The sequence below is a fragment of the Coregonus lavaretus genome, assembly GCF_964263955.1.
Source record: "Coregonus lavaretus genome assembly, contig: HAP1_SCAFFOLD_898, whole genome shotgun sequence".
NCBI classification, from domain to species: domain Eukaryota; kingdom Metazoa; phylum Chordata; class Actinopteri; order Salmoniformes; family Salmonidae; genus Coregonus; species Coregonus lavaretus.
The window spans coordinates 1,427-73,515 of NW_028167051.1; the positions used below are offsets into that span (position 1 = coordinate 1,427).

The following is a 72,089-nucleotide window of genomic DNA, read 5'->3' on the forward strand; positions in this document are numbered from 1 at the left end:
CCACGGCTGCTCTCTCTCTCTCCCCTCAGTAACCTAGGCCACGGCTGCTCTCTCTCCCCCCTCAGTAACCTAGGCCACGGCTGCTCTCTCTCTCCCCTCAGTAACCTAGGCCACGGCTGCTCTCTCTCTCCCCTCAGTAACCTAGGCCACGGCTGCTTTCTCTCTCTCCCCTCAGTAACCTAGGCCACGGCTGCTCTCTCTCTCTCCCCTCAGTAACCTAGGCCACGGCTGCTCTCTCTCTCTCCCCTCAGTAACCTAGGCCATGGCTGCTCTCTCTCCCCTCAGTAACCTAGGCCACGGCTGCTCTCTCTCCCCCCTCAGTAACCTAGGCCACGGCTGCTCTCCCTCTCTCCCCTCAGTAACCTAGGCCACGGCTGCTCTCTCTCTCTCCCCTCAGTAACCTAGGCCACGGCTGCTCTCTCTCCCCCCTCAGTAACCTAGGCCACGGCTGCTCTCTCTCTCTCCCCTCAGTAACCTAGGCCACGGCTGCTCTCTCTCTCCCCTCAGTAACCTAGGCCACGGCTGCTCTCTCTCTCCCCTCAGTAACCTAGGCACCGGCTGCTCTCTCTCTCCCCTCAGTAACCTAGGCCACGGCTGCTCTCTCTCCCCCCTCAGTAACCTAGGCCACGGCTGCTCTCTCTCTCTCCCCTCAGTAACCTAGGCCACGGCTGCTCTCTCTCTCTCCCCTCAGTAACCTAGGCCACGGCTGCTCTCTCTCCCCCCTCAGTAACCTAGGCCACGGCTGCTCTCTCTCTCTCCCCTCAGTAACCTAGGCCACGGCTGCCCTCTCTCTCTCCCCTCAGTAACCTAGGCCACGGCTGCTCTCTCTCTCTCCCCTCAGTAACCTAGGCTACGGCTGCTCTCTCTCTCTCCCCTCAGTAACCTAGGCCACGGCTGCTCTCTCTCTCTCCCCTCAGTAACCTAGGCCATGGCTGCTCTCTCTCCCCTCAGTAACCTAGGCCACGGCTGCTCTCTCTCCCCCCTCAGTAACCTAGGCCACGGCTGCTCTCTCTCTCTCTCCCCTCAGTAACCTAGGCCACGGCTGCTCTCTCTCTCCCCTCAGTAACCTAGGCCACGGCTGCTCTCTCTCTCCCCTCAGTAACCTAGGCCACGGCTGCTCTCTCTCCCCCCTCAGTAACCTAGGCCACGGCTGCTCTCTCTCCCCCCTCAGTAACCTAGGCCACGGCTGCTCTCTATCCCCCCTCAGTAACCTAGGCCACGGCTGCTCTCTCTCTCTCCCCCCTCAGTAACCTAGGCCACGGCTGCTCTCTCTCTCCCCTCAGTAACCTAGGCCACGGCTGCTCTCTCTCCCCCCTCAGTAACCTAGGCCACGGCTGCTCTCTCTCCCCCCTCAGTAACCTAGGCCACGGCTGCTCTCTCTCTCTCCCCTCAGTAACCTAGGCCACGGCTGCTCTCTCTCTCTCCCCTCAGTAACCTAGGCCACGGCTGCTCTCTCTCTCTCCCCTCAGTAACCTAGGCCACGGCTGCTCTCTCTCTCCCCTCAGTAACCTAGGCCATGGCTGCTCTCTCTCCCCTCAGTAACCTAGGCCACGGCTGCTCTCTCTCCCCCCTCAATAACCTAGGCCACGGCTGCTCTCTCTCTCTCCCCTCAGTAACCTAGGCCACGGCTGCTCTCTCTCTCCCCTCAGTAACCTAGGCCACGGCTGCTCTCTCTCTCCCCTCAGTAACCTAGGCCATGGCTGCTCTCTCTCCCCCCTCAGTAACCTAGGCCACGGCTGCTCTCTCTCCCCCCTCAGTAACCTAGGCCACGGCTGCTCTCTCTCCCCCCTCAGTAACCTAGGCCACGGCTGCTCTCTCTCCCCCCTCAGTAACCTAGGCCACGGCTGCTCTCTCTCCCCCCTCAGTAACCTAGGCCACGGCTGCTCTCTCTCTCCCCCCTCAGTAACCTAGGCCACGGCTGCTCTCTCTCCCCCCTCAGTAACCTAGGCCACGGCTGCTCTCTCTCTCTCCCCTCAGTAACCTAGGCCACGGCTGCTCTCTCCCCTCAGTAACCTAGGCCACGGCTGCTCTCTCTCTCCCCTCAGTAACCTAGGCCACGGCTGCTCTCTCTCTCCCCTCAGCAGCAGGACCACGTAAGGCAGCATGCAAGGAGTAAGAGAATGGTGCTGATAATCAGGGTGTATGATAGGCAGCCTAACCAGCAATTCTTTTTTCCACAATCTGGCCGGCTACAATCTTATTAAAATCGGCTCTTTATTTATTTATTTTTTACCAAAAGCCGGCAATGACCGGTTAACGGCTACCAGCTAACGGAAACCCTAATACACACAGTAAGTTGCACATATAAACAACCCACACACACACCCCTACCTAGTTCTACACAGGTGATCCCCAGGGACCAGACATCCACCTTTCCATCATACTGGCCCTCGTCCATGGCCAAGATCACCTCTGGGGCCATCCTGGATAGGGGGGTGGGGGATAGGGGGAGAGAGAGAGAGAGAGAGAGAGAGAGAAGAGGGCTCAATTACAATCATTGAACATTTTGCAAAACAGAGATGGTGCATAATCAAACAGGTAGACCTTACAGAAGTATGTACAGTTGAAGTCGGAAGTTTACATACACTTAGGTTGGAGTCATTAAAACTTGTTTTTCAACCACTCCACACATTTCTTGTTAACAAACTATAGTTTTGGCAAGTCGGCTAGGACATCTACTTTGTGCATGACACAAGTAATTTTTCCAACAATTGTTTACAGACAGATTATTTAACTTATATTTCACTGTATCACAATTCCAGTGGGTCAGAAGTTTACATACACTAAGTTGACTGTGCCTTTAAACAGCTTGGAAAATTCCAGAAAATGATGTCATGGCTTTAGAAGCTTCTGATAGGCTATTTTACATAATTTGAGGCAATTGGAGGTGTACCTGTGGATGTATTTCAAGGCCTACCTTCAAACTCAGTGCCTCTTTGCTTGACATCATGGGAAAATCAAAATAAATCAGCCAAGACCTCAGAAAACAAAAATGGTAGACCTCCACAAGTCTGGTTCATCCTTGGGAGCAATTTCCAAACGCCTGAAGGTACCACGTTCATCTGTACAAACAATAGTACACAAGTATAAACACCATGGGACCACGCAGCCGTCATACCGCTCAGGAAGGAGACGCGTTGTCTCCTAGAGATGAACGTACTTTGGTGCGAAAAGTGCAAATCAATCCCAGAACAACAGCAAAGGACCTTGTGAAGATGCTGGAGGAAACAGGTACAAAAGTATCTATATCCACAGTAAAACGAGTCCTATATTGACATAACCTGAAAGGCCGCTCAGCAAGGAAGAAGCAACTGCTCCAAAACCGCCATAAAAAAGCCAGTCTACGGTTTGCAACTGTACATGGGGACAAAGATCGTACTTTTTGGAGAAATGTCCTCTGGTCTGATGAAACAAAAATAGAACTGTTTGGCCATAATGACCATCATTAAGTTTGGAGGAAAAAGGGGGATCCTTGCAAGCCTATGAACACCATCCCAACCGTGAAGCATGGGGGTGGCAGCATCATGCTGTGGGGGAGCTTTGCTGCAGGAGGGATTGGTGCACTTCACAAAATAGATGGCATCATGAGGAAGGAAAATTTGGTGGAGATATTGAAGCAACATCTCAAGACATCAGTCAGGAAGTTTGGTCACAAATGGGTCTTCCAAATGGACAATGACCCCAAACGTTCTTCCAAAGTTGTGGCAAAATGGCTTAAGGACAACAAAGTCAAGGTATTGGAGTGGCCATCACAAAGCCCTGACCTCAATCCTATAGAACATTTGTGGGCAGAGCTGAAAAAGCGTGCGCGAGCAAGGAGGCCTACAAACCTGACTCAGTTACACCAGCTCTGTCAGGAGGAATGGGCCAAAATTCACCCAACTTATTGTTGGAAGCTTGTGGAAGGCTACCCGAAACGTTTGACCCAAGTTAAACAATTTAAAGGCAATGCTACCAAATACTAATTGAGTGTATGTAAACTTCTGACCCACTGGGAATGTGATGAAAGAAATAACAGCTTAAATAAATCGTTCTCTCTACTATTATTCTGACATTTCACATTCTGCTAATAAAGTGGTGATCCTAACTGACCTAAAAAAGGGAATTTTATTAGGATTAAATGTCAGGAATTGTGAAAAACTGAGTTTAAATGTATTTGGCTAAGGTGTATAGTAACCTTCAACTGTATATAATTAAAAACTGTCATGCGGTCCAAGCTTGCCGCCTGGTAGACCCACCATGACTGTCTGTCTCTGCTGTCACTCACCAATATGGCGTCCCCACGAAGGAGTTGGCTGGCGAGGCGATGGAGGCGGAGCCAAAGTCAGCAAGCTTGACCTGCCCTGGCTCTGTCAGTAGGATGTTACCAGCTTTGATGTCTCTGGGGGATAGAGAGAGAGAGGTGGGAGGGAGAAAGAGAGAGAGGTGGGAGGGAGAGAGAGAGAGAGAACCACTGGGTTAGTAGGTGTGATGTAATCACCATGCTTCTAACTGTCAGGTAAACCCTCACCTGTGAATCATGTTGTGGGAGTGAAGGTAGGCCAACCCCTGCAAAGCACCGTGGGTAATGGCAGCGATCTCCATTTCCTGAAGAGGCTTTTTATGAACTACAGGCGAGAGAGCACTTTAGAAAACATTTGCTAAGAATTAAAACAAGTTGAGCGTAACGCCATCAAACGCGGCCTAAGTTGACGACTTGACGTAGTAGAACACATGTCATATAGAACAGTTGTCGTTTTTAGAACGTCTTACCTTCTAGAACATCAGAGGCTGAGCCCAGACAGTACTCCATCACCAGCTAGAGACACACAGAGAACACACACGCATTATGATAACAGGACATTACTAGAGACACACAGAGAACACACACGCATTATGATAACAGGACATTACTAGAGACACACAGAGAACACACACGCATTATGATAACAGGACATTACTAGAGACACACAGAGAACACACACGCATTATGATAACAGGACATTACTAGAGACACACAGAGAACACACACGCATTATGATAACAGGACATTACTAGAGACACACAGAGAACACACACGCATTATGATAACAGGACATTACTAGAGACACACAGAGAACACACACGCATTATGATAACAGGACATTACTAGAGACACACAGAGAACACACACGCATTATGATAACAGGACATTACTAGAGACACACAGAGAACACACACGCATTATGATAACAGGACATTACTAGAGACACACAGAGAACACACACGCATTATGATAACAGGACATTACTAGAGACACACAGAACACACACGCATTATGATAACAGGACATTACTAGAGACACACAGAGAACACACACGCATTATGATAACAGGACATTACTAGAGACACACAGAGAACACACACGCATTATGATAACAGGACATTACTAGAGACACACAGAGAACACACACGCATTATGATAACAGGACATTACTAGAGACACACAGAGAACACACACGCATTATGATAACAGGACATTACTAGAGACACACAGAGAACACACACGCATTATGATAACAGGACATTACTAGAGACACACAGAGAACACACACGCATTATGATAACAGGACATTACTAGAGACACACAGAGAACACACACGCATTATGATAACAGGACATTACTAGAGACACACAGAGAACACACACGCATTATGATAACAGGACATTACTAGAGACACACAGAGAACACACACGCATTATGATAACAGGACATTACTAGAGACACACAGAGAACACACACGCATTATGATAACAGGACATTACTAGAGACACACAGAGAACACACACGCATTATGATAACAGGACATTACTAGAGACACACAGAGAACACACACGCATTATGATAACAGGACATTACTAGAGACACACAGAGAACACACACGCATTATGATAACAGGACATTACTAGAGACACACAGAGAACACACACGCATTATGATAACAGGACATTACTAGAGACACAAAGAGAACACACACGCATTATGATAACAGGACATTACTAGAGACACACAGAGAACACACACGCATTATGATAACAGGACATTACTAGAGACACACAGAGAACACACACGCATTATGATAACAGGACATTACTAGAGACACACAGAGAACACACACGCATTATGATAACAGGACATTACTAGAGACACACAGAGAACACACACGCATTATGATAACAGGACATTACTAGAGACACACAGAGAACACACACGCATTATGATAACAGGACATTACTAGAGACACACAGAGAACACACACGCATTATGATAACAGGACATTACTAGAGACACACAGAGAACACACACGCATTATGATAACAGGACATTACTAGAGACACACAGAGAACACACACGCATTATGATAACAGGACATTACTAGAGACACACAGAGAACACACACGCATTATGATAACAGGACATTACTAGAGACACACAGAGAACACACACGCATTATGATAACAGGACATTACTAGAGACACACAGAGAACACACACGCATTATGATAACAGGACATTACTAGAGACACACAGAGAACACACACGCATTATGATAACAGGACATTACTAGAGACACACAGAACACACACGCATTATGATAACAGGACATTACTAGAGACACACAGAGAACACACACGCATTATGATAACAGGACATTACTAGAGACACACAGAGAACACACACGCATTATGATAACAGGACATTACTAGAGACACACAGAGAACACACACACATTATGATAACAGGACATTACTAGAGACACACAGAGAACACACACGCATTATGATAACAGGACATTACTAGAGACACACAGAGAACACACACGCATTATGATAACAGGACATTACTAGAGACACACAGAGAACACACACGCATTATGATAACAGGACATTACTAGAGACACACAGAGAACACACACGCATTATGATAACAGGACATTACTAGAGACACACAGAGAACACACACGCATTATGATAACAGGACATTACTAGAGACACACAGAGAACACACACGCATTATGATAACAGGACATTACTAGAGACACACAGAGAACACACACGCATGATGATAACAGGACATTACTAGAGACACAGAGAACACACACGCATTATGATAACAGGACATTACTAGAGACACACAGAGAACACACACGCATTATGATAACAGGACATTACTAGAGACACACACGCATTATGATAACAGGACATTACTAGAGACACACAGAGAACACACACGCATTATGACAACAGGACATTACTAGAGACACACAGAGAACACACACACATTATGATAACAGGACATTACTAGAGACACACAGAGAACACACACGCATTATGATAACAGGACATTACTAGAGACACACAGAGAACACACACGCATTATGATAACAGGACATTACTAGAGACACACAGAGAACACACACGCATTATGATAACAGGACATTAATAGAGACACACAGAGAACACACACGCATTATGATAACAGGACATTACTAGAGACACACAGAGAACACACACGCATTATGATAACAGGACATTACTAGAGACACACAGAGAACACACACGCATTATGATAACAGGACATTACTAGAGACACACAGAGAACACACACGCATTATGATAACAGGACATTACTAGAGACACACAGAGAACACACACGCATTATGATAACAGGACATTACTAGAGACACACAGAGAACACACACGCATTATGATAACAGGACATTACTAGAGACACACAGAGAACACACACGCATTATGATAACAGGACATTACTAGAGACACACAGAGAACACACACGCATTATGATAACAGGACATTACTAGAGACACACAGAGAACACACACGCATGATGATAACAGGACATTACTAGAGACACACAGAACACACACGCATTATGATAACAGGACATTACTAGAGACACAGAGAACACACACGCATTATGATAACAGGACATTACTAGAGACACACACGCATTATGATAACAGGACATTACTAGAGACACACAGAGAACACACACGCATTATGACAACAGGACATTACTAGAGACACACAGAGAACACACACGCATTATGACAACAGGACATTACTAGAGACACACAGAGAACACACACGCATTATGATAACAGGACATTACTAGAGACACACAGAGAACACACACGCATTATGATAACAGGACATTACTAGAGACACACAGAGAACACACACGCATTATGATAACAGGACATTAATAGAGACACACAGAGAACACACACGCATTATGATAACAGGACATTACTAGAGACACACAGAGAACACACACGCATTATGATAACAGGACATTACTAGAGACACACAGAGAACACACACGCATTATGATAACAGGACATTACTAGAGACACACAGAGAACACACACGCATTATGATAACAGGACATTACTAGAGACACACAGAGAACACACACGCATTATGATAACAGGACATTACTAGAGACACAAGGAGAACACACACGCATTATGATAACAGGACATTACTAGAGACACACAGAGAACACACACGCATTATGATAACAGGACATTACTAGAGACACACAGAGAACACACACGCATTATGATAACAGGACATTACTAGAGACACACAGAGAACACACACGCATTATGATAACAGGACATTACTAGAGACACAGAGAGAACACACACGCATTATGATAACAGGACATTACTAGAGACACAGAGAGAACACACACGCATTATGATAACAGGACATTACTAGAGACACACAGAGAACACACACGCATTATGATAACAGGACATTACTAGAGACACACAGAGAACACACACGCATTATGATAACAGGACATTACTAGAGACACACAGAGAACACACACGCATTATGATAACAGGACATTACTAGAGACACACAGAGAACACACACGCATTATGATAACAGGACATTACTAGAGACACACAGAGAACACACACGCATTATGATAACAGGACATTACTAGAGACACACAGAGAACACACACGCATTATGATAACAGCACATTACTAGAGACACACAGAGAACACACACGCATTATGATAACAGCACATTACTAGAGACACACAGAGAACACACACGCATTATGATAACAGGACATTACTAGAGACACACAGAGAACACACACGCATTATGATAACAGGACATTACTAGAGACACACAGAGAACCACACGCATTATGATAACAGGACATTACTAGAGACACACAGAGAACCACACGCATTATGATAACAGGACATTACTAGAGACACACAGAGAACACACACGCATTATGATAACAGGACATTACTAGAGACACACAGAGAACACACACGCATTATGATAACAGGACATTACTAGAGACACACAGAGAACACACACGCATTATGATAACAGGACATTACTAGAGACACACAGAGAACACACACGCATTATGATAACAGGACATTACTAGAGACACACAGAGAACACACACGCATTATGATAACAGGACATTACTAGAGACACACAGAGAACACACACGCATTATGATAACAGGACATTACTAGAGACACACAGAGAACACACACGCATTATGACAACAGGACATTAGTAGAGACACACAGAGAACACACACGCATTATGATAACAGGACATTTCTAGAGACACACAGAGAACACACACGCATTATGATAACAGGACATTACTAGAGACACACAGAGAACACACACGCATTATGATAACAGGACATTACTAGAGACACACAGAGAACACACACGCATTATGATAACAGGACATTACTAGAGACACACAGAGAACACACACGCATTATGATAACAGGACATTACTAGAGACACACAGAGAACACACACGCATTATGATAACAGGACATTACTAGAGACACACAGAGAACACACACGCATTATGATAACAGGACATTACTAGAGACACACAGAGAACACACACGCATTATGATAACAGGACATTACTAGAGACACACAGAGAACACACACGCATTATGATAACAGGACATTACTAGAGACACACAGAGAACACACACGCATTATGATAACAGGACATTACTAGAGACACACAGAGAACACACACGCATTATGATAACAGGACATTACTAGAGACACACAGAGAACACACACGCATTATGATAACAGGACATTACTAGAGACACACAGAGAACACACACGCATTATGATAACAGGACATTACTAGAGACACACAGAGAACACACACGCATTATGATAACAGCACATTACTAGAGACACACAGAGAACACACACGCATTATGATAACAGCACATTACTAGAGACACACAGAGAACACACACGCATTATGATAACAGGACATTACTAGAGACACACAGAGAACACACACGCATTATGATAACAGGACATTACTAGAGACACACAGAGAACACACACGCATTATGATAACAGGACATTACTAGAGACACACAGAGAACACACACGCATTATGATAACAGGACATTACTAGAGACACACAGAGAACCACACGCATTATGATAACAGGACATTACTAGAGACACACAGAGAACCACACGCATTATGATAACAGGACATTACTAGAGACACACAGAGAACCACACGCATTATGATAACAGGACATTACTAGAGACACACAGAGAACACACACGCATTATGATAACAGGACATTACTAGAGACACACAGAGAACACACACGCATTATGATAACAGGACATTACTAGAGACACACAGAGAACACACACGCATTATGATAACAGGACATTACTAGAGACACACAGAGAACACACACGCATTATGATAACAGGACATTACTAGAGACACACAGAGAACACACACGCATTATGATAACAGGACATTACTAGAGACACACAGAGAACACACACGCATTATGATAACAGGACATTACTAGAGACACACAGAGAACACACACGCATTATGATAACAGGACATTACTAGAGACACACAGAGAACACACACGCATTATGATAACAGGACATTACTAGAGACACACAGAGAACACACACGCATTATGATAACAGGACATTACTAGAGACACACAGAGAACACACACGCATTATGATAACAGGACATTACTAGAGACACACAGAGAACACACACGCATTATGATAACAGGACATTACTAGAGACACACAGAGAACACACACGCATTATGATAACAGGACATTACTAGAGACACACAGAGAACACACACACATTATGATAACAGGACATTACTAGAGACACACAGAACACACACGCATTATGATAACAGGACATTACTAGAGACACACAGAGAACACACACGCATTATGATAACAGGACATTACTAGAGACACACAGAGAACACACACGCATTATGATAACAGGACATTACTAGAGACACACAGAGAACACACACGCATTATGATAACAGGACATTACTAGAGACACACAGAGAACACACACGCATTATGATAACAGGACATTACTAGAGACACACAGAGAACACACACGCATTATGATAACAGGACATTACTAGAGACACACAGAGAACACACACGCATTATGATAACAGGACATTACTAGAGACACACAGAGAACACACACGCATTATGATAACAGGACATTACTAGAGACACACAGAGAACACACACGCATTATGATAACAGGACATTACTAGAGACACACAGAGAACACACACGCATTATGATAACAGGACATTACTAGAGACACACAGAGAACACACACGCATGATGATAACAGGACATTACTAGAGACACAGAGAACACACACGCATTATGATAACAGGACATTACTAGAGACACACAGAGAACACACACGCATTATGATAACAGGACATTACTAGAGACACACACGCATTATGATAACAGGACATTACTAGAGACACACAGAGAACACACACGCATTATGACAACAGGACATTACTAGAGACACACAGAGAACACACACGCATTATGATAACAGGACATTACTAGAGACACACAGAGAACACACACGCATTATGATAACAGGACATTACTAGAGACACACAGAGAACACACACGCATTATGATAACAGGACATTACTAGAGACACACAGAGAACACACACGCATTATGATAACAGGACATTAATAGAGACACACAGAGAACACACGCATTATGATAACAGGACATTACTAGAGACACACAGAGAACACACACGCATTATGATAACATGACATTACTAGAGACACACAGAGAACACACACGCATTATGATAACAGGACATTACTAGAGACACACAGAGAACACACACGCATTATGATAACAGGACATTACTAGAGACACACAGAGAACACACACGCATTATGATAACAGGACATTACTAGAGACACACAGAGAACACACACACATTATGATAACAGGACATTACTAGAGACACACAGAGAACACACACGCATTATGATAACAGGACATTACTAGAGACACACAGAGAACACACACGCATGATGATAACAGGACATTACTAGAGACACAGAGAACACACACGCATTATGATAACAGGACATTACTAGAGACACAGAGAACACACACGCATTATGATAACAGGACATTACTAGAGACACACACGCATTATGATAACAGGACATTACTAGAGACACACAGAGAACACACACGCATTATGACAACAGGACATTACTAGAGACACACAGAGAACACACACGCATTATGATAACAGGACATTACTAGAGACACACAGAGAACACACACGCATTATGATAACAGGACATTACTAGAGACACACAGAGAACACACACGCATGATGATAACAGGACATTACTAGAGACACAGAGAACACACACGCATTATGATAACAGGACATTACTAGAGACACAGAGAACACACACGCATTATGATAACAGGACATTACTAGAGACACACACGCATTATGATAACAGGACATTACTAGAGACACACAGAGAACACACACGCATTATGACAACAGGACATTACTAGAGACACACAGAGAACACACACGCATTATGATAACAGGACATTACTAGAGACACACAGAGAACACACACGCATTATGATAACAGGACATTACTAGAGACACACAGAGAACACACACGCATTATGATAACAGGACATTACTAGAGACACACAGAGAACACACACGCATTATGATAACAGGACATTAATAGAGACACACAGAGAACACACACGCATTATGATAACAGGACATTACTAGAGACACACAGAGAACACACACGCATTATGATAACAGGACATTACTAGAGACACACAGAGAACACACACGCATTATGATAACAGGACATTACTAGAGACACACAGAGAACACACACGCATTATGATAACAGGACATTACTAGAGACACACAGAGAACACACACGCATTATGATAACAGGACATTACTAGAGACACACAGAGAACACACACGCATTATGATAACAGGACATTACTAGAGACACACAGAGAACACACACGCATTATGATAACAGGACATTACTAGAGACACAGAGAGAACACACACGCATTATGATAACAGGACATTACTAGAGACACAGAGAGAACACACACGCATTATGATAACAGGACATTACTAGAGACACACAGAGAACACACACGCATTATGATAACAGGACATTACTAGAGACACACAGAGAACACACACGCATTATGATAACAGGACATTACTAGAGACACACAGAGAACACACACGCATTATGATAACAGGACATTACTAGAGACACACAGAGAACACACACGCATTATGATAACAGGACATTACTAGAGACACACAGAGAACACACACGCATTATGATAACAGGACATTACTAGAGACACACAGAGAACACACACGCATTATGATAACAGGACATTACTAGAGACACACAGAGAACACACACGCATTATGATAACAGCACATTACTAGAGACACACAGAGAACACACACGCATTATGATAACAGGACATTACTAGAGACACACAGAGAACACACACGCATTATGATAACAGGACATTACTAGAGACACACAGAGAACCACACGCATTATGATAACAGGACATTACTAGAGACACACAGAGAACCACACGCATTATGATAACAGGACATTACTAGAGACACACAGAGAACACACACGCATTATGATAACAGGACATTACTAGAGACACACAGAGAACACACACGCATTATGATAACAGGACATTACTAGAGACACACAGAGAACACACACGCATTATGATAACAGGACATTACTAGAGACACACAGAGAACACACACGCATTATGATAACAGGACATTACTAGAGACACACAGAGAACACACACGCATTATGATAACAGGACATTACTAGAGACACACAGAGAACACACACGCATTATGATAACAGGACATTACTAGAGACACACAGAGAACACACACGCATTATGACAACAGGACATTAGTAGAGACACACAGAGAACACACACGCATTATGATAACAGGACATTACTAGAGACACACAGAGAACACACACGCATTATGATAACAGGACATTACTAGAGACACACAGAGAACACACACGCATTATGATAACAGGACATTACTAGAGACACACAGAGAACACACACGCATTATGATAACAGGACATTACTAGAGACACACAGAGAACACACACGCATTATGATAACAGGACATTACTAGAGACACACAGAGAACACACACGCATTATGATAACAGGACATTACTAGAGACACACAGAGAACACACACGCATTATGATAACAGGACATTACTAGAGACACACAGAGAACACACACGCATTATGATAACAGGACATTACTAGAGACACACAGAGAACACACACGCATTATGATAACAGGACATTACTAGAGACACACAGAGAACACACACGCATTATGATAACAGGACATTACTAGAGACACACAGAGAACACACACGCATTATGATAACAGGACATTACTAGAGACACACAGAGAACACACACGCATGATGATAACAGGACATTACTAGAGACACAGAGAACACACACGCATTATGATAACAGGACATTACTAGAGACACACAGAGAACACACACGCATTATGATAACAGGACATTACTAGAGACACACACGCATTATGATAACAGGACATTACTAGAGACACACAGAGAACACACACGCATTATGACAACAGGACATTACTAGAGACACACAGAGAACACACACACATTATGATAACAGGACATTACTAGAGACACACAGAGAACACACACGCATTATGATAACAGGACATTACTAGAGACACACAGAGAACACACACGCATTATGATAACAGGACATTACTAGAGACACACAGAGAACACACACGCATTATGATAACAGGACATTACTAGAGACACACAGAGAACACACACGCATTATGATAACAGGACATTACTAGAGACACACAGAGAACACACACGCATTATGATAACAGGACATTACTAGAGACACACAGAGAACACACACGCATTATGATAACAGGACATTACTAGAGACACACAGAGAACACACACGCATTATGATAACAGGACATTACTAGAGACACACAGAGAACACACACGCATTATGATAACAGGACATTACTAGAGACACACAGAGAACACACACGCATTATGATAACAGGACATTAATAGAGACACACAGAGAACACACACGCATTATGATAACAGGACATTACTAGAGACACACAGAGAACACACACGCATTATGATAACATGACATTACTAGAGACACACAGAGAACACACACGCATTATGATAACAGGACATTACTAGAGACACACAGAGAACACACACGCATTATGATAACAGGACATTACTAGAGACACACAGAGAACACACACGCATTATGATAACAGGACATTACTAGAGACACACAGAGAACACACACGCATTATGATAACAGGACATTACTAGAGACACACAGAGAACACACACGCATTATGATAACAGGACATTACTAGAGACACACAGAGAACACACACGCATGATGATAACAGGACATTACTAGAGACACAGAGAACACACACGCATTATGATAACAGGACATTACTAGAGACACAGAGAACACACACGCATTATGATAACAGGACATTACTAGAGACACACACGCATTATGATAACAGGACATTACTAGAGACACACAGAGAACACACACGCATTATGACAACAGGACATTACTAGAGACACACAGAGAACACACACGCATTATGATAACAGGACATTACTAGAGACACACAGAGAACACACACGCATTATGATAACAGGACATTACTAGAGACACACAGAGAACACACACGCATTATGATAACAGGACATTACTAGAGACACACAGAGAACACACACGCATTATGATAACAGGACATTAATAGAGACACACAGAGAACACACACGCATTATGATAACAGGACATTACTAGAGACACACAGAGAACACACACGCATTATGATAACAGGACATTACTAGAGACACACAGAGAACACACACGCATTATGATAACAGGACATTACTAGAGACACACAGAGAACACACACGCATTATGATAACAGGACATTACTAGAGACACACAGAGAACACACACGCATTATGATAACAGGACATTACTAGAGACACACAGAGAACACACACGCATTATGATAACAGGACATTACTAGAGACACACAGAGAACACACACGCATTATGATAACAGGACATTACTAGAGACACACAGAGAACACACACGCATTATGATAACAGGACATTACTAGAGACACACAGAGAACACACACGCATTATGATAACAGGACATTACTAGAGACACACAGAGAACACACACGCATTATGATAACAGGACATTACTAGAGACACACAGAGAACACACACGCATTATGATAACAGGACATTACTAGAGACACACAGAGAACACACACGCATTATGATAACAGGACATTACTAGAGACACACAGAGAACACACACGCATTATGACAACATGTCATTAAGAGACAGGGAGGGGGTGAGAAAGTGTGTGTGTGTGTGTGAGCTGTTCTCTGTGTGTTCTAGGTAGTAGTCCTCCATACTCCGTACTGTGTGTGTGTGTGTGTGTGTGTGTGTGTGTGTGTGTGTGTGTGTGTGTGTGTGTGTGTCTTACCCATGCCGTGTGTTCTCGTAGGTAGCAGCCCTTGTACTCTATACTGTGTGTGTGTGTGTGTGTGTGTGTGTGTGTGTGTGTGTGTGTGTGTGTGTGTGTGTGTGTGTGTGTGTCTTACCCATGCCGTATGTTCTCGTAGGTAGCAGCCCTTGTACTCTATACTGTTGGGATGTTGAATCCTCTGGAGAAACTTCACCTCTTTAATGATGTCCTGCCATTTCTGTGTATGTGTGTTTGTGAGAGAGAGAGAATTAAGATGTTTTCTTTAACCTTAAAATTTTAACAGGGAAGAAATATTGAGACCTAGGTCTCTTTCTTCAATAATAATATATTGTATAATACAAAATAAAATAGAGATTATTCAGATATACAGATACATATTAAAATACAAAAACACAGTCATGGGAAGCACAAATAAATAATCACAAATCACCCGGAAAAACTGTTAACATTCCTCCACAAATAAGTCCCCAATCAATGATTTCAAATTGCCCGAACGGCACCAGAACATCCAGATGAAATGTATTTTGAATTTTGTTCCAACAATACGGAGCATTAAAATGAAAAGCAGATTAACCTTTTAGCTCAGTAGAGACCCTAGGAACCTCAAGAGTTAACCAATCCTGTGAACGGGTTAGGAACCTCAAGAGTTAACCAATCCTGTGAACGGGTTAGGCAACTCCGGTGTCTATTCTTCAACAGCAAAGTCAGATAAGATGGAAGTTTATGAAGTAGGGCCTTGTAAACAAGGAGTAATGTAGAAATCTACGGGTCTTTAGCGAAGTCTAGCCAACCTTTTGATACAGCATGCAGTGATGCGTATCAAAACTGTCACCTGTAACAAAACGTAGTCCTATATCGACATAACCTGAAAGGCCGCTCAGCAAGGAAGAAGCCACTGCTCCAAAACCGCCATAAAAAAAACCAGACTACGGTTTACAACTGCACATGGGGACAAAGATTGTACTTTTTGGAGAAATGTCCTCTGGTCTGATGAAACAAAAATGTTTGGCTTTAATGACCATCGTTATGTTTGGAGGAAAAAGGGGGGCAGCTTGCAAGCCGATGAACACCATCCCAACCGTGAGGCACGGGGGTGGCAGCATCATGCTGTGGGGGTGCTTTGCTGCAGGAGGGACTGGTGCACTTCACAAAATAGATGGCATCATGAGGAAGGGAAATGATGTGGATATATTGAAGCAACATCTCAAGACATCAGTCAGGAAGATAAAGCTTGGTCACAAATGGGTCTTCCAAATGGACAATGACCCCAAGCATACTTCCAAAGTTGTGGCAAAATGGCTTAAGGACAACAAAGTCAAGGTATTGGAGTGGCCATCACAAAGCCCTGACCTCAATCCTATAGAACATTTGTGGGCAGAACTGAAAAAGCATGTGCGAGCAAGGAGGCCTACAAACCTGACTCAGTTACACCAGCTCTGTCAGGAGGAATGGGCCAAAATTCACCCAACTTATTGTGGGAAGCTTGTGGAAGGCTACCCGAAACATTTGACCCAAGTTAAACAATTTAAAGGCAATGCTACCAAATACTAATTGAGTGTATGTAAACCTCTGACCCACAGGGAACTCGGGATTGGCATCGCATCGCAGTGCTAGCTGTGCCACTAGAGATCCTGGTTCGAATCCAGGCTCTGTCGTAGCCGGCCGCGACCGGGAGACTCATGGGGCGGCGCACAATTGGCCCAGCGTCGTCCCATGGTAGGGGAGGGAATGGCCGGCAGGGATGTAGCTCAGTTGGTAGAGCATGGCGTTTGCAACGCCAGGGTTGTGGATTCGCTTCCCACGGGGGGCCAGTATATAAAAAATAATAATGTATGCACTCACTAACTGTAAGTCGCTCTGGATAAGAGCGTCTGCTAAATGACTAAAATGTAAAAAAATGTAATGTCCTCCTACACATTTGCACATTTCAGCTTACAACACATGAAAGAAATAAAAGCTGAAATAAATCATTCTCTCTACTATTATTCTGACATTTCACATTCTTAAAATAAAGTGGTGATCCTAACTGACCTAAAACAGGGAAGTTTTACTAGGATTAAATGTCAGGAATTGTGAAAAACTGAGTTTAAATGTATTTGGCTAAGGTGTATGTAAACTTCCGACTTCAACTGTATAGCTTATTCTTAATTCTAAAGACACAGACTGCTGTGCATTTATTTCTGTGGAGACATTGGTTAAAACTACAAATTAGTTCTTTATCAACCAACATACCTGGGTAAATAAGAACACATAGCTCCCTCTGAATGAACACACAACCTACAGAGAACATTGTAGGTCTTCATCAAATGTATGATCTCATACGTGGCATGCTGTCTGTCTGTCTGTCTGTCTGTCTGTCTGTCTGCCTGCCTGCCTGCCTGCCTGCCTACCTATCGTGGGCAACTCTCTTCGTACACAGATTAGGTCTTAATCTGATTACAGCTAATCTGACATGACGAGCAGAGCAAGGCGAGAGTGGGAGTGGGTGAGAGAGCCGTGGGGTTGCAGTGTGAGACAGTGTGTGTGTGTGTGTGTGTTCAGCTCACACATTTGTATCCGAGTGTGTGCGCGTGCGTTAACTAAATCTGGTGCAACGCATCATTTCTCAGTGTGAGACTTCTGTTTCTGTTGTCCCCGATCAAATATAGGTAATACATATATATAGTACATAACGTGTAGTTAGTTTGTCTCACCTCGTTGGACTGCTTCCCACTATAAGACATCTTCTTGATGGCCACCACCTCTGTAGTTCGCACATCCCGCGCCTTAGACACAGAGAACACAGGAGGACTATTACAGTACAGCGCCCAGCCTTCCACACAGAGAATACAGGAGGACTATTACAGTACAGCGCCCAGCCTTCCACACAGAGAATACAGGAGGACTATTACAGTACAGCGCCCAGTCTTCCACACAGAGAACACAGGAGGACTATTACAGTACAGCGCCCAGCCTTCCACACAGAGAATACAGGAGGACTATTACAGTACAGCGCCCAGTCTTACACACAGAGAACACAGGAGGACTATTACAGTACAGCGCCCAGTCTTACACACAGAGAACACAGGAGGACTATTACAGTACAGCGCCCAGTCTTCCACACAGAGAACACAGGAGGACTATTACAGTACAGCGCCCAGTCTTACACACAGAGAACACAGGAGGACTATTACAGTACAGCGCCCAGTCTTACACACAGAGAACACAGGAGGACTATTACAGTACAGCGCCCAGTCTTACACACAGAGAACACAGGAGGACTATTACAGTACAGCGCCCAGTCTTCCACACAGAGAACACAGGAGGACTATTACAGTACAGCGCCCAGTCTTACACACAGAGAACACAGGAGGACTATTACAGTACAGCGCCCAGTCTTCCACACAGAGAATACAGGAGGACTATTACAGTACAGCGCCCAGTCTTCCACACAGAGAACAGAGGAGGACTATTACAGTACAGCGCCCAGTCTTACCAAGGGCAGGTAGAGAGTGTCCTTTGACAGGGCGAGGACATTAGGGTGCAGAGAAGTGTGTGTGTGTGTGTGTGTGTGTGTGTGTGTGTGTGTACATACGAAGTAGACGGCTCCGAAGCTGCCATGTCCTATCTCTCGGAGGTCAGAGAACTGTTTCTCGGGGTCTTCCTTGAAGAACAGCTCGGCTACCTCCGGGTCCTTCAGGCTGCCCGCCCGCACAGAGGATGGCATGATGGGTAATGTAGTCTGCTGTCTCCCGGCAGGGCGGAGAGCAGGGGGAAGGGCCAGGGGACTATCTGGGCGTTGGAGCGCCGCTGCTTCCACGCCTCATCTGCCGGAGTGGAGTGGCCAGAGCATGGGCACCTGGAGGGAGAGGGAGAGAGACCCAAACTTAAGGAAAGCTTTGACTATGTATAGACTCAGTGAGCATAGCCTTGCTATTGATAAAGGCCGCCATAGGCAGACCTGGCTCTCAAAATGAGGTGGAAACTGAGCTGCATTTCCTAACCTCCTGCCAAATGTATGACCATATTAGAGAGACATATTTCCCCTCAGATTACAGAGATCCACAAAGAATTAGAAAACAAACCCAATTTTGATAAACTCCCTTATCTTCTGGGTGAAATACCACAGTGTGCCATCACAGCAGCAATATTTGTGACCTGTTGCCACAAGAAAAGGGCAACCAGTGAAGAAAATACATAATTGTAAATACAACCCATATACAGTTGAAGTCGGAAGCCAAACAGTTCTATTTTTGTTTCATCAGACCAGAGGACATTTCTCCAAAAAGTAAGATCTTTGTCCCCATGTGCAGTTGCAAACTGTAGTCTGGCTTTTTTAATGGCGGTTTTGGAGCAGTGGCTTCTTCCTTGCTGAACGGCCTTTCAGGTTATGTCGATATAGGACTCGTTTTACTGTGGATATAGATACTTTTGTACCTGTTTCCTCCAGCATCTTCACAAGGTCCTTTGCTGTTGTTCTGGGATTGATTTGCACTTTTCGCACCAAAGTACGTTCATCTCTAGGAGACAGAATGCGTCTCCTTCCTGAGCGGTATGACGGCTGCGTGGTCCCATGGTGTTTATACTTGTGTACTATTGTTTGTACAGATGAACATGGTATCTTCAGGCGTTTGGAAATTGCTCCCAAGGATGAACCAGACTTGTGGAGGTCTACAATTTGTCAAGCAAAGAGGCACTGTGTCATGCACAAAGTAGATGTCCTAACCAACTTGCCAAAACTATAGTTTGTTAACAAGAAATTTGTGGAGTGGTTGAAAAACGAGTTTTAATGACTCCAACCTAAGTGTATGTAAACTCCAACCTAAGTGTATGTAAATAGTTAAAATTTGTACTTTAACTATTTGTACATCGGTACAACACTATATATATATATATATATATATATATACACACACATATAATATGGCATTTGAAATTTCTCTATTCTTTTGGAACTTCTGAGTGTAATGTTTACTGTTAATATTTATTGTTTAATTCACTATTGTTTACTATCTACTTCACATGCTTTGGCAATGTTAACATACGTTTCACATGCCAATAAAGCCCTTAAATTAGAATTAAAATTGACTTGAGAGAGCGAGAGAGAGCGAGCGAGAGCGAGGGCGAGATTATATTGGTGGGAGGGCAATATTTATCAAAACAGACAAACATTTTAGCAGGAGAAACCAGCAGCAGAAACATCATGCACTTTGAAAGACAACAATAGGCTCACTCTGCTTAATACTAGGTTTTCATTAATGACATCAAAATCAGAGAAGATGTGAGGTGAGCATTAAAACCACAGGCCCAGGTGGGATCTGAAACCAACGTCTTAACCATTACACCAAGACGAAACACTGGGGGGGACACTGATTTTAAACTCAGTGTCACGGGCAGGGCATGTATTCAGTGACAGTGACTGAGTGTCCCTGTCCATTAAACTACGTGGCTCTGGGCCTCCCGAGTGGCCTAAGGCACTGCATCGCTGTGCCACTAGAGATCCTGGTTCGAGTCCAGGCTCTGTCGTAGCCGGCCGCGACCGGGAGACCCATGGGGCGGCGCACAATTGGCCCAGCGTCGACCAGGGTAGGGGAGGGTTTGGCCGGCAGGGATGTCCTTGTCCCATCGCGCTCTAGCGACCCATGTGGCGGGGGCCGGGCGCAGTGCACGCTGACTCGGTCGCCAGGTGCACAGCGTTTCCTCCGACACATTGGCTTCCGAGGTTTAGCGGGCGCTGTGTCAAGGAGCAGCGCGGCTCGGTTGGTTGGTTGTGTTTCGGGAAGACGCACGACTCTCGACCTTCGCCTCTCCCGTGTCCGTACGGGGGGGGGGGGGGGGGGGTCGCAGCGATGGGACAGGGACTGTAACTACAACCAATTGGACACCACGAAATTGGGGAGAAAATACCCCACCCAAAAAAATTATAACCACGTGGCTCTAACACCACCACAAAGTCATTACAGTATAAACAGCCGACTCACCCAACCAGGATGTCTGGAAAACCTGGGAATTTTGCGACCCCAAATCCTGGACTATTCCATCCGGTAGATTCTTTAAAACTACCGGACTGGGCGAGCAGTAGCACTGAACATACATCATGTGGTTTGATCATTGATTTAGCATCCAGGTTTACTACGGTAAACTAGGCTACTGTCTTAATGAGAGAAAGAAGTGGGGTCAGAGTGCAGAGAGGGTGTGTCATGTATTGATTAGTGGTGTGTGTTTCATAGAGTGTATTGATAAGTGGTGTGTGTGTGTGTGTGTGTCAGCACGTTGAGATCCTCTGGGACTGAAGCATCAGCCTCTGATGTGCAAATCACCTCAACAACCACACTGGGAGCGGGAGGGGGAGAGAGAGAGAGATCAACAACCACACTGGGAGCGGGAGGGGGAGAGAGAGAGAGAGAGATCAACAACCACACTGTAGTACCACAGTAGAGCTCTCATTACAACACACAGGGAGAGACGGAGAGACAGAGAGACGGAGAGAGAGACAGAGAGAGAGACAGAGAGAGAGACAGAGAGAGAGACAGAGAGAGAGACAGAGAGAGAGACAGAGAGAGAGACAGAGAGAGAGACAGAGAGAGAGACACAAAGAGAGACACAGAGAGAGACACAGAGAGAGACACAGAGACAGAGACAGAGAGAGAGAGACGGAGAGAGAGAGAGACAGAGAGAGAGAGACGGAGAGAGACAGAGAGAGAGACACAGAGAGAGACACAGAGAGAGACACAGAGACAGAGAGACAGAGAGACAGAGAGACAGAGAGACAGAGAGACAGAGAGACAGAGACAGAGACAGAGACAGAGACAGAGACAGAGACAGAGACAGAGACAGAGACAGAGACAGAGACAGAGACAGAGACAGAGACAGAGAGACAGAGACAGAGACAGAGACAGAGAGAGAGAGAGAGAGAGAGAGAGAGAGAGAGAGAGAGAGAAACAACCACATTGTCATCAAGAATCTCAAATATATTTCGATTTGTTTAACACTTTACTACATGATTCCATATGTGTTATTTCATAGTTGACGTCTTCACTATTATTCTACAATGTAGAAAATAGTAAAAATAAAGAAAAACCCCTTTAATGAGTATGTGTGTCCTAACTTTACTGCTACAATATAGAAATTAGTGCACATAAAGATGAATGCAAATTCATCTCTATTGAACAAGAAAACATCCTATTTTAGACAGGAAACCAACAAATTGTCAACCCAAAATTCATAACAATCACTGGATTAGGTTGCATATCAAAACATTTAGAATCATTCATTCCTTCTTGGACATGCTAGATGCAACAACTTATTTTTTTAAAATGGTGACCAAATCTTTATGCATTTTTTCATTTTCTTGTTGCGGGGGGGGGGCTGCATACACAATTGACAAATTCATATAATGTAATAGTTAGCTAGCTAGCTAGTTAGCCATAAAGTAACACATTTAGTAAAGAGAACAAAAAGAGCTTCCATCCCCCTCACCCTCTCACCCCCATCAGCCCCCTCACCCTCTCACCCCCATCCCCCTCTCAGCCCCCTCACCCTCTCAGCCCCATCCCCCTCACCCTCTCAGCCCCATCCCCCTCACCCTCTCAGCCCCATCCCCATCACCCTCTCACCCCATCACCCTCACCCTCTCACCCTCACCCCCCTCACCTCATTCCCCCAACATGTCTCCCTCCAACTAACCCCCACCCCCCAAACCCCCACAAACATTTATAGTTAAATAAATGCTGCAGTAGCTGTTTTCAAAGCATTTCTGCTGTTTTGTTTCATAGGTGGTAAATGAATCGCTGAGTGAGAAATTCATTTTTAGAAGCGCTGCGCACAGGCATAAAAGTTGGTGTAATTTACTTGAAACAAAAGTCTACTGAAGCCTTGTGTTTCAAGGCTATTTACTTTGTTTTGTTCACAAGCTAAATCGTTTTTTCTATGTTTGAGTTTCAACTGTTAGGGAAGAGAACTAGAACTACCACAAGTCAGACTCAATCTCACAGGCACAAACATGACTCCAGTGATGCTACCACGGTAACCTCCCACCCTTAAAAAGGGGCAGGTGAAAATTGTTTTGTCTCATCTGTGATATTCTGGTTAATCGCATGGCTCAAAGTAGAGGAGAGATTTGGCTTCATCACTACTTGTTTTTATAAGAAGTATTGACATGTTGAATGCACCGAGCTGTCTGTTTAAAACTACTAGCACACAGCTCGGACACCCATGCATACCCCACAAGACATGACACCAGAGGTCTCTTCACAATCCCCAAGTCCAGAACAGACTATGGTAGGCGCACAGTACTACATAGAGCCATGACTACATGGAACTCTATTCCACATCAGGTAACTGATGCAAGCAGTAGAATCAGATTTGAAAAAACAAAGGCTTTCCACTAAATGTTGGAACAATTGCTGCGGGGACTTGCTTCCATTCAGCCAAAAGAGCATTAGTGAGGTTGGGCACTGATGTTGGGCGATTAGGCCTGGCTTGCAGTCGACGTTCCAATTAATGCCAAAGGTGTTACATGGGGTTGAGGTCAGGGCTCTGTGCAGGCCAGTCAAGTTCTTCCACTCCAATCTTGACAAACCATTTCTGTATGGACCTCGCTTTGTGCACGGGGGCATTGTCATGCTGAAACAGGAAAGAGCCTTCCCCAAACGGTTGCCACAAAGTTGGAAGCACAGAATCGTCTAGAATGTAATTGTAAGCTGTAGAACTAAGGGGCCTAGCCCAAACCATGAAAAACAGCCCAAGACCATTACTCCTCCTCCACCAAACTTTACAGTTGGCACTATGCATTGGGGCAGATAGCGTTCTCCTGGCATCCGCCAAACACAGATTTGTCCGTCGGACTGCCAGATGGTGAAGCGTGATTCATCACTCCAGAGAACGCGTTTCCACTGCTTCAGACTGCAACGGCGGCAAGTTTTACACCACTCCAGCCGACGCTTGGCATTGCGCATGGTGATCTTAGGCTTGCGTGCAGTTGCTTGGTAAATGGAAACCCATTTCATGAAGCTCCCGGCGAACAGTTATTGTGCCGACGTCGTTTCCAGAAGCAATTTGGAACTCGGGAAGTGAGTGTTGCAAACGAGGACAGATGATTTTTACGCCTCAGCACTCTGCGGTCCCGTTCTGTGAGCCGTTGTTGCTCCTAGACGTTTCCACTTCACAATAACAGCACTTACAGTTGACCGGGGCAGCTCTAGCAGGGCAGAGATTTGACCAACTGACTTGTTGGAAAGGTGGGCATCCTATGACGGTGCCACGTTGAAAGTCACTGAGCACTTCAGTATGGGCCATTCTACTGCCAATGTTTGTCTATGGAGATTGCATGGCTGTGTGCTTGATTTTATACACCTGTCAGCAACGGGTGTGGCTGAAATACCCGAATCCACTAATTTGAAGGGGTGTCCACATACTTTAGCATGTAAACATGACAATACACACGTACACATGGATTTTGTATTGGAGATACTGTATGTGGGGGTGCACAATGTGTTGTGAAAAGTGTTATGAAATGTAATGTCATGTAATATTTGTTATTGTATATACACAGTATCTCACAAAAGTGAGTACACCCCTCACATTTTTGTAAATACTTGAGTATATCTTTTCATGTGACAACACTGAAGAAATTACACTTTGCTACAATGTAAAAGTAGTGAGTGTACAGCTTGTATAACAGTGTAAATTTGCTGTCCCCTCAAAATAACTCGACACACAGCCATTAATGTCTAAACCGCTGGCAACAAAAGTGAGTACACCCCTAAGTGAAAATGTCCAAATTGGGCCCCAATTAGCCATTTTCCCTCCCCGGTGTCATGTGACTCGTTAGTGTTACAAGGTCTCAGGTGTGAATGGGGAGCAGGTGTGTTAGATTTGCTGTCATCGCTCTCACACTCCCTCATTACGGGTCACTGGAAGTTCAACATGGCACCTCATGGCAAAGATGCCAGGTGCATCCCCTTTGTGTAGCCGTAATGCCCCCTAAAAAAATCCATGCGTTTTGCGGCCAGTGGCCTTTGTGCCCTTGGGCTGAATCTAATAATTATAATTCCCTTCTCCCGGTTGCGTACCGAAGCACCTCTCACTCACATGGCTCTCAGTCACGAGATCGGGTCTTTCTCACAGGCTACAAGTGAAGAGACACACATCGGGGACGCAACTGCGCGCCTCCTTATCCAATTCCGAGACGCATATTGAATATATTGGAAGAACTGTCCACATTTACTTTTCATCAGCCAACAAGATGAGTCGGCCTAATGAACAGGAAAAGCACTAGCCTGTCAATCTACTATCCCCCATAGTACTAAAGTCGACCTATTCTATTCTGTGCGAGAAATAAATATTCCAAACATAGTCTGGGACAGTTGCGGGATGCGATAGATCCCAAATTAATACAACCACTAGCATCAAAAAACCTGTTTTAAGCAATGAGCCTGACGCAACAGTTGAGAACGTTTAGCTTAAAATGTTGATAAACTATCCGGCTATTTCTTCACATTATAAGCGCAGCAATGAGCACACGGCAGTAGGCTATAAGCGCGAATGTTCCACTAGCAGGAAAACACCATTCTCAAAAGTGACCACAAATGCGATTATGCATGTAGTTAATAGTTCATGCTACCGAGTGGCGCAGTGGTCTAAGGCACTGCATCTCAGTTCTTGAGGCGTCACTACAGACCCCCTGGTTCGATTCCAGGCTGTATCACAACCGGCCGTGATTGGGAGTTCCATAGGGCGGCGCACAATTGGCCCAGCGTCGTCATTGTAATTAAGAATTTGTTCTTAACTGACTTGCCTAGTTCAATTAAAGGTTAAATAAAATAAAAAATGCTTTTATTATAAAGGTGCATTTTTATGGTGCAAATTATCTTCCCCAAACTTGAAACTCACGCGCTGCGTATGTATGTATGCCAGTTAGGCTCTACGCTCGTTGTAAAGCGGATATTAATGTGCTTAATTTTAAGTTATTTGTCCACTTTAGTTATAATACAAACCTTATCAAAACATATTAGGCCTATGGGCTAGGCTACATGAGGCGTGTAACTATGATTTGAAAAAGTTGCACACAAAAGTATGTGCTGGGCATCCTTCAAAAGTGATAGGCTAATATTGTCACCCATCAGACTATTCTCGATTTAATCTTGTCTTTACATATACTAAATAATATGTGTGAAATTTGTTTTGATTTAGAATGGACCATTATCATGCACCGGTCTCGAAACAGGGGCAGCTGAAAAAAAATATGTAATCTATCCACTTAAATAGCGAAGGAGGACTATTTTCCCGTGGTTCATTTTCATGCCAGCCAGGTAGGCTATACTCCTGTTTTAAAGAGAAGCAAAGTGCTTAATATGAGGAAAGTTGAGAAATAAATATAGTAGGCCTAGCCTATAGAAAGCTGATGGGATCCTCCTCTTTTTAATAGAGGCCATCACTCTGTTTTCTCACGCAATTGCATAGCCTATAGAAATGTTGCACAACATGAGCTCATGGGCTCTTATGAAGTGTTTGATTAGATTTTCGAAAACATTTGCATTGATGTCAGAGTGATTAGAGGGACAATAGAGTGCTGAGTACCAGGCAGTTAGCAGGTTTGGTAGGCTACTAATGACCATCAGCAGCATCAGAGCTTGGAGAAGCCTAATTACCGTGACTAAACGGTCACGTGGAATTTGACTGCCGGTGTGGCGGTAATACGGTCACCGTAACAGCCCTATTCACACCCCTTGACTTTTTCCAAATGTTGTTGTGTTACAGCCTGAATTTAAAATGAATTACATTTGAGGTTTTTTTTGTCACTGGCCTATACCCCATGATGTCAAAGTGGAATTATGCATTTACAAATTTTTACAAGCAAATTAAAACATGAAAAGCTGAAATGTCTTAAGTCAATAAGTATTCAACCCCCTTTGTTATGGCAAGCCTAAATAAGTTCGGGAGTACAAAGTCACACTCACAGTGTGCAATGATAATGTTTAATAGTACCCCACACGTACACTTATCTGTAAGTTCCTGCAGTCGAGCAGTGAATTTAAAAAACACAAAGACCAGGGAGGTTTTCCAATAAAACATTTTACATTTTAGTCATTTAGCAGACGCTCTTATCCAGAGCGACTTAGTTAGTGAGTGCATACATTCTTTTTTTTTTTTCATACTGGCCCCCCGTGAGAATCGAACCCACAACCCTGGCGTTGCAAACGCCATGCTCTACCAACTGAGCTACATCCCTGCACGACGCTGGGCCAATTGTGCTCCGCCCCATGGGTCTCCCGGTCGCGGCCGGCTACGACAGAGCCTGGATTCGAACCAGGATCTCTAGTGGCACAGCCTTAGACCACTGCGCCACTCGGGAGGCCAGACATTGAATATCCCTTTGAGCATGGTGAAGTTAATACACTTTGGATGGTGTATTGCCTTTGCTAGACTAGTTGTTCTCTGGCTTACTACTTAGCTATGTTAACTGTGGTGATCGGCTAGCTGGGCTAATTAGCTGGCTAGGCTAGCTAGAAGGCTAAAATAACTAACTTTGGCTTGCTGGCTAAGATTAACCTCATACACCAGTAACAATGTTTGATAACTGGTTAGATGGCGTTACGCATTTTCAAAACGTTGGTTTACTTTAATGTAGCTGTAAGCTAGGTGTTGATAGCAACTGGCTGACTCATGCAGTCACGTAATGTTAGCAGGCTCGTAGGGCTAACGGTAGCAGGCTAGTAGGGCTAACGTTAGCAGGCTAGTAGGGCTAACGTTAGCAGGCTAGTAGGGCTAACGGTAGCAGGCTAGAAGGGCTAACGTTAGCAGGCTAGTAGGGCTAACGTTAGCAGGCTAGTAGGGCTAACGTTAGCAGGCTAGTAGGGCTAACGTTAACAGGCTAGTAGGGCTAACGTTAGCAGGCTAGTAGGGCTAACGTTAGCAGGCTAGCAGGGCTAACGTTAGCAGGCTAGCAGGGCTAACGTTAGCAGGCTAGCAGGGCTAACGTTAGCAGGCTAGCTGTCTAGCAACCTGATATGTAAAAATAAATTCATAAAGTATTTGCTTTAAAGTTGGCTGAAAATTAAATTGAAACCAATAGTCATGAGTGCAAACGATTTGGTTTAATTTTAAGTTATTTCTGTTGCAGTTTACATTATAGGGAATAGGCTGGCTTGCCGGGTCCTTCATATGTCACAATCTGCAAAAACATTTTCCGGCATTACTTCGTTACGCTTCTGAATTCTGATCGGTTTTATGTAATAACTTGAGAAAAAGAAAAGTGAGGTGTAACTTTGCATTGGGACTTTTGATGTGTATACTAATGCAAATCCATATGTTACGTTTATACTACCTACCCTTTAAGTCACTCCCAAAAAAAATATTTTGAGGTAAGGTGGCGCTTTACCCCAAGTTACCCTACAATAGACCTGTGTTACATTTTGCCCCACTCTCCCCTATACACTCACAGTGAATTGCAGAGCAATAACATGCTTAACCATGCCTTTTGTGCATATTTAGGAGTTGAGGGATAAATAAAAGTAGGAATGGAAAGCTGGGATCCCCTCTTTTTAATAAAGGCCATTAAAACTGCTGTTTTCCACGCTAATTCAATAATTTGTGCATTGACTCCTTGTCAGAATGCATGTTTCCCTCCCTATGGCACTCGTAACTTGAATGTGCCTCGAGAGGAATATTTATCTAGCATAGAACACAACAAGCCCACTTGGTAAATAGATCAACTATTCTACTATGGGGTTGTCAGATTTTTCTATTTATTACTCGTTTTGTTTGCAGAGGAAAAGTACATGTGGAATGTTCTAGCATCTACAAAGTGTGCCTGGGCAGAAATATTATTTCATGTTGCATATTTTATGCCGTGGTGCAGCACCACAGCTAAATAAATGACTGCAGCGGAAACACTGCAGTCTAGAATTTAATGTAGAAACCTAATATTGCACAAATGAATCTCATTTCAATGACAGGTTTTTGTATCGATGTTTAGATTTTTAGATTAAACAAAATGTCTTTACAGGGTTAAATAGGAGTTTCTAGAGCACAACATGTGCTTCAAATTTAGCTAGAATTCATATAGGCCCAATATTGCTATATAAAAAAAATATCTACTGGTGCTCCTAGATTTTGTTGTGCTCCTAACTTTTGTTGTTGTTGGGTGCACCAGTGCTACCTAAGATAAACACTGATGGCAGACAGAGTGTTGATGTCTGACTGACGCATAAAACTGATCTGATAGGGCCCTAGAGTGTGTAAGCAAGCCTGCAATCCACACACACACACACAGAAAATGTATTCTCCTAATGCAGTGGGGTATTGATTTTCTTTGTGTTTTAAAATCCTCCAGAAAAAGCCTAAACCCTAAAGCCCTAACCCTAACTGAGGGGGACTCAGAGACAGAGGTAACCATCAACTGCCTGCTTACATCTACACAATAAAAAGGTAATATGTAGAGGTGAGGTTTGTCTAAGGTTTAATGAGATAACAGGTAGGCTAGATGTCAGTGAAAAACCGGAAATCTCCGGTGTTCGGTCTGCTTTCCAACGTGTGACGCTCAATCTCTTCAGACTATAGTGAAACAACAGACATCAAATATAGCAGTCAAATCATCCATGTACAGAATGAACACAGAGAGAGTTAAAGCCACAACCAACTATTATCATACTAGAGTACACACCAATTCAATATAGACAGTAGGCCCAGAGAGAGCAGAAACCGTCAGCCAATCAACACGGCCCATCAGGCATCAATCACTGCAGGAAGTATTCATACTCATCGACTTTTCCACATTTTGTTGTGTTACAGCCTGAATTTAAAATGGTTTACATTTAGATTTTGTGTCACTGGTCTACACACACAATACCCCATAATGTCGAAGTTGAATTATGTTTTTTAGACATTTTTTCAAATTAATTCAAAATAAAAAGCTGAAATAAGTATTCAATTCCTTTGTAATGGCAAGCCTAAATAAAGTTCAGGAGTAAACATTTGCTTAACAAGTCACATAATAAGTTGCATGGACTCACTGTGTGCATTAATAGTGTTTAACATGATTTTTGAATGACTACCTCATCTCTGTACCCCACACACACAGATAATTGTAAGGTCACTCAGTCTAGCAGTGAATTTCAACCACAGAGTCAACCACAAAGACCAGGGAGGTTTTCCAATGCATCGCAATAAAAAAAGTTTTTAAAAAAAGCAGACATTGAATATCCCTTTGAGCATGGTGAAGTTATTAATTACACTTTGGATGGTGTATCAATACACCCAGTCACTACAAAGATACAGGTGTCCTTCCTAACTCAGTTGCTGGAGAGGAAGGAAAACGCTCAGGGATTTCACCATGAGGCCAATGGTGACTTTAAAACAGTTACATAATTTAATGGCTGTGATAGCAGAAAACTGAGGATGGATCAACAACATTGTAGTTACTCCACAATACTAACCTAAATGACAGAGTGAAAAGAAGGAAGCCTGTACAGAATACTAATATTTCTAAACATGCATCCTGTTTGCAATAAGGCACTAAAGTAAAAATACAACAAATGTGGCAAAGAAATTAACTTGTCCTGAAAACAAAGCGTTATGTTTGGGGCAAATCCAACACAGCACTGACTACCACTTCCTATTTCCAAGCATGGTGGTGGCTGCATCATGTTATGGGTATGCTTGTCATCGGCAAGGACTAGGGAGTTTTTTTTTTAGAATAAAAAGGAATAGAGCTAAGCACAGGCAAACTCCTAGAGGGAAACCACTTTCAGTCTGCTTTCCAACAGACACTGGGAGACAAATTCACCTTTCAGCAGGACAATAACCTAAAGCACAAAGCCAAATACACACTGGAGTTGCTTACCAAGACGACATTGAATGTTCCTGAGTGGCCTAATTACAGTTGACTTAAATCCGCTTGAAAATCTATGGCAAGACTTGAAAATGGTTGTCTAGCAACATGACAGAGCTTCAAGAATTTTAAAAAGAATAATGTGCAAATATTGTAAAATCCTGGTGTGGAAAGCTCTTAGAGACTTCCCCAGAAAACTCTGATGTAATCGCTGCCAAAGGTGATTCTAACATGTATTGACTCAGGGGTGTGAATACTTATGTAAATTAGATATTTATGTATTTCATTTTCAATAGAATTTGCTAAGATTTCAAAAAACATGTTTTCACTTTGTCATTATGGGGTATTGTGTGTAGATGGGTGAGAGAGAAAAATATATTTAATCCATTTTGAATTCAGGCTGTAACAAGAAAATGTGGAATAAGTCAAGGGGTCTGAATACTTTCTGAAGGCACTGTATGTATGTATGTATGTTTGTATGTATGTACACACATACATAAGCACATGGTGACAGTCCGAGAGTAGAGAGAGTAGTAGAGAGAGAAAACTAAGAGGATTTACTCCTCCATTCTGTTCACACACACACAGCGTCCATTAGCTCCTCTGTTATTCGGATAAATGCAGTGTTTAGCCTAACTGTCACTATGCTACCACACCATTAACCCTACCAAATCACCCCCTAGCAGGGCACATGGGAAAAGCCAACAATTTACACCATTTAGTCCCTTCAAAGCCTGCATTAATCTGCCCAAAAAAACAGTAATCTTCAAGCCAGCTCCTAAAAATAGGCCCCAGCTCTCTCAGGGAGGCTGCATGGGGCCTGGGGTGGACTGGAGAGAGGGAGGCTGCATGGGGCCTGGGGTGGACTGGCTCTGGCTGGGAGAGAGGGAGGCTGCATGGGGCCAGGGGTGGACTGGCTCTGGCTGGGAGAGAGGGAGACTGCATGGGGGCCTGGGGTGGACTGGCTCTGGCTGGGAGAGAGGGAGGCTGCATGGGGCCTGGGGTGGACTGGCTCTGGCTGGGAGAGAGGGAGGCTGCATGGGTCCAATAGACTATAGTACAGTCAGTGTGCCAACAGTGACCAGGTCTGAGGCGGGGGGTATATTAAACAACTAATTGACCGATGTCGGTTCAATTACTTAAATTCCATGCAGCTTGTTTTTTTTGTTGTTCGCTGGGCTCACGAAAAAAAAACAAGCTACGTGGAATTCAAGTAATTGAACCGACATCAGTAAATTAGTTGTTTAATATACCCCCCCCTCCAACGCGCAGGTTCTCTAGAGAGAAATCAAATAATTCACGAGAGAAATCAAGTCAAGAATTATGTTATACACAATGGATCATGGTCATTGTAGTTAATTACCAAGTTTCCGCTCCCCGGGGATTGGGGGTTGGTTATTAAACAACTAATTGACTGATGTCGGTTCAATTACTTGAATTCCACGTAGCTTGTTTTTTTTCGTGAGCCCAAATCATTCATATATCATATATGCCATTTAGCAGATGCTTTTATCCAAAGTGGCTTACAGTTATGCGTGCATAGATGTTATGTATGGGCGGTACCGGGAATTGAACCCACTATCCTAGCGTTGTAAGCGACATGCTCTACCAACTGAGCTACAGAGGACCATCATTCACGAGAGAAATCAAGTCAAGAACTATGTTATAGTGGTCCTCTGTAGCTCAGCTGGTAGAGCACGGCGCTTGTAACGCCAAGGTAGTGGGTTCGATCCCCGGGACCACCCATACACAAAAATGTATGCACGCATGACTGTAAGTCGCTTTGGATAAAAGCGTCTGCTAAATGGCATATTATATTATTATTATTATTATAGTTTCCGTTAAGCAAATATTCAACCTAGTTCAGCAGTGAAACGTGGTAATTAACTACAATGACCATAATCCATTGTGCCTTTTCTTTCCGGCTAGAGTTTTAAATCAAATCTAATGTTATTTGTCACATGCGCCGAATACAACAGGTGTAGACCTTACCGTGAAATGCTTACTTACAAGCCCTTAACCAATAATGCAGTTTTAAGAAAATAGAGTTAAGAAAACGTGTATAAATAAACTAAAGTAAAAATAAAAAACTAATAAAAGTAACACAATAAAATAACAATAATGAGGCTATATACAGGGGGTACCGGTACCGAGTCAATGTGTGGGGGTACAGGTTAGTCGGGGTAATTTGTACATGTAGGTAGGGGTAAAGTGACTATGCATAGATAATAAACAGCGAGTAGCAGCAGTGTAAAAACATTAGGTTAGATACACACTGACCACATGAGAGAGAAATGTACAGAACACATTGGACAAGGGGGATAGAGACAGTTGGTGAAAGTATGCCTTATCTACTTTGGAGAACTAGTCAAATGATTGTCAGACAGCTCTGCAGCATACTTTGGCAGGCTAGGCTAGCTAAATAGGATGACTAAAGACAGTATGGGGAGCACAGAGATAACATGAGATGGCCTGGCTGGGATTGGAATAACAAAGTAATCAAATTAAAAACAAAGTCAATATTTTATGGTTTCATAGTAATTTCATATTTTTCTATTGACGTCTACCGAATGTAGACCTGACAGAGACAATGAAATATTTTCAATGTTTTGGCAATTGAACGTTCACTACTTTTGGCTTTGGAATATCCCATTGCAAAGCGCTAAAATCATTTAAAAGTCATTATTTCATAAATGCATTTAATGTTTTAAAACATTTAACATTGTAAATAGCTACTACCCACGTAGCTAAACTCTCACTAGTCTAGTGATGGACGATTCAATCATTGATTGCAGGTGTGAGGACTTCTTAGTTTGTGGATAACTAGTTTATACCACTGGCTGTGATATAGCCTACCGTACATTCAGACTCCTAGAAAGCCAAGTGCTTGAATACAATGTTGTTTATAAACGCAAAAAATATATTGCATCATCATTCCCAACACTCCACATTGATGTAGCAGGAAGGACAGAATGGGGAGTTTTTGCCAACTTGCCATTAATCTAACAAATAAAAACATAAATGGCAAAAAGCTCTAACGATGAAGTACATTCTGTCACCTTTTGAGTGTGCAACGCTGGCGAACAGGCACAGTCAGGGCCAAGAGAGAAGAGCTTGCCGAGTCAGAATATTACGCAATGTCAACACAAAGAAATGAGGAATGCGACTCACGCCACAAACCAGCCAGCAGCGGCCAGGAATGAATGCAGGCGTACAAGGAAGCCATTCCCGAATAACTATAACCGATTGGTCAAGTTGCTTAATTGGATGGCTGTAAACATTTCACTTAGTAGTGAAACCAGGGTTTATTCATTAAGCCGATTCTGCAACAGAAACCGTTACCTCTAAACAGAAAACGACAGATTATGTTGGACAAATTCGGCTAGGTCCCTCCTTTCGTTCTGTTTGCTTCCGTTTGGTTCTTAAAGTGTAAACGGTTTCCGTTGCAAGACGTAATGAATACACACCTGCTGTGTCAGTCTTGTGCCGTGATATTGAGCATTGTTGCGTGATATTGAGCATTGTTGCAGTGGCCAGCTAGCAGCTTGGGGGAGTTGCACAGTGAGAAAAACAAGGGAGTGTCATAGAAAAAAAACACATAGAAGTGGATTAGCCGGCTAGTTTGATACTAGCCCATAATGAACTGAAGGAGCCTAACGTTACTCCTTACAGTCCAAGGACCTTAAAATGTTCTGTTTAGAGGCGAATTGGCTCTTGCAGACAAATACTAACTCTAAACATGAATCGATTCTCAATTGTGGTAAGGTTATAGAAACATAAAAGCCCTCTTCATATTACATCAAAATCATTTCAAACGCTAAAGATACACACTTACTGTTTAACACAGTTACTGCCGAAAGTATTTTTCAGTGACAACACATTTGTGGTGTCTACCTTCCGTTTACACACAGGTGTTAGGAGACGCAGATACCTGTATATATATATATATATATATATATATATATATATATATATATAAATAAAGAGTATATTTGTTTTTGACTGCATTTTGACAATCTGTCTTGTCAGTTAGCCAGGTAGCTAGTTACCGTTGACATTTTTACACCGTTCAAATAAGACATTCGCTTCGAGCCATATAACGTTAGCTACGTTCATTAGTTATCATTCCCCAATTTACACTAAAGCAAAGATTATTTTTCTGACTAAAGTTAGCTCAATGACATCCAGTTAGCTAGCTAGGTAACCATCCACACCATAAGCGTCCTAGTTGGCTATCTACCGTATCAATGGTACTACTCATTAGCTAAATGGGCTTGCTAGCTAAGAAACACAGCTAACGTGAGCTGCTAACGTTAGCTAGCCAGAAACACATTACTCACTACTAGAAATTGGCTTGAATCTACAGCGGACACTTACCTATCAGTGGCCAGGTTCAGGTAGAACGGGAGCGAATGACCAACAAGGCAAGGAAAGGACTCGGCCGGGCAGCAGGGCGCAACCAACTGACTCAAGTCTGGAGCACAGATTGGAGTTGGCTAGCTAGCTTTTTCCAGGTTGTGCGATGCCGACTCGTTGTGCGCTGTCAACCGAAAAACAAGTGTGATGTATGTTCAATGTATGTAGAGAGTAAAAAATCAGTCGATGCCCTGAAAATAGGCTACAGATTGCTTGGTAACAAACCAGCCAGACAACGAAGTTCTCTACTCCTCCCAGTCAGTTTCCAAAGATGGCGGCGATGAGACTTCACCTCCTCCTGACAATCACGGGGGCAAAATATGTCAAAACATGCAAAACTCCGTTAAAACTGAAAGGCGACATGCAGCCCTAGTTCCAGCCCGTACGATTAGTGTGCCACTTTTGCCACAAGGTTTCCCTTCAGTGGCCTTGTCGCTGTTTACACCCGGGTGGGTGCTGAAGTCACTGTCCACTCTCCTTGCTAGCTATCTGGTCAACCTCTGCAATCTGGATCCCCACCGATAGTGTGGAGGAGGAGTCGCCAAGAGGGAGCTCGTAGTTGGTTAATGAGAGCAGAGGCGAAATTGCCACCGGGGGGACATGCCCCCCAATTCGGGGCCCCCAAGATAACATGTCATAAACAATAAACAATTACAAAATGTCATAAACAATTGCAAAATGTGTAGAATTGTAGGAAATTAGCTTTAACGGTCGACTTTGGGCACAAAAAATAGTCCAACTCCTACTTTTCCTCAATTTTCAAACAGAAATTGGGTGTGCCTTTGGTGGTTCATCGATGTGTCATTCTGGTCATGCACACCATGACCAACGTAGCTAGTGTGTTAGCTAAGCTAGCCACTTGTAGCTAGTTTGTTGGCTAAGCTAGCCACCTATAGCTAGTGTGTTAGCTAAGCTAGCCACTTGTAGCTAGTGTGTTGGCTAAGCTAGCCACTTGTAGCTAGTGTGTTAGCTAAGCTAGCCACTTGTAGCTAGTGTGTTGGCTAAGCTAGCCACTTGTAGCTAGTGTGTTAGCTAAGCTAGCCACTTGTAGCTAGTTTGTTGGCTAAGCTAGCCACTTGTAGCTAGTTTGTTGGCTAAGCTAGCCACTTGTAGCTAGTTTGTTAGCTAAGCTAGCCACTTGTAGCTAGTTTGTTGGCTAAGCTAGCCACTTGTAGCTAGTTTGTTAGCTAAGCTAGCCACTTGTAGCTAGTGTGTTGGCTAAGCTAGCCACTTGTAGCTAGTGTGTTAGCTAAGCTAGCCACTTGTAGCTAGTTTGTTGGCTAAGCTAGCCACTTGTAGCTAGTTTGTTAGCTAAGCTAGCCACTTGTAGCTAGTTTGTTGGCTAAGCTAGCCACTTGTAGCTAGTTTGTTGGCTAAGCTAGCCACTTGTAGCTAGTTTGTTAGCTAAGCTAGCCACTTGTAGCTAGTTTGTTGGCTAAGCTAGCCACTTGTAGCTAGTGTGTTAGCTAAGCTAGCCTCTTGTAGCTAGTTTGTTAGCTAAGCTAGCCACTTGTAGCTAGTGTGTTAGCTAAGCTAGCCTCTTGTAGCTAGTGTGTTAGCTAAGCTAGCCACTTGTAGCTAGTTTGTTGGCTAAGCTAGCCACTTGTAGCTGGCCAGTAACTCCTCCAGTATGTGTTGACATCATTTCACAGGATTTGTTTTTGGGCGGAAACTGTAGAGATCAGTAAGAAATGGCACTTATGTAGCCAAATATCTTATTCATCCGTTTTGTTTTTAAGCGTTACATGACCTGGTATGATGGTGGATTGATTAGTTATACAGTTTAAAGCTGTTATTGTGGCCTTTTTCCCCAAACTTGACCTTTAAAGTAACTGTCCAGTTTTTCAAGATTTCTATGAAATATGGTCTATAATTAATTACAATATGAGTGAAATAGTTTGAATTCCCCAAAATTGTAATTACGTACGTTGAAAGCAGATTTTCTGTGTTGGTCTACAGACTCTACACCAACAACAGAATGTTGTGGGCATATACCAGTCATTATAAATATTCATGGGAGTAGACCGCTGATTGGCCAGCTCATCCTCATCCTTTATGAGGAAATAGCAAGCATTTTCTAAACAGTCTGTTTGAGATACAAGTTTTAGGTGGTTTTTTTAATGTTTTTTTCCCTAACCCTTCTTACTATCAATTTCTTTCAGCCAATCATCAGTCAATTGTGTCAGTGCCGAGCATGTTGTGTGCCCTTCCCTATAAGCATGATGAAAGTCTGTTGTTAATTTGTTTTCGGTAAAATAACTTTCTTTGATCAAACACAATTTGTTCAAAAGTTTGCTAAGCACTTTCCCAATAGCTACACCACAATTCCGCTGCTGCTGGTGGTTGTTGACAGTTGGGATTGATTCACACAGATTCACACATCCTGTTCTGAATATTTATTATCAAAGGTTACAGAATATCTGCTCTGTTCTGAAATGTTCAAGTCTACTGAAAAGTAAACACACAGTCCTCCTCAGAACTTTACTGCATTGCACCTATGTGAGGTCAGTGTGTGTGTGTCCTGAGTCCTCAGTCTTCCTCAGTCTTGCTGAGCTCCTTAGCTGATTACGATCTAAGTCTAGCCCTTGCCACAAATAGCCCAAATAACTAACCCATAGTCCTAACTGAGCTTTGGCATTCACTGTACATCTGTATGATGCCTGCACTGTTGCAATTATAATGTATGAAGACTGACTAAACCGGTTTACTTATTTTGAATTCAGTTTGCCACTCACGATGCATCTCCCCTTGTCATGAGGTAGAGAGGTTAAGACAGTCTCTCTCTCTCTCTCTCTCTCACACACACACACACACACACACACACACACACACACACACACATACACACACACACACACACACATTGCATGACACAGCTTCACTTACCTAGGTGCTGGCTGGTTCAGGTCTGGTCACCTGACCTCCAGTGACCTCCAGATCTCATATCTGAGTTTCAATGTGGGCACCCCAATATTTCATATAAAGTTTAGTCAATAGCGTTTGTATTTCGAAGTGAACCCCCAAAGTGTCAGTGTCATCCAAAGTGATGGATCACGTAATCCAAACTAAAGTGAGATTTTCTACTCTAAATAAAACATCAGTGAGAGAGACAGACAGCATTACATAGGCTGATTCCCAAATGGCACCCTATTCCCTACACAGTGCACTACTTTTGACCAGAGCCCTATAGTCAAAAGTAGTGCACTAAATAGGAAATAGTGTGCCATTTGGGAAAAGGCCATTCATACTCAGTGGGTTCACATGCTGAATATAGGTCTCGCACCCTGTCTATAGTCCGGCCCTCAGGGCATGCCATGCCACAGTGTGTTAATTTACTCTGTTTATATAACTCACTGTGCAGTCCTTTATTCAACAGCCCCAGTCACCTCTCTCTGTGTTCTTAAAGGCCCAATGTAGCTGTTTTTATGTCCATATCAAATCATTTCTGGATAACAATTAAGTGGTCATAAATGGTCAAAAATATACAAAAATAGCTTTTTAGCAAGAGCAATTTCTCAAGCAAGAATTTAGCATGGGCTTACCGGGGCTGAAGCCCCTTAGCCTAGGCCCGTGGAGGCCCAAGAGGAAGCAAAAATATATATACAAATATACAAAATAAAGGAAATATATACTGTATTTATTACATTTACATTTTAGTCATTTATTAAATATACAATATATTATAAATGTAGTATACATTTTGTATTTTTTTACGGCAACCACCAACCACAGGAGGACTCAGGAGCCTGCTCTCAATGAGTGTAGACAGCATGCTGCTGCCTGCTGCCACTCTGCTAATCATCAGATGGGGGGAGGAGAGATTGGGTAACTGATTAATAACAAAAAATGAATAATAAATACATGTGACTGGTCAATTGTGTGAGTCGGGGTCTGGGCCCAAGAGCCCCAAAAAAGTATATACAGTACCCGTCAAAAGTTTGGACACACTTACTCATTCAAGGGTTTTTCTTAATTTTTTACTATTTTCTACATTGTGGAATAATAGTGAAGACATCAAAACTATGAAATAACACATATGGAATCATGTAGTAACCAAAAAGTGTTAAATCAAAATATATTTTATATTTTACATTCTTAAGTAGCCACCCTTTGCCTTGATGACAGCTTTGCACACTCTTGGCATTCTCTCAACCAGCTTCATGAGGAATGCTTTTCCAACAGTCTTGAAGGAGTTCCTTGTTGGCTGCTTTTCCTTCACTCTGCGGTTCAACTCATCCCAAACCATCTCAATTGGGTTGAGGTCGGGTGATTGTGGAGGCCAGGTCATCTGATGTAGCACTCCATTACTCTCCTTCTTGGTCAAATAGCCCTTACACAGCCTGGATGTGTTTTGGGTCATTGTCCTGTTGAAAAACAAATGACAGTCTCATTAAGCGCAAACCAGATGGGATGGCGTATCGCTGCAGAATGCTGTGGTAGCCATGCTGGTTAAGTGTGCCTTGAATTCTAAAAAAATCACAGACAGTGTCACCAGCAAAGCACCCCCACACCATCACACCTCCTCCTCCATGCTTCTCAGTGGGAACCACACATGTGGAGATCATCCGTTCACCTACTCTGCGTCTCACAAAGACACGGCGGTTGGAACCAAAAATCTCAAATTTGGACTCATCAGACCAAAGGACAGATTTCCACCGGTCTAATGTCCATTGCTCGTGTTTCTTGGCCCAAAAAGGTATCTTCTTATTATTGGTGTCCTTTAATAGTGGTTTCTTTGCAGCAATTCGACCATGAAGGCCTGATTCACGCAGTCTCCTCTGAACAGTTGATGTTGAGATGTGTCTGTGACTTAAACTCTGTGAAGCATTTATTTGGGCTGCAATCTGAGGTGCAGTTAACTCTAATGAACTTGTCCTCTGCAGCAGAGGTAACTCTGGGTCTTCCATTCCTGTGGCGGTCCTCATGAGAGCCAGTTTCATCATAGCGCTTTATGCTTATTGCGACTGCACTTGAAGAAACGTTCAAAGTTCTTGAAGTTTTCCGGGTTGACTGACCTTCATGTCTTAACCTCTACGGGATCGGTGTCCCGTATACGGGAAGGTTGAGCTAACGTGCGCTAATGTGATTAGCATGACTGTTGTAAGTAACAGCAAACTTTCCAGGACATAGACATGTCTTATATGGGCAGAAAGCTTAACTTCTTGTTAATCTAACTGCACTGTCCAATTTACAGTAGCTATTACAGTGAAAAAATACCATGCTATTGTTTGAGGAGAGTGCACAACAACAACAACAAATATCACGGCAACTGGTTTGATACATTCACCTCTGAAGGTAAATAATGTACTTACTTTCAGTAATCTTGCTCTGATTTGTCATCCTAAGGGTATCAGAGCATAGTTTTGTTTGTTAAAATCCATTTTTATATTCAAATGTAGGAACTGGGTTCTACAGTTTGAACCCCTGCTGTCTCTGGCTCCACACCCACCCCGGCCGGCCATCTAGATGTGTGAAAGTTAGTGTATAAGCTAATGATCCATCATGTATTACATTCCTGGGAGTGTGTAAACTTACATTTTGTATTACCATATCATTTATGTATGTTCTCTATAGTTATATACTTGAAAATGTATCAATTGACCAATTCGGCACATTTGGGCAGACTTGATACAAAATAGTCCAGTATTGCAATGCTTCACTGGATCAATCTGAAACTTTGCACACACACTGCTGCCATCTAGTGGCCATATTCTAAATTGCGCCTAAACTGCAGTATTCTATTGTGGCCTTTCCATGGCATTTCAAAGATTATAAAAAAAATTTTTTTTAAATAAACCTTGTTTTTTGTTTGTATTATCTTTTACCAGCTCTAATGTGTTATATTCTCCTACATTAATTTCACATTTCCACAAACTTCAAAGTGTTTCCTTTCAAATGGTATCAAGAATATGCATATCCTTGCTTCAGGTCCTGAGCTACAGGCAGTTAGATTTGGGTATGTCATTTTAGGCGAAAATTGAAAAAAGGGTCAGATCCTTAAGAGGTTAAAGTAATGATGGACTGTCGTTTCTCTTTGCTTATTTGTGCTGTTCTTGCCATAATATGGACTTGGTCTTTTACCAAATAGGGCTATCTTCTGTATAACACCCCTACCTTGTCACAACACAACTGATTGGCACAAACGCATTAAGAAGGAAAGAAATTCCACAAATTAACTTTTAACAAGGCACACCTGTAATTTAAATGCATTCCAGGTGACTACCTCGTGAATCAGGTTGAGAGAATGCCAAGAGTGTGCAAAGCTGTCATCAAGGCAAAGGGTGGCTGTCACGATCGAGGTAAGGAGTAGACCAATGCGCAGCGTGATGAACGAACATGTTACTTTATTAAATTAAAGCACGAACAAAACAACAAACGACTCGTGAAGTCCACGGTGACAATGACCGAACACGGAACAAAAACCCACAAACACAAAGTGAAAAACAGACAGTTAAATATGGCTCCCAATCAGAGACAACCAGCCAACAGCTGACACTCGTTGCCTCTGATTGGGAGTCACTAAGGCAAACATAGAAAACGACAAACTAGAACCCCCAACATAGAAATAAACCACATAGAATGAACACACCCTGGCTCAACATATAGAGTCCCAGAGCCAGGGTGTGACAGTACCCCCCCCTAAAGGCGCGGACTGCGACCGCGCCTCAATAAGAGCAAAACAGGGGAGGGCTGGGTGGGCACACCTCCTCGGCGGCGGTTCTGGCTCCGGCCTTGCCCACCACCCTCCAATAAACCCCCCATAGTGCCCCTGGTCCGGTCTGGCCCCGCTGGCTGGAGCTGACCTGGACGTAGCAGGAGCGGCTAGCTTCAGCTCCGTTGTGGAGCAGTTGAGCGGTACCTGATTTGGCCCTGATGACCCAGGCACGGGTTGTGCCGGACTGACGACGCGCACCCCTGGCTTGGTGCGTGGAGCAGCAACGGGCCGGACCGGGCTGACGATGCGCACCCCTAGCCTGGTGCGTGGAGCCGGAACGGGCTTCACCGGACTGACGACTCGCACCCCTGGCTTGGTGCGTGGAGCCGGAACGGGCCTCACCGGACTGACGACTCGCACCCCTGGCTTGGTGCGTGGAGCCGGAACGGGCCTCACCGGACTGACGACTCGCACCCCTGGCTTGGTGCGAGTAGCAGGAACGGGCCTCACCGTACTGACGACTCGCCCCCCTGGCTTGGTGCGAGTAGCAGGAACGGGCTGGACCAGGCTGACGACTCGCACCCCTGGCTTGGTGCGAGTGGCAGGAACAGGCCGGGCCGGGCTGGCGACGCGCACCGTATACTTGGTGCGAGTGGCAGGAACAGGCCGGGCCGGGCTGGCGACGCGCACCGTATACTTGGTGCGAGTGGCAGGAACAGGCCGGGCCGGGCTGGCGACGCGCACCGTAGGCTTGGTGCGAGTGGCAGGAACAGGCCGGGCCGGGCTGGCGACGCGCACCGTAGACTTGGTGCGAGTGGCAGGGACAGGCCGGGCCGGGCTGGCGACGCGCACCTTAGACTTGGTGCGTGGAGCAGGGACAGGCCGGGCCGGGCTGGCGACGCACCCCGTAGGCTTGGTGCGTGGAGCAGGGACAGGCCGGGCTGGGCTGTCGACGCACACCGTAGGCTTGGTGCGTGGAGCAGGGATTGGCCGGACTGGGCTGGCGACGCACACCGTAGGCTTGGTGCGTGGAGCAGGGACAGGCCGGACCGGGCTGGCGACGCACACCGTAGGCTTGGTGCGTGGAGCAGGGACAGGCCGAACCGGGCTGTGGAGACGGATAGGAGCCCTGGAGTGAAGAGCGGCCACAACCCGTCCTGGCTGAATGCCTACCCTCACACACTCTGTGTGAGGCATCCGCACAGGACGTACAGGGCGGTGTATCCGTAACCTGGTGGCCTCCAGAATCCCCGTCGTCCATGCCGTGTGCCCCCCCCTAAAAAATGTTTGGGGTTGCCTCTCGTCACTCCATGGCCGGCGATCCTCCCATGTCCAGTCTGCCTGCTCCTGGACACGCTGCTTGGTCCTTTTATGGTGGGTTTTTCTGTCACGATCGAGGTAAGGAGTAGACCAATGCGCAGCGTGATGAACGAACATGTTACTTTATTAAATTAAAGCACGAACAAAACAACAAACGACTCGTGAAGTCCACGGTGACAATGACCGAACACGGAACAAAAACCCACAAACACAAAGTGAAAAACAGACAGTTAAATATGGCTCCCAATCAGAGACAACCAGCCAACAGCTGACACTCGTTGCCTCTGATTGGGAGTCACTAAGGCAAACATAGAAAACGACAAACTAGAACCCCCAACATAGAAATAAACCACATAGAATGAACACACCCTGGCTCAACATATAGAGTCCCAGAGCCAGGGTGTGACAGTGGCTATTTGAAGAATCTCAAATATAAAATATTTTGATTTGTTTAACACTTTTTTGGTTACTACATGATTCCATATGTGTTATTTCATAGTTTTGACATCTTCACTATTATTCTACAATGTAGAAAATAGTAAAAAAATAAAGAAAAACCCTTCATTGAGTAGGTGTGTATCCAACCACAGGAGCCCGCTCTCAATGTTCAAAATACACCAGAGAGCATAATTTAGCCACAGAGTATCAATAGTTTATTTTTACATAAAATAACTGTGGATGAAGTTATCACAAGCACAAACAGGTATTTGCCAAAATAAAGGGTGTTGTGCCAGAACAGCTTTACAGCGTCTTAGCATAGATTCTACAAGTGGACCTAAACTATGCCAAGAAAATGCACCCCACACCATAACATATACCTTTTATCCTTTACTAAAGTGTTTCCTTTATTTTGGCAGTTACAGTCGAGAAGGCCGCAGTCTAAATGCCCAGCTATGAAAAGCCAAGTGCCATTTACTCCTGATGTACTGACCTGTTGCAACGTCTACAACCACTGTGATTATTATTTGACCCTACTGGTCATCTATGAACGTTTGAACATCTTGGAGAAAAATCTGGCCTTAATGGCCATGTACTGTTATAATCTCCTCCCGGCACAGCCAGAAGGGGACTGGCCACGCCTCAGAGCCTGGTTCCTCTCTAGGTTTCTTCCTAGGATCCTGCCTTTCTAGGGAGTTTTTCCTAGCCACCGTGCTTCTACATCTGTATTGCTTGCTGTTTGGGTTTTAGGCTGGGTTTCTGTATAGGACTTTGTGACATCTGCTGATGTAAAAAGGGCTTTATCAATAACATTTGATTGATTGAGTTTGGGCAGCATGCGCGTCAAATATACAGCTTGTGGCGTTGTGGCCATAGACTTACAGTGGCTTGCGAAAGTATTTACCCCCCTTGGCATTTTTCCTACTTTGTTGCCTTACAACCTGGAATTAAAATTGATTTTGGGGGGGTTTGTGTCATTTGATTTACACAACATGCCTACCACTTTGAAGATGCAAAATATTTTTTATTGTGAAATAAGACAAAAACAGAACTTGAACCCCCCCCCCCCCCCCCCCCCCTCCCCAAGTGAATACTTTGTAGAGCCACCTTTTGCAGCAATTACAGCTGCAAGTCTCTTGGGGTATGTCTCTATAAGCTTGGCACATCTAGCCACTGGGATTTTTGCCCATTCTTCAAGGCAAAACTGCTCCAGCTCCTTCAAGTTGGATGGATTCTGCTGGTGTACAGCAATCTTTAAGTCATACCACAGATTCTCAATTGGATTGAGGTCTGGGCTTTGACTAGGCCATTCCAATACATTTAAATGTTTCCCCTTAAACCACTCGAGTGTTGCTTTAGCAGTATGCTTAGGGTCATTGTCCTGCTGGAAGGTGAACCTCCGTCCCAGTCTCAAATCTCTGGAAGACTAAAACCGGTTTCCCTCAAGAATTTCCCTGTATTTAGCACCATCCATCATTCCTTCAATTCTGACCAGTTTCCCAGTCCCTGCCGATGGAAAAACATCTCGGGGTGATGAGATGTGTTGGGTTTGCACCAGACATAGCGTTTTCCTTGATGGCCAAAAAGCTCAATTTTAGTCTCATCTGACCAGAGTACCTTCTTCCATATGTTTGGAGAGTCTCCCACATGCCTTTTGGTGAACACTAAACGTGTTTACTTATTTTTTTCTTTAAGCAATGGCTTTTTTCTGGCCACTCTTCCATAAAGCCCAGCTCTGTGGAGTGTACGGCTTAAATTGGTCCTATGGACAGATACTCCAATCTCCACTGTGGAGCTTTGCAGCTCCTTCAGGGTTATCTTTGGTCTCTTTGTTGCCTCTCTGATTAATGCCCTACTTGCCTGGTCTGTGAATTTTGGTGGGCGGCCCTCTCTTGGCAAGTTTGTTGTGGTGCCATATTCTTTTTCCAAAAACAAGCTACAAATGGACTGTACCAAAACAAATGATCTAATGATTCTGTCTCTTCGCAGCCAAATCTGCAGAGCAGGGAAGATTGTATCCCCCATATAAATAACATTCTATTGGTAGCAATAATTTTTTATAATAATTTAAATTGAACAATTCTAAGTTTTGAATCCGGCGTCGTTTTGCGTATCAGTTCTTAAACACTATGCCATGGAATCGGTACGTCAAAAATCTCTTCCCAACTATTTTGCAATCTATATGGGACGGCTGTCAATCCTTTGGTCCTTAAATGAAACTGGTATACTTTTTATTTATCACAATTTTCTTTAACCAATTATTTTCTTTAATGCGGCCGACAGACAACTTCCTTAGTTTTTCCCCCTTCCACTTTCCTCTTCCATTTTTGTGGTAATGTTGCAATTATTTGGTTGTAATTTTGGTAGAGCAGACATTTCCATATGTTTTTGTTAGCTGCAAGTGCGACATAACTCAACCAGTCCTACCTATGATATCATTTATGAAGATTATACCTTTTATAAACTTTTTTTTCAAAAAATAATGTTTTTTTTTATCAATTAGTATATTTGAATTTAACCACAATATTTGTAGCATTATTTGTTCTGTCGTTTCTGGAGGATTAAATTGAAATTGCAACCAACTTTCTATGGCTTGTTTTAGAAATAGTGATATTTGGGAGATGATCTCCTTTTCAAATAACTGAAAGTGAGAGGTTGTAATCTGAATAAAGGAAAAAAGGCCATTCTTGAACATTGGGTGAGACAATCTTACTAATTTGCTAGAGAACCAGTTCGGATTTAAGTAGAACTTTTGTATGACTGAAGCGTTCAGTGATAGGTCTAATGCTATAATATTTAATAATTCGAATTCATATTCATTATATAAATAGGCTCGTTTAATTTTGTCTGGCTTGCCGTTCCAAATAAAATGGAATATATTTTTCTCATATATTTAAAAAAAACTGTTTGCTAAGCAAATGCAAGACCATAAGCAAATAGGTAAACTGGGATAATACTAAAGATTTAATCAGGGTGATTTTTCCACAAATTGACAGGTATTTACCTTTCCATGGTAGTAAGATCTTATCTATTTTTGCTAACTTTCTATTAACATTTATTGGAGTGAGATCATGTATTTCATTTGGGATATGTATTCCGAGTATATCCACATCACCATCAGACCATTTTATTGGTAAACTACATGGTAATGTAAAAATTGTATTTTTTTGTGATCCAATACGTAATATAATACATTTATCATAATTTGGTTGTAATCCAGAGAGGTGCCATATTCTTTCCATTTTTTAATAATGGATTTAATGGTGCTCTATGGGATGTTCAAAGTTTCTGATATTTTTTTGTAACCCAACCATGATCTGTACTTCTCCACAACTTTGTCCCTGACCTGTTTGGAGAGCTCCTTGGCCTTCATGGTGCCGCTTAGTGGTGTTGCAGACTCTGGGGCCTTTCAGAACAGGTGTATATATACTGAGATCATGTGACAGATCATGTGACACTTAGATTGCACACAGGTGGACTTTATTTAACTAATTATGTGACCTCTGAAGGTAATTGGTTACACCAGATCTTATTTAGGGGCTTCATAGCACAATTTTTTCCGTTAATTATTTTTTATACATTTTTGAAACAAGTTATTTTTTTCAGTTCACTTCAACAATTTGGACTATTTTGTATATGTCCATTATGTGAAATCCAAATAAAAATCAATTTAAATTACAGGTTGTAATGCAACAAAATAGGAAAAACGCCAAGGGGGATGAATACTTTTGCAAGGCACTATATACAATTCATAGAAGGATTTTGGGACCTCTTTTGGAACTTCTTACCCTGGCAATTTGACTGTTAAACTCATGGTTACACAAGCAAAGGATGCCAGTCCTGACCTGAATGGGAACAGCCATCTATGGATTATATTTCTATGGTTGATTGCGGCTGTCGGTTTTGCAGATTAAAATACAATCGCGGGAAAAACGTACAGTTTGGAAAGCAAATACTTACTGCTGAAAAGAGAAGACTAATCTGTCTGTAGAACCAATATATATATATATATATATATATATATATATATATATATATATATATATATATATATATATATATATATATATATATATGTATATATGTATACATGGATGGGGCCAGGTATCGCGAGATCTTGCAAATTAATTACTTAAAAATCATACAATGTGATTTTCTGGATTTTTGTTTTAGATTCCGTCTCTCACAGTTAAAGTGTACCTATGATAAAAATTACAGACCTCTACATGCTTTGTAAGTAGGAAAACCTGCAAAATCGGCAGTGTATCAAATACTTGTTCTCCCCACTGTACATATATACACACTGTGTATGTACACTACCAATCAAAAGTTTGGACACACCTACTCATTCAATGGCTTTTCTTTATTTTTTACTATTTTCTTACATTGTAGAATAATAGTGAAGACATCAACACAGTGAAATAACACATGGAATCACGTAGTAACTAAAAAAGTGTTAAACAAATCAAAATATATTTTATATTTGAGATTCTTCAAATAGCTACCCTTTGCCTTGATGACAGCTTTGCACACTCTTGGCATTCTCTCAACCAGCTTCATGAGGTAGTCACCTGGAATGCATTTCAATTAACAGTTGTGCCTTCTTAAAAGTTAATTTGTGGAATTTCTTTCCTTCTTAATGTGTTTGAGCCAATCAGTTGTGTTGTGACAAGGTAGGGGGGGGGTAAAAGACCAAGTCCATATTATGGCAAGAACAGCTCAAATAAGCAAAAATGAAATGACAGTCCATCATTACTTTAAGACATGAAGGTCAGTCAATACAGAACATTTCAAGAACTTTGAAAATGTATTCAAGTGCAGTCGCAAAAACCATCAAGCGCTATGATGAAACTGGCTCTCATGAGGACCCCCACAGGAATGGAAGACCCAGAGTTACCTCTGCTGCAGAGGATAAGTTCATTAGAGTTACCAGCCTCAGAAATTGCAGCCCAAATAAATGCTTCACAGAGTTCAAGTAACAGACACATCTCAACATGAACTGTTCAGAGGGGAATGTGTGAATCAGGCCTTCATGGTCGAATTGCTGCAACGAAACCACTACTAAAGGACACCAATAAGAAGAAGAGACCTGCTTGGGCCAAGAAACACGCGCAATGGACATTAGACTGGTGGAAATGTGTCCTTTGGTCTGGAGTCGATATTTGAGATTTTTGGTTCCAACCGCCGTGTATTTGTGAGACGCGGTGTGGGTGAACGGATGATCTCTGCATGTGTAGTTCCCACCGTAAAGCATGGAGGAGGAGGTGTTATGGTGTGGGGGTGCTTTGCTGGTGACACTGTCAATGATTTATTTAGAATTCAAGGCACACTTAACCAGCATGGCTACCACAGCATTCTGCAGTGATACGCCATCCCATCTGGTTGGGCTTAGTGGACTATCATTTTCAACAGGTCAATGACCCAACACACCTCCAGGCTGTGTAAGGGCTATTTTACCAAGAAGGAGAGTGATGGAGTGCTGCATCAGATGACCTGGCCTTCACAATCCCCCGACCTCAACCCAATTGGGATGGTTTGGGATGAGTTGGACCGCAGCGTGAAGGAAAGGCAGCCAACAAGTGCTCAGCATATGTGGGAACTCCTTCAAGACTGTTGGAAAAACATTCCAGGTGAAGCTGGTTGAGAGAATGCCAAGAGTGTGCAAAGCTGTCATCAAGGCAAAAGGTAGCTATTTGAAGAATCTCAAATATAAAATATATTTTGATTTGTTTAACACTTTACTGGTTACTACATGATTCCATATGTGTTATTTCATATTTTTGATGTCTTCACTATTATTCTACAATGTAGAAAATAGTAAAAAATAAAGAACAAATAGGTGTGTCCAAACTTTTGACTGGTACTGTATATTGACTCCTAATATTATACAATCTGTGTGTCTCTTCATTGGCTTGGGCTATTGTTTGTTTGAATTCAAGACCAGATTGATCTCAGTTTGTCAGTCAGAGTAGCCACTCATTTCGGCCATTTTTTTGTGGTATTACAAAAGATTCAGCTATTGTCTTCTGTCATGTAAATGACATAGAATTTCATGAAATGTGTTTTAAAAAGGCATTTTTTTTTTTCAGACCCAGTAACAACAACAAAAAACGGGTGGAAATCCTAAAAACTCTTCTGCTCCACTGTAGCCTATACCACATGGCAAACGTTATTTTGTCTTTATTGTAAAGGGCCTTTTTCTTCAACAGTACATTCACCACGCATCTTGGTGCACTGATTCGTTTACCCGAAAATTATGGTGTGCCAGGAAACCAAAGCCCTGGGGCCTATGATTTTTTTAATCCGGTCCTGCTGATGGGAATCCTTGATGTCATCGGCCTCCCCCCATAGAATTAGGAATTTAATAGGATCTCTATGCTCCTTGCCTGAGGAACAATAATGCTATGTCTTGTGCTATGTCATGTTCTATGTCTTGTGCTATGTCTTGTGCTATGTCTTGTGCTATGTCATGTGCTATGTCACGTGCTATGTCATGTGCTATGTCTTGTGCTATGTCTTGTGCTATGTCTTGTGCTATGTCTTGTGCTATGTCATGTGCTATGTCTTGTGCTATGTCTTGTGCTATGTCTTGTGCTATGTCTTGTGCTATGTCATGTGCTATGTCATGTGCTATGTCATGACTTACCTGGACCACCTACTGAGATGTACCTTTTTAAGTAAATCCGGTGTTAAATGAGGTGAAAAGGAGACTGGAGTTCCACTTTAAAGGGTGTCCATTCACTCATCTAAGAGGCTTGGGTATAGGTAGAAGGCTACGTGTGCAATCATTATAATACTGTAGCATCCTTAGGAGGACATCACCTAGCCACCTGGTCAAGAGGTTTGGTCCTCTTGGTGTAAGGTCATACCATATAGGCACAGCATATCAAATTTTTTTAAAGAAAGGAGACAAGTACATTTGGCTCTGAAGAAGAAGATTCTCTTCAAACTTATCGGGATTTGGGACAGAGAAAGTGTGTTTTCTGAGAAGAGGCGTGATGTGTTCATGGTAGTGAAAGGGTTAAGGTTGGGCATTCCACTACAGGCTGCAGGCCAGGCAGCCAATCGGCATGCAGGACAGGTCTTCCAGAGCCCTGATTGGCTGCTGTGTGGCCCCGTTGTCCTGACGATGGGAATCAGGTCCTGTCTGTATCCAGGCGCTGGGGAAGTATGCTGCTGGAACTCACGGAGGGAGGGAAACACTGAACAACAGTCTCTCTCTGTGTGTCTCTCTGTGTCTCTCTGTGTCTCTGTGTCTCTCTGTCTCTCTGTCTCTCTCTCTCTCTCTCTCTCTCTCTCTCTCTCTCTCTCTCTCTCTCTCTCTCTCTCTCTCTCTCTCTCTCTCTCTCTCTCTCTCTCTCTCTCTCAGCTTGTGTGATTTCCCTCATGGTTTTTCTAAGTTCTCAGAAACACCAATAACATTTGTTATGCGTAGAATATCATGATGTCATGATCAGCGTGTCATACAGCGGGTGGTCCCTAAAACACAGCGTGTCTACAGCGGGTGGTCCCTAAAACACAGTGTGTCTACAGCGGGTGGTCCCTAAAACACAGTGTGTCTACAGCGGGTGCTCCCTAAAACACAGTGTGTCTACAGCGGGTGGTCCCTAAAACACAGTGTGTCTACATCATGACGTCTACAGCGGGTGGTCCCTAAAACACAGTGTGTCTACAGCGGGTGGTCCCTAAAACACAGTGTGTCTTCATCATGACGTCTACAGCGGGTGGTCCCAAAAAACACAGCGTGTCTACAGCGGGTGGTCCCTAAAACACAGCGTGTCTACAGCGGGTGGTCCCTAAAACACAGCGTGTCTACAGCGGGTGGTCCCTAAAACACAGCGTGTCTACAGCGGGTGGTCCCTAAAACACAGCGTGTCTACAGCGGGTGGTCCCTAAAACACAGTGTGTCTTCATCATGACGTCTACAGCGGGTGGTCCCTAAAACACAGCGTGTCATACAGCGGGTGGTCCCTAAAACACAGCGTGTCTACAGCGGGTGGTCCCTAAAACACAGTGTGTCTACAGCGGGTGGTCCCTAAAACACAGTGTGTCTACAGCGGGTGGTCCCTAAAACACAGTGTGTCTACATCATGACGTCTACAGCGGGTGGTCCCAAAAAACACAGCGTGTCTACAGCGGGTGGTCCCTAAAACACAGTGTGTCTACAGCGGGTGGTCCCTAAAACACAGTGTGTCTACAGCGGGTGGTCCCTAAAACACAGTGTGTCTTCATCATGACGTCTACAGCGGGTGGTCCCAAAAAACACAGCGTGTCTACAGCGGGTGGTCCCTAAAACACAGCGTGTCTACAGCGGGTGGTCCCTAAAACACAGTGTGTCTTCATCATGACGTCTACAGCGGGTGGTCCCTAAAAAAGGGGGTGGGGCTTGGGATGTTCTCCAATACTGGAGTGAAAAAGTTTGGGAACCCCTGATCTAGAAGGGGGAGACAGTACAGGTGCATCAAAGCTGGGACGACAGGCTGATAGAGTCATTGAACACTGGTCGCTTTAATAATGTTTACATACTGTTTGACCCACTTTATACAGTGCATTAGGAAAGTATTCCGACCCCTTGACTTTTTTCACATTTTGTTACGTCACAGCCTTATTCTAAAAATGTATTAAATTATTTTTTTCCCCTCATCAATCTACACACAATACCCCATAATGACAAAGCGAAAACAGGTTTCTAGACATTTTTTGCACATTTATTAAAAATAAAAAACAGAAATACCTGTCTATATAAAGGTCCCACCGTTGACAGTGCATGTCAGAGCAAAAACCAAGCCATGAGGTCGAAGGAACTGTCCGTAGAGCTCACTCTGACAGCGCTCCAGAGTTCCTCTGTGGAGATGGGAGAACCTTCCAGAAGGACAACCATCTCTGCAGCACTCCACCAATAAGGCCTTTACGGTAGAGTGGCCAGACGGAAGCCACTCCTCAGTAAAAGGCACATGACAGCCCGCTTGGAGTTTGCCAAAATACACCTAAAGACTCTCAGACCATAAGGAGGTTTGACAATGATCCCAACAAGATTCTCTGTTCTGATGAAACCAAGATTGAACTCTTAGACCTGAATGTCAAGTGTCATGTCTAGAGGAAATCTGGCACCATCCCTATGGTGAAGCATGGTGGTGGCAGCATCATGCTGTGGGGATGGTTTTTCAGCGGCAGGGACTGGGAGACTAGTCAGGATCGAGGGAAAGATGAACGGAGCAAAGTACAGAGAGATCCTTGATGAAAACCTGCTCCAGAGCGCTCTGGACCTCAACGATTTAATACATTTTAGAATAAGGCTGAAATTGTGGAAAAAGTAAAGGGGTCTGAATACTTTCCGAAAGCACTGTATGTATATACTCTATTCTAGTTACAGCTCATCCTATATAACTACTGCTGTACACACCATCAATATTTCGGATTCTGACATTGATAGTTCTGATATTTCCTTCTTTCTTTTTTAACTTTTGGATTATGTGTGAATTGTTATTGTGTTGCTAGATTTTGCTGGACTGTTGGAGCCAGAAACGTAAACATTTTGCTGCACCTATGATAACATTACATTTACATTTTAGTCATTTAGCAGACGCTCTTATCCAGAGCGACTTACAGGAGCAATTAGGGTTAAGTGCCTTGCTCAAGGGCACATCAACAGATTTTTTTACCTAGTCGGCTCGGGGATTAGAACCAACGACCTTTACGGTTACTGGCACAATGCTCTTAACCACTAAGCCACCTGCCGCATCTACAAAACTGTGCATGCGACCAATAAACTTTGATTTGAAAGTTTACCACAATAACCACTAACTATCGGAGGTGTTGAGGGTAGAGGAAGTTCAGGAGTAAAAACAAACAAAATATAATTATTGTAAAATTGACTGTGTCCATAAAATGTATATAGTATGTATAAGCTGGAAGTATAGGCCTAAGCATTGTTGTTCACTAGTTTACTCAAATTAGGGAAGGGGTGGTGGGGTTGGAAAGTAATAAAGGGAAATATATGTCTCCTGAGTGGTGCAGTGGTCTAAGGCACTGCATCGCAGTGCTAACTGTGCCACTAGAGATCCTGGTTCGAATCCAGGCTCTGTCGCAGCCGGCCGTGACCGGGAGACTCATGGGCGGCACACAATTGGCCCAGCGTTGTCCAGGGTAGGGGAGGGAATGGCCGGCAGGGATGTAGCTCAGTTGATAGAGCATGGCGTTTGCAACGCCAGGGTTGTGGTTTCGATTCCCACGGGGGGCCAGTATTAAAAAAAAAATGTATTCACTAACTGTAAGTCGCTCTGGATAAGAGCGTCTGCTAAATGACTAAAATGTATATTTTTAAAAAGGATATGTATGTATATGTATTTATGTGTATACAGTGGGGAAAAAAAGTATTTAGTCAGCCACCAATTGTGCAAGTTCTCCCACTTAAAAAGATGAGAGAGGCCTGTAATTTTCATCATAGGTACACGTCAACTATGACAGACAAATTGAGATTTTTTTTCTCCAGAAAATCACAATGTAGGATTTTTAATGAATTTATTTCCAAATTATGGAGGAAAATAAGTATTTCGTCACCTACAAACAAGCACGATTTCTGGCTCTCACAGACCTGTAACTTCTTCTTTAAGAGGCTCCTCTGTCCTCCACTCGTTACCTGTATTAATGGCACCTGTTTGAACTTGTTATCAGTATAAAGGACACCTGTCCACAACCTCAAACAGTCACACTCCAAACTTCACTATGGCCAAGACCAAAGAGCTGTCAAAGGACACCAGAAACAAAATTGTAGACCTGCACCAGGCTGGGAAGACTGCATCTGCAATAGGTAAGCAGCTTGGTTTGAAGAAATCAACTGTGGGAGCAATTATTAGGAAATGGAAGACATACAAGACCACTGACAATCTCCCTCGATCTGGGGCTCCACGCAAGATCTCACCCCGTGGGGTCAGAATGATCACAAGAACAGAGAGCAAAAATCCCAGAACCACACGGGGGGACCTATTGAATGACCTGCAGAGAGCTGGGACCAAAGTAACAAAGCCTACCATCAGTAACACACTACGCCGCCAGGGACTCAAATCCTGCAGTGCCAGACGTGTCCCCCTGCTTAAGCCAGTACATGTCCAGGCCCGTCTGAAGTTTGCTAGAGTGCATTTGGATGATCCAGAAGAGGATTGGGAGAATGTCATACGGTCAGATGAAACCAAAATAGAACTTTTTGGTAAAAACTCAACTCGTCGTGTTTGGAGGACAAAGAATGCTGAGTTGCATCCAAAGAACACCATACCTACTGTGAAGCATGGGGGTGGAAACATCATGCTTTGGGGCTGTTTTTCTGCAAAGGGACCAGGACGACTGATCCGTGTAAAGGAAAGAATGAATGGGGCCATGTATCGTGAGATTTTGAGTGAAAACCTCCTTCCATCAGCAAGGGCATTGAAGATGAAACGTGGCTGGGTCTTTCAGCATGACAATGATCCCAAACACACTGCCCGAGCAACGAAGGAGTGGCTTCGTAAGAAGCATTACAAGGTCCTGGAGTGGCCTAGCCAGTCTCCAGATCTCAACCCCATAGAAAATATTTGGAGGGAGTTGAAAGTCCGTGTTGCCCAGCGACAGCCCCAAAACATCACTGCTCTAGAGGATATCTGCATGGAGGAATGGGCCAAAATACCAGCAACAGTGTGTGAAAACCTTGTGAAGACTTACAGAAAACGTTTGACCTGTGTCATTGCCAACAAAGGGTATATAACAAAGTATTGAGAAACTTTTCTTATTGACCAAATACTTATTTTCCACCATAATTTGCAAATAAATTCATTAGAAATCCTACAATGTGATTTTCTGGAATTTTTTTTCTCATTTTGTCTGTCATAGTTGACGTGTACCTATGATGGAAATTACAGGCCTCTCTGATCCTTTTAAGTGGGAGAACTTGCACAATTGGTGGCTGACTAAATACTTTTTTCCCCACTGTATGTATGTGTATGTACAGTTGGGGAAAAAAGTATTTAGTCAGCCACCAATTGTGCAAGTTCTCCCACTTAAAAGGATGAGAGAGGCCTGTAATTTTCATCATAGGTACACGTCAACTATGACAGACAAATTAAGAAAAAAAAATCCAGAAAATCATATTGTAGGATTTTTAATGAATTTATTTGCAAATTATGGTGGAAAATAAGTATTTGGTCACCTACAAACAAGCAAGATTTCTGGCTCTAACAGACCTGTACTTCTTCTTTAAGAGGCTCCTCTGTCCTCCACTCGTTACCTGTATTAATGGCACCTGTTTGAACTTGTTATCAGTATAAAAGACACCTGTCCACAACCTCAAACAGTCACACTCCAAACTCCAATATGGCCAAGACCGAAGAGCTGTCAAAGGACACCAGAAACAAAATTGTAGACCTGCACCAGGCTGGGAAGACTGAATCTGCAATAGGTAAGCAGCTTGGTTTGAAGAAATCAACTGTGGGAGCAATTATTAGGAAATGGAAGACATACAAGACCACTGATAATCTCCCTCGATCTGGGGCTCCACGCAAGATCTCACCCCGTGGGGTCAAAATGATCACAAGAGCGGTGAGCAAAAATCCCAGAACCACACGGGGGGACCTAGTGAATGACCTGCAGAGAGCTGGGACCAAAGTAACAAAGCCTACCATCAGTAACACACTACGCCGCCAGGGACTCAAATCCTGCAGTGCCAGACGTGTCCCCCTGCTTAAGCCAGTACATGTCCAGGCCCGTCTGAAGTTTGCTAGAGTGCATTTGGATGATCCAGAAGAGGATTGGGAGAATGTCATATGGTCAGATGAAACCAAAATAGAACTTCTTGGTAAAAACTCAACTCGTCGTGTTTGGAGGACAAAGAATGCTGAGTTGCATCCAAAGAACACCATACCTACTGTGAAGCATGGGGGTGGAAACATCATGCTTTGGGGCTGTTCTTCTGCAAAGGGACCAGGACGACTGATCCGTGTAAAGGAAAGAATGAATGGGGCCATGTATCGTGAGATTTTGAGTGAAAACCTCCTTCCATCAGCAAGGGCATTGAAGATGAAACGTGGCTGGGTCTTTCAGCATGACAATGATCCCAAACACACCGCCCGGGCAACGAAGGAGTAGCTTCGTAAGAAGCATTTCAAGGTCCTGGAGTGGCCTAGCCAGTCTCCAGATCTCAACCCCATAGAAAATCTTTGGAGGGAGTTGAAAGTTTGTGTTGCCCAGCGACAGCCCCAAAACATCACTGCTCTAGAGGAGATCTGCATGGAGGAATGGGCCAAAATACCAGCAACAGTGTGTGAAAACCTTGTGAAGACTTACAGAAAACGTTTGACCTGTGTCATTGCCAACAAAGGGTATATAACAAAGTATTGAGAAACTTTTGTTATTGACCAAATACTTATTTTCCACCATAATTTGCAAATAAATTCATTAAAAATCCTACAATGTGATTTTCTGGATTTTTTTTCCTCATTTTATCTGTCATAGTTGACGTGTACCTATGATGAAAATTACAGGCCTCTTTCATCTTTTTAAGTGGGAGAACTTGCACAATTGGTGGCTGACTAAATACTTTTTTTCCCCACTGTATATCGACATAACCTGAAAGGCCGCTCAGCAAGGAAGAAGACACTTCTCCAAAACCGCCATAAAAAAGCCAGACTACGGTTTGCAACTGCACATGGGGACAAAGATTGTACTTTTTGGAGAAATGTCCTTTGGTCTGATGAAACAAAAATAGAACTGTTTGGCCATAATGACCACCGTTATGTTTGGAGGAAAAAGGGGGTGGCTTGCAAGCCGAAGAACACCATCCCAAACGTGAAGCACAGGGGTGGCAGCATCATGCTGTGGGGGTGCTTTGCTGCAGGAGGGACTGGTGCACTTCACAAAATAGATGGCATCATGAGGAAGGAAAAGTATGTGGATATATTGAAGCATTATCTCAAGACATCAGTCAGGAATTTAAAGCTTGGTCGCAAATGGGTCTTCCAAATGGACAATGACCCCAAGCATACTTCCAGAGTTGTGGCAAAATGGCTTAAGGACAACAAAGTCAAGGTATTGGAGTGGCCATCACAAAACCCTGACCTCAATCCTATAGAAAATGTGTGGGTAGAACTGAAAAAGCGTGTGTGAGCAAGGAGGCCTACAATCCTGACTCAGTTACACCAGCTCTGTCAGAAGGGATGGGACAAAATTCACCCAACTTATTGTGGGAAGCTTGTGGAAGGCTACCCGAAACGTTTGACCCAAGTTAAACAATTTAAAGGCAATGCTACCAAACACTGACCCACTGGGAATGTGATAAAAGAAATAAAAGCTGAAATAAATCATTCTCTCTACTATTATTCTGACAATTAACATTCTTAAAATAAAGTGGTGATCCTAACTGACCTAAGAAAGGGAATATTTACTAGGATTAAATGTCAGAATTGTGAAAAACTGAGTTTAAATGTATTTGGTTAAGGTGTATGTAAACTTCCGACTTCAACTGTGTATATATATTTGCGAGAAAGAAAACATATGGGGGATTGGAAGTGATGCAGACAATTACATTGATGGAAGTTACAATTTATCTGCAATATTAAAGCTGATCTACCCCCTAAATAAGTAAAAAATAAATAAAAAAAGAACCACTAACTAACACTGTTGGAGATTCCCCTCCACAGAATCTTCATAGGACCCATCAGCAACAGAAGGTTTTAGAGTCCAGTTGGTCAGTTAGTGTTCATAAACCTCCAGGGTCCATCATCACAAACAACGACCATGGGCTGTGTAGGCAAACAGCCAGAGCTCCATTGACCTGCCCCTGTGCCTGCCCCTGTGCCTGTTTCTGTGCCTGTTTCTGTGCCTGTTTCTGTGCCTGCCCCTGTGCCTGTTTCTGTGCCTGTTTCTGTGCCTGTTTCTGTGCCTGTTTCTGTGCCTGTTTCTGTGCCTGTTCCTGTGCCTGTTTCTGTGCCTGTTTCTGTGCCTGCCCCTGTGCCTGTTTCTGTGCCTGTTTCTGTGCCTGTTTCTGTGCCTGCCCCTGTGCCTGTTCCTGTGCCTGTTTCTGTGCCTGTTTCTGTGCCTGCCCCTGTGCCTGCCCCTGTGCCTGCCCCTGTGCCTGCCCCTGTGCCTGCCCCTGTGCCTGTTTCTGTGCCTGTTTCTGTGCCTGTTTCTGTGTGCGTCCCAAATGGCACCTTATTCCCTATAGAATAATGCACTACCAGAGGAGGCTGACGGGAGGAGTTATAGGAGGATGGGCTTATTGCAATGGCTGGAATGGAATCAATGGAATGGTACCAAACACATCAAACACATGGAAACAATGTGTTTGACTCCATTCCATTGATTCCATTCCAGACGTTACAATGAGCCCGTCCTCCTATAGCTCCACCTACCAGCCTCCTCTGGTAGTGCACTATATAGGGAATAATAGGGCAGCCCCAGTCTTTGCCCTCCCTCCTAGCATTCCCTGTCCTCCCTCCTAGCATTCCCTGCCCTCCCTCCTACCATTCCCTGCCCTCCCTCCCAGCATTCCCTGCCCTCCCTCCCAGCATTTCCTGCCCTCCCTCCCAGCATTTCCTGCCCTCCCTCCCAGCATTCCCTGCCCTCCCTCCTAGCATTCCCTGCCCTCCCTCCCAGCATTCCCTGCCCTCCCTCCCAGCATTCCCTGCCCTCCCTCTCTGCATTCCCTGCCCTCCCTCCCAGCATTCCCTGCCCTCCCTCCCAGCATTCCCTGCCCTCCCTCCCAGCATTCCCTGCCCTCCCTCCCAGCATTCCCTGCCCTCCCTCCCAGCATTCCCTGCCCTCCAGCTCTGGGCATCTCCCTCCCTGAGGATGCTACTAATGACTCCCACCTGCTCTCTCTCTGTGGTACATTGCTGCTGCTGCCAGACACAACTGTAATTACACCAGCGGCCACAGGAGGGGCTCATTGCAAAGGAATAAAACAACTCCTGTCACTGCTGATATGCAACAGGTAGAGATGTGGATGTTTTTGTCCCAACCGCAGATTCTAAGACTTTTACATTTTTATTATATCACTTGCTTCTTCCAGGAATTGTGTTCAGATCCTTGCGACATGAGGCCGTGCATTATCATGCTGAAACATGAGGCCGTGCATTATCATGCTGAAACATGAGGCCGTGCATTATCATGCTGAAACATGAGGCCGTGCATTATCATGCTGAAACATGAGGCCGTGCATTATCATGCTGAAACATGAGGTGATGGAGGAGGATGAATGGCAACCCGATGGGTCTCAGGATCTCGTCACGATATCTCTGTGCATTCAAATTGCCATCGATAAAATGCAATTGTGTTTGTTGTCCGTAGCTTATGCCTGCCCATACCATAACCCCACCACCACCATGGGGCACTCTGTTCACAACGTTGACATCAGCAAACCACTCACCCACACGACTCCATACATGTGGTCTGCGGTTATGAGGCTGGTTGGACGTAATGCCAAATTCCCTAAAACGACGTTGGAGGCGGCTTATGGTAGAGAAAGGAACATTCCATTTTCTGGCAACAGCTCTGGTGGGCATTCCTGCAGTCAGCATGCCAATTGCACGCTCCCTCAAAACTTGAGACATCTGTGGCATTGTGTTGTCTGACAAAACTGCACATTTTAGAGTGGCCTTTTATTGTCCCCAGCACAAGGTGCACCTGTGTAATGATCATGCTGTTTAATCAGCTTCTTGATATGCCACACCTGTCAGGTGGATGGATTATCTTGGCAAAGGACAAATGTTCACTAACAGGGATGTAAACAAATGTGTGCACAACATTTGAGAGAAAGCTACTTTTTGTGTGTATGGAACATTTCTGGGATATTTTATTTCAGCTCATGGAACATGGGACCAACACTTTACATGTTGCGTTTATATTTTTGTTCAGTGTACATCAAGCTGCCTCATCAAGCTGCCTCATCAAGCTGCCTCATCAAGCTGCCTCATCAAGCTGCCTCATCAAGCTGCCTCATCACGCTACAGAAACAGGAGAAAGGCTCCTGCTCCAGTGCCGTTCACAAGCCAAGGCTACATACATACCCATGACCTTGGTATTGCTAACCTCTTATTCTATAGTCTGTCACCCCTCCCACTTAGAAAGTGAGAATGTGATGCAGGCTACCTATGACTGTAATATCATCATACCACACATGGTATGTTCGTGTTGGCCTGTGAAAAGTGATTTTTTTTTTGGGCAACATTTTGACTAAATTAACCAAGTTTATTTATATTTGTCAGATTCAATTGATGTACAATAATCGGTTTACAATCAATGAACAGAGGCCTATCGGGGCGGCAGGTAGCTTAGTGGTTAAGAGCGTTGTGCCAGTAACCGAAAGGTCACTGGTTCTAATCCCCGAATCTGTCGATGTGCCCTTGAGCAAGGCACTTAACCCTACTTGCTCCTGTAAGTCGCTCTGGATAAGAGCGTCTGCTAAATGACTAAAATGTAAATGTAAATGTAATGCCTACTGGTCAGTTTGTTTCATCAACTAAAAACGAGACGTTTCCTTTTGTTCAATCTTTGGTTCAGTTACCTATAAGAGATGCGTCCAGAATGTCCAAATTCCTTAACCAATGAGAATGCTTGAAGTTGTGCTGGGCTCGTCGGGATGGGGGATGGGGGATGGGGTGGGGTGGGGGGGGGGGGGGGCTGTGTGTATTTGGTGGGGAGGGGGTGGTGATGTGGGTCTGGATAGTTCAACAAACCCCATTCAGAACAGCAGGTGTGATATTAACTTCCTGGTGTGAAAATCCCGTCCCCTCATAAAATCACAACATTTGGCAACTAAGCAATTTTAGAGATATGTACAGTGGGGGAAAAAAGTATTTAGTCAGCCACCAATTGTGCAAGTTCTCCCACTTAAAAAGATGAGAGAGGCCTGTAATTTTCATCATAGGTACACGTCAACTATGACAGACAAGATGAGAATTTTTTTTCCAGAAAATCACATTGTAGGATTTTTTATGAATTTATTTGCAAATTATGATGGAAAATAAGTATTTGGTCACCTACAAACAAGCAAGATTTCTGGCTCTCACAGACCTGTAACTTCTTCTTTAAGAGGCTCCTCTGTCCTCCACTCGTTACCTGTATTGGCACCTGTTTGAACTTGTTATCAGTATAAAAGACACCTGTCCACAACCTCAAACAGTCACACTCCAAACTCCACTATGGCCAAGACCAAAGAGCTGTCAAAGGACACCAGAAACAAAATTGTAGACCTGCACTAGGCTGGGAAGACTGAATCTGCAATAGGTAAGCAGCTTGGTTTGAAGAAATCAACTGTGGGAGCAATTATTAGGAAATGGAAGACATACAAGACCACTGATAATCTCCCTCGATCTGGGGCTCCACGCAAGATCTCACCCCGTGGGGTCAAAATGATCACAAGAACGGTGAGCAAAAACCAGAACCACACGGGGGGACCTAGTGAATGACCTGGAGAGAGCTGGGACCAAAGTAACAAAGCCTACCATCAGTAACACACTACGCCGCCAGGGACTCAAATCCTGCAGTGCCAGACGTGTCCCCCTGCTTAAGCCAGTACATGTCCAGGCCCGTCTGAAGTTTGCTAGAGTGCATTTGGATGATCCAGAAGAGGATTGGGAGAATGTCATATGGTCAGATGAAACCAAAATATAACTTTTTGGTAAAAACTCAACTCTTCGTGTTTGGAGGACAAAGAATGCTGAGTTGCATCCAAAGAACACCATACCTACTGTGAAGCATGGGGGTGGAAACATCATGCTTTGGGGCTGTTTTTCTGCAAAGGGACCAGGACGACTGATCCATGTAAAGGAAAGAATGAATGGGGCCATGTATCGTGAGATTTTGAGTGAAAACCTCCTTCCATCAGCAAGGGCATTGAAGATGAAACGTGGCTGGGTCTTTCAGCATGACAATGATCCCAAACACACCGCCCGGGCAACGAAGGAGTGGCTTCGTAAGAAGCATTTCAAGGTCCTGGAGTGGCCTAGCCAGTCTCCAGATCTCAACCCCATAGAAAATCTTTGGAGGGAGTTGAAAGTCCGTGTTGCCCAGCGACAGCCCCAAAACATCACTGCTCTAGAGGAGATCTGCATGGAGGAATGGGCCAAAATACCAGCAACAGTGTGTGAAAACCTTGTGAAGACTTACAGAAAACGTTTGACCTGTGTCATTGCCAACAAAGGGTATATAACAAAGTATTGAGAAACTTTTGTTATTGACCAAATACTTATTTTCCACCATAATTTGCAAATAAATTCATAAGAAATCCTACAATGTGATTTTCTGGATTTTTTTTCCTGATGTTGTCTGTCATAGTTGACGTGTACCTATGATGAAAATTACAGGCCTCTCTCATCTTTTTAAGTGGGAGAACTTGCACAATTGGTGGCTGACTAAATACTTTTCCCCCCCACTGTAGGTAGTTAGAGTTCAAATCACGTTAAACGTCCAAGACTCACATCGGGAGACACCTTCTTGACTTATTGGAGTGATAATGGCTTGTTTATTTTTCTTTGTTATGACATTTTTACTGTAAGTGTAGCTTTAATGCAAAATAATAAAAAATACCCCGCAATTTAAAAAAAGAAAAGCTCTTTCAGCGGAAACAACTACAAAACAAGACCAGAAACACCAAACATTTTTAACTTTTAACCCTTTAACTACTGGACCAAACTAGTACATTGTATTCCACAGAAAATGAGAGAAAATAATACATAGTTTCATTTCATCCCAATTCTACCTCATATTGACTCCACAATGACCGTCTGTTTTTACATTCTATTTCAAAAGTGCCATAGGGTTAGTCCCCCGGGGGCCAAATGTAGCATCTAGTCACTGATCTAAGGTCAGTATTTGTGATTCACCCGGCTAATGCTTGATCAGCTAGTGGTTGATATTTGACCAGCGACCTCTCTGAATCTGTAGATGACCACTCCACACACCATGGCTATTGCTGCCAGGAGACTGTCGTGTATGAAGATTATGACTATTCTAGAGGGACAAAGAAAAGATGTTTATCTTAGTTCAAATGTAGCAGTTGTAGGGTGACGCCCCAGGGGGGATAGGTGATTGGACGGAAGAGGGAGCAACCCATATTTTGGCATTGTTTATAAGTATGAGCTAGACAAAGAGGGGGTCAGAAGCATTCAGATTATTTTGGGACAGTGCTTCTCCAGACACTGCGGGTCTGTAACCTTATGCTGTAAACTTGTGATATGAATAAAACTTCTAATCAAAGTGCAGCCTAAGCGGACTCTTTGTTTGACAGCAATAACCACCAGCAGCCGACGCGACACGACAAGACATCCAGCGATGAACGCCAAGTTCTAGTTTAAAGACACATCAGCAGCTGGAGAGAGACACTACCATTCTCTTCCTCAATGCAAAATACTTGAAAGGTATTGACATGAGATTTGAATCAATATAACACAATACAACAAAAATGATCTACAGTTGTTGGCTATATACTTTAACCCACTTGATTAAGTATTGCGACCATGACCATATACTGTATCTAAATCTGATTAAACCATTGACAGGATGACCTTTCCTTTCACGGTCAGCGCTCCTCCTCAGACGCAAAGGCCCTTGGGAGATGAAGTGCTTGGCTGTCTCCAGGACGGCCTCTCTCCCGTGGCGATGCGGAGCTGATGTGGTGTTGCCGGGGATGCAGCCCTGAGCACATCGGGTGTTGGGGTTCCCTGCCTCACACAGGATCACCGCACAGCTGACGTACACCTGGAGGGGTCAGAGGTCACAATCAAGCTCACAGCCAATCAGGATCAGAGGTGACTGAACTCAAAACATGGTAAAACTCTGTTTACCTTCTCTGAAGTAATGTAGTCTATATTGATATTTAAAGGCTGGTTTGAAAAGGTGAAATAACTTCAAACCCATAGCCCACCCATAGTGTGGCAGTGCAAGCCAACCAGGTACCCAATAACTCACCTGGTCATGCCTCCCAATGAACTTGAAAGCTTCCATTGCAAAATGGAACTGGGATGAGGGACTTGAGTAGATCTGAACCGTTTCGTCCTCCTTGCAGCTAGGGAAAGAAAAGTTGGTAAATTAGTGGGTTGTTCCAAAACTGTCTTATTTACATTTTAGTCATTTAGCGCAGACGCTCTTATCCAGAGCGACTTACAGTTAGGGAGTGCATACATTATTTGTATTTTTTTTATACTGTCCCCCCGTGGGAATCGAAGCCACAACCCTGGCGTTGCAAACGCCATGCTCTACCAACTGAGCTACATCCCTGCCGGCCATTCCCTCCCCTACCCTGGGCCAATTGTGCGCCGCCCCATGGGTCTCCCGGTCACGGCCGGCTACAACAGAGCCTGGATTCGAACCAGGATCTCTAGTGGCACAGCTAGCACTGCGATGCAGTGCCTTAGACCACTGCGCCACTCGGGAGTATTATGAAAGGGATAGCAAAACCACAGTTGTATATGCTTTGGTATATCGGGTATTGTCTAGTGTTTTAACCGGAAGGAACGCTGCAGTAAAGTATATGATGAACGTATACAACAAGGAACCAATGATTTTGTGTTTGTCCCTGACCCATTTTGGATGATGCTGTAGTGGTCAGGGTTGTTGGGGTTTGTCTGAGGGCGTGGCCTTGCAGGACTCCACAAACATCTCAGTGTTGGGGACAGAAGTCGTGGACGTGATCTCCATGTAGACCATCTCCTTCAGATCCACCTGGAACCACAGGGAAGGATTACGTTGTCCCTAGACACTGTTCTAATATCAGATTAACTCCTGCCCCAGAATAAAAAATGGCCCGGACGATGATCTCCAGCTGCTGGCCAGCTGTGACGTTGAGGAACTCTCCATTGGTGGGGGTTGGGTTCAGAAACCTGGGCAGGTACCATCCCTCCCTGCAGTCGGAGACACTGGCATCCACTGGAATTCAACCAAAAGAAAAGCTCTTCAACCAAAGGAAAAGCATTTATCCAGAACACATGTAAAAGTAAGATTTTTATTTTTATGTATGTATTTGATTATTTTAAAAACACAATTCAACCACACATTTAACCACACGTGAATACAAAGCATTTAAATCATCAAGGATAACACAAACAGTTGAACAACTTCTGCTATTATACTGTATCAGTTAACAGACAGAGTTACAGTACACCGTACCTCTAAAAGCCAACTGTGGGGGTAGCTTGCTTTAGTACGTCGTTGTGAGGACGCCTGTGGGATGTGGAGCCGCTGGAGTAGGAGAGGTCTCTATGTGCTGCAGAGGAGAGTCTTCTAGAACCAGCTGGGCTGCTTGGTCCCCCAAACTGTTACCATGGTACCTTAGAGTGCAGGAGCTCTAGACAACGAAAACATTAATATGTACAACAACAACAAGGAGCCATTAGTTACCATTAGTTACCTTTATTGAGCACAGCCTCAATCAAATTAACATCAAATCAAAGTTTATTTGTCATATGCACAGGATACAGCATGGTGTACACGGTACAATGAATTAGCCTGAAATCCAGAACCTGTTTTGTTAACATTCACCTCCTTGTACTCTGAACTCTGTAGATCTCTATTCCACATCAAGTAACTCACGCAAGCAGTAAAATCAGATAAATAAAAAAAACAAGCCTCATGGAACAGCGGTGACTGTGAAGAGACACACACACACACGATAACATACACACTATACACACATATTTTGTGTTGTAGATATGTGGTAGTAGAGTAGTGGCCTGAGGGCACACACTTAATGTGTTGTGAAATCTGTTGTGTAATGTAATGTTTAAAAAATGTATTTAACTGCCTGAATGGGGATCCATAACAAACCCCAGGAAGAGTAGCTGCTGCCTTGGCAGGAACTAATGGGGATCCATAATAAACCCCAGGAAGAGCAGCTGCTGCCTTGGCAGGAACTAATGGGGGATCCATAACAAACCCCAGGAAGAGTAGCTGCTGCCTTGGCAGGAACTAATGGGGATCCATAATAAACCCCAGGAAGAGTAGCTGCTGCCTTGGCAGGAACTAATGGGGATCCATAATAAACCCCAGGAAGAGTAGCTGCTGCCTTGGCAGGAACTAATGGGGATCCATAATAAACCCCAGGAAGAGTAGCTGCTGCCTTGGCAGGAACTAATGGGGATCCATAATAAACCCCAGGAAGAGTAGCTGCTGCCTTGGCAGGAACTAATGGGGATCCATAATAAACCCCAGGAAGAGTAGCTGCTGCCTTGGCAGGAACTAATGGGGATCCATAATAAACCCCAGGAAGAGTAGCTGCTGCCTTGGCAGGAACTAACGGGGATCCATAATAAACCCCAGGAAGAGTAGCTGCTGCCTTGGCATATTTTTTTTAAATATACTGTGCTCTCTGACTGATGAATTGCAAAAGGTCCAAATTCCTTGAAAATGGAAGAAACTTACTAGCCTGGGTAGCAGTCTGTTTCTGCTGTCAAACGGAGTACGAGGAGTGGAATGTTAGCAGAAGCAGACTGCTACCCAGGCTAGAAAAGTACGGGAATAAGGCTGAAACCTCCGGGTGGTTTGCAGTTGGCACACTCCTGTTTTGAGGCAGATGCAAATCTACACATGACATTGTCTCCATCTGGGTCAAAGGCCAACAGGCTGTATGATCTGGGACAGTTTTGAGGGACACTGAAGAAAGAAAGAAAGAAAGAAAGAAAGAAAGAAAGAAAGAAAGAAAGAAAGAAAGAAAGAAAGAAAGAAAGAAAGAAAGAAAGAAAGAAAGAAAGAAAGAAAGAAAGAAAGAAAGAAAGAAAGAAAGAAAGAAAGAGAGAGACTTCATTATCACGCTTCCAAAACTCTAAACATATTTTTTATTGACTCAATACAACACTAAACATTTTATAATCACTTGTTCCTCAAACTAAATCACTTTTTAACACTGAAATAAATATTAATTTTTAAAAGTGGCCATCTGTTTATCACAATGTAATAATCACATTATGTTTGATAAATACCAGTTAATAACAGTTGGAAACGTTGCACAGATGCAAACGGTTATCAGGCCTTAACTGGGCCAAAATGATTTACCGAATGAGAGGTATGATGGTGGTTTGTGGAGATCGATTGAGTTTCTTCGTGTCAGACCTGACCCCTAGATCCACATGAGTGAGCAGCCTCCAAAACACAACCTTATTAAATGGTGGAAATCCAGGAGTTCCCATCCATACTGTAATGATAGATGAGACAGAAGATGAGGCTTGGTTACCGTCACCTTGCAATTAATTCTTATCAAAACATCATGAGACATGTAAATAATTCATACCACTGACAGTCTTTTATGAGCTGTTTTGACTGCAGCTAAGGGTATATCTAAGGTAATTTAGATTTTGTACACTGGTCAACCTAATTTTAACCCTAGATGAGTACATAAGGTGCTCCACCTGTGCAGGTGATCTGTCTATCAGGTCAAGATCACTCCAACAGGTCCCCCTCCACCCTCTGAGGATATGTATAACTTAATATATTATACCATGGCATGGTTGAATACTCGTTTCTGATTGGCTTGAAGGAAATTCTAGAGCATGCATTATTTCCCTATAATGCACAGTACATTTGCACGGTATAATTCAATGGCTATAGTTCATTCTTACATGTTCTATGTTTGAGCTGCTTTAGAAAAAAAAGGTGAATTGAAAACATTATTGACATTGTTATTGGCATTTTCATAATAGCAAGCTAGGACTGATGGTTTGGTTGGCTAAACTAGCAAAATTTTCTGGTTCTCAGGAGCAGCTGATTAGTAGAGTTGTGTGTTAGAGCAGGGCAGGAGCAAAAGCCTGCACTGTCACTGCAGAACGTGTTATCTTTTACGTTAGTCACTCAGTTCAAAAGGTGAGTTGGAGGGGACGTCTCTGGTCACGACTCCCTCGATCTGACACCAGAGCCCTTTCTTCTCTTGGTCCACTATAACCAATGACTTGGTTTCATTCCCACATTGCCCACTGACACACTTCCAGTTATCATATGAGCAGTTGTGAAAGCCCTGCTTGTAGCGCAAGTCAACCTACAATTGGGTATAAAACATACAGTTGAGCATGAAAGCCTTGTAGGAGGATTATAACGTAAAATGTTCAAAATGTGCATGATCAGTAAAATGTGTGTCATTCCATTAAGAAAAGTGTTTTATTTTGTATCTTTATTTTACCAGTCTGTTGAGTCTATTTTACCAGTGTGTTGAGTCTATTTTACCAGTGTGTTGAGTCTATTTTACCAGTGTGTTGAGTCTATTTTACCAGTGTGTTGAGTCTATTTTACCAGTCTGTAGAGTCTATTTTACCAGTGTGTTGAGTCTATTTTACCAGTGTGTTGAGTCTATTTTACCAGTCTGTAGAGGTTACATTTACATTTACATTTTAGTCATTTAGCAGACGCTCTTATCCAGAGCGACTTACAGTTAGTGAGTGCATACATTATTTATTTTTATTCATACCCCCCGTGGGTATCGAACCCACAACCCTGGCGTTGCAAATGCCATGCTCTACCAACTGAGCTACATCCCTTTGAAACAACTATTTTTCAAGAGACGCTTGACAAGACGACAGCAAGAACAAATACGTTTCTTTCTCTCAGGAAACAAAAACACTTGAATATAAGAAGCATCATCAGTGTTTGTGAGGTCACTGGTCTTACCCTGAAGGTTCCGTCTGGGTTGGTCCCTCTGGGGTTGAAGGTCATGGTTCCTCCGGGGTTGAAGGTCATGGTCCCTCTGGGGTTGAAGGTCATGGTCCCTCTGGGGTTGAAGGTCATGGTTCCTCCGTAGAAGTAGGAGGCCCAGGAGCTGGAGTCCAGTGGTAGCAGCAGCAGTGGGGACTGGGAGGAAGACGTGGTGCCTGTCTCTGAGACCAGTAGCAGCAGCAGCAGTGGGGACTGGGAGGAAGACGTGGTGCCCGTCTCTCTGTCTGGCTTCCTCAATGGTGCTGCCTCTGCTTTTATACACACACCGAACACACGTGCACACGTACAATCACAGAAGCATGCACATACACACTGCCACATACACACGCAGGCACAATCGTGCACACACACACAAACTTCACACACACACGATTTACAGAAACTGTCCCCCGATGTCACTTACCGTAACTCGGTAATCATCTCAGGTATAGGGAAGTTTTGGAAGGACTATGGAATATGCAATGAGTATGTAGGTGTTATGAAGGCTATAGATTAAGCAATGAATATCAAATGTTATCGTATGTGGAGCAAAATGCTTACGTGTCTAGCTCCAACAGTGCAGTAATATCTAACAATACAAAAGAACACACACAAAAATCCAACAAATAAATAGAAATCAAGAAATATATATATATTTCTTGA

General features: G+C 43.5%; 1 protein-coding gene across 1 annotated transcript; it reads right to left on the reverse strand.

Annotated features, from left to right (window-relative positions):
* Positions 1-2,331: 2,331 nt before the first annotated feature.
* On the reverse strand, positions 2,332-37,906 carry LOC311113946 (serine/threonine-protein kinase TAO1-B-like; the record flags this gene model as incomplete). Its single annotated transcript, XM_084189220.1, has 8 exons — positions 37,340-37,906; positions 20,726-20,989; positions 19,845-19,916; positions 17,267-17,368; positions 4,753-4,798; positions 4,511-4,607; positions 4,268-4,381; positions 2,332-2,423 (listed from the first exon to the last, which is right to left on the reverse strand). Coding segments are annotated over exons 2-8 (655 nt in total), but the record flags the coding sequence as incomplete, so codon positions are not given.
* Positions 37,907-72,089: the final 34,183 nt, after the last annotated feature.